General features: G+C 45.2%; 1 protein-coding gene across 1 annotated transcript; it reads left to right on the top strand.

Annotated features, from left to right (window-relative positions):
- Positions 1 to 13,030: 13,030 nt before the first annotated feature.
- On the top strand, positions 13,031 to 70,421 carry MYRFL (myelin regulatory factor like). The gene is made up of 22 exons (XM_029597195.1): positions 13,031 to 13,230; positions 13,593 to 13,681; positions 14,828 to 14,978; positions 22,791 to 22,986; positions 23,483 to 23,559; positions 26,072 to 26,182; positions 28,086 to 28,176; positions 37,964 to 38,164; positions 40,614 to 40,722; positions 42,732 to 42,841; positions 47,399 to 47,562; positions 49,874 to 49,937; positions 55,959 to 56,038; positions 59,049 to 59,120; positions 59,227 to 59,285; positions 59,613 to 59,792; positions 62,438 to 62,500; positions 65,873 to 65,960; positions 66,424 to 66,498; positions 67,361 to 67,469; positions 69,938 to 70,012; positions 70,109 to 70,421. Exons 3-22 carry the CDS (start codon positions 14,917 to 14,919, stop codon positions 70,193 to 70,195), a joined length of 2,073 nt encoding a protein of 690 aa, XP_029453055.1. The 5' UTR covers positions 13,031 to 13,230; positions 13,593 to 13,681; positions 14,828 to 14,916; the 3' UTR covers positions 70,196 to 70,421.
- The last annotated feature ends 1,381 nt before the right edge of the window (positions 70,422 to 71,802 follow it).

The raw sequence follows: 71,802 nt of genomic DNA, 5'->3' as shown, positions 1-71,802 counted from the left end.
AGGTGTAGCGAACCTAACGGAGGGACTGAGAGAGGAGCAGAGAGATGTAGTTGGCAGCAGATGTGGATTTGGCTCCCCCATGACACTAGCCCAAGGCATGGATCTTTCAGTTTTGATTTTCCTGAATTACCCCTCGTAAGGACGGCCTGTCTAGTGCTGTCCCCATTTCTGTTTATTTCTTCAGAGACAAAGGATTTGGCGGGTTTCCATGGAGAGAGGCCAAGGTAAAGAGAGGGAGACAGAGTGCCTTGTCTGGGGTTTTGGAAACCTTTCTGTTAAGTGAGAAGGACGTTTTCTCCACTCTTTCTCCATCGTGCTTGGTGGTTTCCCCTGTTGCATAAGATTTTCCCTCTTTGTTTTATTTCATTGACCGAGTGCCCTAGGGGCCAGGGACTCAGATTGTGTAACATCTGGAGGAAGCAGCACCTTTCTCCTAGAAAGAGCCGGGAGAGTGTCTACATCATCAGGGAGCAATGGCTTCAGATCCAGTACCGGGCAGAAGGAGTTTGTGGGAATCATGCAAAAGCTTATCCACTACTGAGGCAGGTGAGAGACACTGGGGAGGAGAGGAGTAACCGTGCCCACCCGCTACTGCCAGGAGAAGAAGGGAAGACTACAGGAGAGGTGTGAGAGCTGGGATTCTTCATTCTGTTAATTAATCTGGACTAAATTCTAATCATTTCACTATGGGGAGAATCAACCGATAAATGTACTAATTGGATTGGAGAAGGAGTTAAATCACTGAAGGAATTGGCGTAATCAGTTGAAGACATTTGCTAGAAGTAGAAGGTCACAAATGTATTTAGAATTCTGATGGAAACCTCAATGAGCTGTAAAGAACTCTTCATCCATCTCAACAGCTATCAGTAAAGTTGAGTTAGAAACCACGTAGATTCCAGCACGATTACTGCTGCTGTTCTTGAGATCAAAAGTGCTTTTTACAAGGGACTTGAAGGGCAATTTAAGAGCTAAGCAACGCAAAAGAACCTAAAAGTTAATATTCCCCCAACAGGGAATTCTGGGCACTCAAAGTGAATTGACATTTTTTTTGAGAACTGAGCACTTAATAATATCTGAACCAAGGGGTGAACCCTGGGCTCCTATCCAGGACTACTTGGCCTTACAATAATGAGCTATTACTTCAAGGTCTCTTTTGTCTAGAACAGTCCATACTTGATGTAGATACCAAAGACAGAAAAAACTGGTACAGACAACAGATGAAATTTGATTATGCATCGTGGACTTACAGTCTCATTTAAAATCCAAGGTGGCCACTACATCCTTAGGGAGGATGTTAACCCCAGAAAATGAAGGAGGACTCTGATGATTTCCTCTACTAATCCACAATGCCTCTGGTGAATTTGAGTTTGGGTCCAGTCAGCCAGGTGTGGACAGACGTAAGACCATTGTTAAGATGTGCTGAATCGTCTAATTTTGCATATCATCTGCACAAAAGAAAATAACTGATCTATGAGCTTGAATTAAGGTCGTCAAGGGGGCAAGACACAGATTTAAAAACTTTGAGCTAAGACTGAGCCCTAGGGGAGAACATACAGTAATGATCTTGCTAATGACAATTTTGAGCCCCACCCAGTTTACCCAGTAAGTACAATCTGCCAAAAAAGACAGAAACAACTTAAGAATGGAACAGCTCCCCTATGAGGAAAGACTAAAGAGGTTAGGACTTTTCAGCTTGGAGAAGAGACGGCTGAGGGGGGATATGATAGAGGTGTTTAAGATCATGAGAGGTCTAGAACGGGTAGATGTGAATCGGTTATTTACTCTTTCGGATAATAGAAAGACTAGGGGGCACTCCATGAAATTAGCATGGGGCACATTTAAAACTAATCGGAGAAAGTTCTTTTTTACTCAACGCACAATTAAACTCTGGAATTTGTTGCCAGAGAATGTGGTTAGTGCAGTTAGTATAGCTGTGTTTAAAAAAGGATTGGATAAGTTCTTGGAGGAGAAGGTCATTACCTGCTATTAATTAAGTTCACTTAGAGAATAGCCACTGCTATTACTAGCAACAGTAACATGGGATAGACTTAGTTTTTGGGTACTTGCCAGGTTCTTATGGCCTGGTTTGGCCTCTGTTGGAAACAGGATGCTGGGCTTGATGGACCCTTGGTCTGACCCAGTATAGAATGTTCTTATGTTCTTACTATACCATCCAGCCCTAGCTCATACAAACGTTGAAGTAACAGGGCATGATTTATAGCGTCGAAGGCTATAAGAAGATAAGAAGGGCATCTTTCCTGCTATCGGCTTTGACCTGAATTTCATTTCCCTTTGCAAGCAGGACTGATTCTGTGCTATAGCCTTGGTGCAAGCCAGATTTTCTGGGGCTAAGAGAATCTGTTGTACCTAGGTAGTTCAGAAGTTGCTGACGTACTTCTTTTCCTAGTGGTTTAGAAAATCATGGAAGATTAGAAATTGGTCTGGACTCTGGTCCTCCTTTCTGTACTAACCTGAACAGTCTCGGGCTTCTTTTAGGGCAGATGTTCCAAGCTCGTGTTAACCATAGCCCAGAGGTAAGGAGCGAGGCCAAGCTCGTGGCGTTTAGAGCGGACTGGACCTAGTGCACAGGTGGCGGAGCCCAACCTCTTGCAAGGTTTTCAGTATGGCCAGTTCCTAAATGTTATGAAATGAGGAAGATTTATTCCCAGATAAAGAGGGAAAAGAGTCAGCCACATCTAAGTCCTCAAAATTGAATTTATCCTGGGAAGGAGGCAAGTTAAAAATTCATTTTGAATATCCGGGACCTTCTTCTGGAAGTGATCAGCCAGCGTGTCTGCCGTTAGGTGCCCCCACCTGCCCCCTCAGATCCTTTCCTGCTTCACTATTTTATTTTTCAGACAGGTTCGATATGATGCTAAAGAGCTTCCCAGGATGGCTTGTAGCCTGCCTTAACTGATTTCTGAAACAGGGTGGTTTTGGGCGCTCTTGTAAGCAGAGATTCTAGTTTTACACAACTCGAAGGGCATAACTTGGAAATAAATTAAAACCTATTTGAAAGGAAATCTGTCCTTTGGGCAGCACAGGAAGTTGAAGCTGTTCCTGGTGATTTTGTTTTATATTTGATAGCAAAGGCTGACCGAGGGGCTGCAATGAGCTGAGAACCCAAGCCGTCCAGTTTCTTTTAGGCTCCCTCTGGTCACTGCATGGAGAATTACTTTGAGTCACAAAATGTGTCTGTAACACACAGGTCACTGCACGCTCCCCCTGCGGCTGACCAGAAGCACACGTGGCTGGTTTATACTTTGGTTCCTAGCAAACCGCCGAAAGACTTGTGACCATAAAATATAAAAGTTTTCCTCACTTTGCACAATCAGCTTAGTCTGCTGCTGATCTGCCAACATTAAAACAGATAACAAGGGCACGCCTAATCCCCATGTTTGGGTGAACAAGAAGTGCTCTTGGACAGTCTGGTTGAAGGCCTCTGCTACATGCAGCTCACCTGGAACTCAACGTCCAGCCACTGGATGTCACTGTTGTGCAATGACTAGTACTCCCCTCGCCCCCAGTGACCGAGGCAGCACAATATGGGGGTTGACAAAGTTCCCGCCCCTTCCTCTCTGTGAACCTCAAATCTCACTGCCCCTCTTCCCACTTGACCTGACCCAATTTGATTCACTCCTGCCGCTCCTCTGCAGAACTCAGGGCTACCATTCTACCTCTGCTGTTTATCAGAAACCAGTGAGCTTCTGTTTATCCCATGTGCAGGCCAGCGGTATGCGTGGCAGTGGCCAGCTCTGTACTCGTTGACCTTCTATCCTGGTTACACATTTCACACCTGCTGTTCTTACTGGCTTATGTATTTATCCGAAAATAAAATTACAAAGGAAAATAAATCAATTCACTCACAGAGTGCAAATTAAATCAATTTAGAGAGAATAATTATAATTATAACCACAATTAAGAAATTATATAAATATTTTTTTAATAAAAAGTATAAAAAAATTAACAAAATAGTTTTCATGAATTTTCACAAAATACATATAAGATTGCATCAATACATGCACTTCACTATCATTAAATGTGAACAATGTACATGATCATTTCCATAACTGTAAAACATAGGACACATAAAAATATCTAAAACTATCACTCGGTTTCACCACTCATACAATTAACTTAGACATACTTCTCATGGGAATAATTATACATAGACAAATATACAATTGAAATGATAAAAGTTCATGAAATATTAGTGCAATGATGTGCTACTAATAATGCTCACCAAGATATTCCGAGCACTACCATCTTGAAACATGCTTCACGTGTCAAATGGCAATCATCTTCATAAATAATACTTTTTGTTAAATGGTGAAAAACCTGCTGCTTCTTCAAACACTTCTCACTTGTCGCTATCTCAGCACACTATAGTATAGAGCACATTTTCTCAACTGTCAGTCCTTAAAATAACAGTTTTTAAGGATGGACAGCTGAGAAAACGTGCAATGTACTGGTGCAGAGATAGCAACATTTAATGATTCTGAAGTGCATATATTGATGCAATCTTATGTATTTTGTGGAAATTCATGAAAACTATTTTGTTAATTTTTTTAAACTTTTTATTTCAAAAAATATTTATAGAAATTTTTAATTGCAATAACTATAATTATTTTCTCTATATTGATTTATCCACCTTCTCCAGGCCGTTGTATGACCATACACTTCCAGGCACCCCAAACAGTGTGGTAGATGTCAGCATGGTTTATAAATGTCATGTAATTTTTCACTGAGTGCTCATCTTTGATTTTACTTGTCATTGCCCGATTGCCAACATTCAGATTGTACTGCCAAGCAGCTCCATACAGTGTGGTTTTATGTAATTCATGTAATCTTATTCAGTATGCATTGTTGATCCTGGTTATCAATGTATGATTTTATGTAAGTTATGGATTTGCTTGTGTAACCCGCCTAGTGCCGTGGATCGTGGGGGGGGGGGAAGGGACTGTATGTTTTTAAAATAAATAATAAATAAGCGAGGGGATTGAGTCAGGCTGAGCCATGGGCTCCCGGCACGGAAGCCCAGAGGAGGCGGAAGCTGTGAGCGCATGGCTCGCCCTGACCAGGTCCCACGCCCCACTTAATCCATGCTAACGGTGGAGCCCTGAACTCTGCAGAGGGATGGGAATGGAATCCGGAGACTGCAGGGAGCAGCAGCAGGGGAAATGAATCAGGGATTGACAGGGCCGGGAAATCAGAGGTTCGAGGAAAGAATCAGGGGGGGTGGGACGGGGAGGACAGGAGGCCACAACAGTGCCTGGGGGGCAGCAAAAGCCGAAATCCGTCTCTGCGTTCCATTACAGTTCTAACATTTTGGCCAGCCCGGTGGCTCAGCGCCCACATTACTGTGCTCCAGGGACTGTTGCTCCGATGCCTGGACTAAGCGGATAGGGAGAGGATACAAAATAGAATAAAAAAACCCCTCAGGTAATTGCAATTGAAGGCTTCTGGTACCATATTAGCCCAAAAAGAGGACGGGGCAAGCCTAAAGGAGAAGCAGGAAATTTTTTAACATACCTCCCCCCCCCCCCCCAGCTGATGCAGGGGCTGAGGGTAACACAAGCCAGCAGAGATGCTCTAGGGCCAAGTAATGAGCAGATGGATGAGTGGAAAAGCAGAGCAACGGGTGTTCAGGAACGCGTCCTGGTGGTGACAGCGTCCGTTCTGGCTGAAAGGCTGCTCCTGCTCGGTTCTTTTCAGGTAAACGGGCCTGCCGTGGGTTTGAGAGGGGATCATCAAAAGATGACCAAGAGCATTAAAAGTGCATTTGTTGTAACCTGTAGGGCAAGATGTGCATGGAGCTCTGGAAAACCCCATGGTGGACACCACGATGCTGGAAGAGTATATCAGCAGCGGCTTTGAATTTGGAGCTTTGTAAGTATCGTGAACGTTTTGGTTTATCACACGGGACACCTCCAAGTTTTATCTGTCAGCAGATAAAGGTTGAGCAAACTCTTGCTTTTAACATTTTGGTTACAAAGCTCTGATTGTATTTTCATTTACCCTAGAAAAATCCTGGTCAGCAAATTCTATTCATTTTTGGGTTTTTTTTGGCTCTGTCTTGATCTGCCAAAACATGACGTTTTGGCAGAAAGTGAGGTGCTTCCTTTTCTCGAAGCAGAGCTTGGTCACATTCAGCCCCGGTCAGAAACCCAAACGTCAGCTCTACCAGATTCCAACTGCACCCCCCCTCTCTCCCCAAATGTTCTGCTTCTATTTATTTATTTATTTAGATTTAGCCCGAGCCTTTCCATTGGTACTGCAAGGTGAGCTACATTCAGGCACAGAGCGTTTACAAGCTAAGGGACCAATTTTCAAAGAGTTTAGGCTTCTAACTTTGGAGCTCCAAAACTGACCCTACTACAGGCTGAGTTGCCTATGGTTATGGTTAAATTTATTTGTATGCCGCCCATATCCGGGGCAGCTCACAACAAACTTACAAAATAAGAACAAAAAGTAATAAAACATTATTAACATATAAAACATAACATAGACATAACCAGTCAACAGAATCCTACAAATCTAAAATACAAACCAAATCATCAAAATAGCCTACATTTAGGCTCCATGTTTCATTAGGTTTCTGAATTTAGGAGCCTATAAGGTGAGTGACTACAGGGATGGCGTTAAGGCGGGCAAGCAAAATTAGGAACTTAGCACTGATTTTCAGAACTGGGCACCTAATTTAGGGGACCTAAATCTAGGCACATAAATAGCAGCCTTAACTTCATAGGCTCCTAAATTTCTGTGAATTTTCAGCTTAAAACTTAGGCACCTAAGTTCGATTGAAAGTAGGCATCTAGCTTAGGGTCCTAATTTAGGGGCTCAGCTTTTTTTTTTAATGTCGACCCCCAAGTTTATACCCTGCCGTGCGAGACAGAAGAGGTGGATGCGCTAGAGATATTCAGATCCCGCAAAATACCCAGAAAGCCAGTGAGCAGTCGAGTTATGCAGATAAGGTTAGCCAGATAACTTGTGAGGGCTATTCAGCTGAATATACGCAGCTAAAGTTATCCAATTAACGTTTAAACCTAACTGGATATATTCCAAATATAAAAACCTTATGGATGAGGAGGACTGAGCCCCCATCCCTGAAACTCACTACCAATGAGGAGGGGCAAAAGATTTACAAGAAGCTGTGGGCTGTAGCAGCCTGGGGATCCCCCACTCCCTCACCACTGCTGGGAATGTGGTACTGAGGCATTCAGTGTCACTGTCAGAGCCTTATCTAACAGCAGTGCTGGTATCGTACGGGGAGAGGGAACCCAGTAAGGGTCACACGGGGCAGGAGGAAAAGCTAGGACTGGCCCTGGGGGAGGCGCTGGAGTCCAGGACAGTGGCGAATTTCAGGGGGGCCTGGGATGCTCCGTGAATTCTTGCATAAGCCGAGAGCCGGCGGGCCCTGTGCGACTGTATCAGCAATAGGCCGGGTGGCCCCTTAATCTGCTGTCATTTTCTTGGTTTCTGTCAGTACTTTGAGAATTAGCCTTGTGCTCCTTTTCTCGACTCCAGCTGAGAATGAAGTTCCTTTCCAAGCTTTTCAGTTCCAAACCAGAGACTCTGTAACGTTATCTTTCTTAGACAGGATTGATCCCGAGCCGCAGACCTGATGGAAATATCAGAAGTTCTCTGAAGTTTATCTGATTTCTTTATTTAACATTAATATGAGGTTGCAACGCCAGCAGAGAATCTCGACTCCTTATCTCAGATAACATGGGCAGAGTTTCACTCTCCAACTTTATTACAGCTACCTCTGCTGTTAGGGGTTGTTTTTCCACCCAAAGAAGTTTAATTTTTAAAATATTTAACACCATCCCCTTGGCAGGGAACCAAGCACAGCTATATTTCCCCTTTGGGAACCTTACCATTCACTTCACTCCGGATGTACAGCCGTATGTCGTCAGCGTGCATTAAGTATCAGATCCCCAGATCATATAGTACTTGCCCTCATGGTGCTAAGTACAAATTAAAAAGTACAGCTGACGCTGCCGATCCCTGAGGGAGCCCTACTGTCAGGGATCTCCATGAGAAAAATGTATCCTCAGTCTATACCTCCCGGCATCTATTGGATAAAAAAAGATTCAAACCACATTAAGACTTTTCCTGCAATCCCTATAGAGCTGTAAACGTGCAATCAATATGTCACGCCTTACTGGATCGAAAGCACTTGAGGTATCCACTTGTATTAACAAACCGGAACATCCATTTTCCAAATTTACCAACACCGAATCCATCATTGATAGCAGCAACAACTCAGTGTTGTGACCTTTTCTAAATCCGAATTGGTATTCATTAAGAACTTTCTGCTTTGCTAAATAATCATCCGATGGCTTTTGCACAGCTTTTTCTAATATTTTTTATAAAGTTGGTAAATTTGATACTGATCAGTAATTCGTTACATCATTCATAGGCAATTTCTGGTCTTTTAGTGTTGGTCTCACAGTTGGCTCTCTTTAGCATAACAGTCAGCATGGCTTTACCCAAGGCAAGTCTTGCCTCACAAATCTGCTTCACTTTTTTGAAGGGGTTAATAAACATGTGGATAAAGTTGAACCGGTAGATGTAGTGTACTTGGATTTTCAGAAGGCGTTTGACAAAGTTCCTCATGAGAGGCTTCTAGGAAAAGTAGAAAGTCATGGGATAGGTGGCGATGTCCTTTCGTGGATTGCAAACTGGCTAAAAGACAGGAAACAGAGAGTAGGATTAAATGGACAATTTTCTCAGTGGAAGGGAGTGGGCAGTGGAGTGCCTCAGGGATCTGTATTGGGACCCTTACTTTTCAATATATTTATAAATGATCTGGAAAGAAATACGACGAGTGAGGTAATCAAATTTGCAGATGATACAAAATTGTTCAGAGTAGTTAAATCATAAGCAGATTGTGAAAAATTGCAGGAAGACCTTGTTAGACTGGAAAATTGGGCATCCAAATGGCAGATGAAATTTAATGTGGATAAGTGCAAGGTGATGCATATAGGGAAAAATAACCCATGCTATAATTACACAATGTTAGGTTCCATATTAGGTGCTACAACCCAAGAAAGAGATCTAGGCATCAGTGGATAACACATTGAAATCATCGGCTCAGTGTGCTGCGGCAGTCAAAAAAGCAAACAGAATGTTGGGAATTATTAGAAAGGGAATGGTGAATAAAACGGAAAATGTCTTTATGCCTCTGTATCGCTCCATGGTGAGACCACACCTTGAATACTGTGTTCAATTCTGGTCGCCGCATCTCAAAAAAGATATAATTGTGATGGAGAAGGTACAGAGAAGGTCAACCAAAATTATAAAGGGGATGGAACAGCTCCCCTATGAGAAAGACTAAAGAGATTAGGACTTTTCAGCTTGGAGAAGAGATGGCTGAGGGGGGATATGATAGAGGTGTTTATAATCATGAGAGGTCTATAACGGGTAGATGTGAATCGGTTATTTACTCTTTCAGATAATAGAAAGACTAGGGGGCACTCTATGAAGTTAGCATGTGGCACATTTAAAACTAATTGGAGAAAGTTCTTTTTTACTCAACGTACAATTAAATTCTGGAATTTGTTGCCAGAGGATGTGGTTAGTGCAGTTAGTGTAGCTGGGTTTAAAAAAGAATTGGATAAGTTCTTGGAGGAGAAGTCCATTACCTGCTATTAATTAAGGTGACTTAGAAAATAGCCACCGCTATTACTAGCAACAGTAGCATGGGATAGACTTAGTTTTTGGGTACTTGCCAGATTCTTATGGTCTGGATTGGCCACTGTTGGAGATAGGCTGCTGTCTCCCTCACTCCTCTCTAACTCCACCCCTTCCCCTAATTTTAATATTTCCGCCCCAATAATGGGCTATCACAACCTTGGAAAATGACCCTATTAGTGTTGTATGTTTTGTGAATTGTGATGGTTTCTGCTTCTGTAAGCTGTGATGTGCCATTAATAACTGTTTTCTGTGAAAAAACCCCAAAACAGATTGCCAGACTCGCCGCCAGATTCTGGATCCGAACCATGCTCTCCTCCACAAATAAACGGTAGGTGGAGCCAACATTACAAACTGTGGTCTTTTTTTTGTTTTGTCATTTGGGGATCAAGAAGAAAAAGCCATGTGAGAGGGAACTCATGCGCATGGTATTACAAAATAATCTTAAGGTATATTCATTTGCCAGAGTGAGAAAAGTGGGCAGTGATTTTGACAACCGGAAGTCAGGCCGAGGCTAACTGGAGGCCGCAGTTTTGCTGCAAAGGAAGGGCTCGCATAGGAGTCTCTCGTGTACAGAAAAAGTGATTCTCGACCCAATCCTCAGGCACTGTGTGGCCAGTCCAGGTTTTCAGGCTGTCCACAATGAATATGCATGACAGATATTTGCATACAAAGGGAGTCTATCGCATGCATATTCATTGTAGGCTGCCCAGATAGTCCCCTGGAAGATTGGGTTAAGAACCATTGGAGTGTAAAGCGAATCACAGTCAAAAGCAGGACAGGAAGAAGGGAGGAGAAACGGAAGCAATTTGATTCCTACAGCTCCTCAGTACTCGTTTCACTTTCCCTCACATGAGATAGAAAGGTTTTCCACTTCGGCTTCAGACACACTCAAAAAGCACTTCCCCTATTCTGAGTCTATGGAAAAAGTAATTTTGAAATAAGGCTCTTAGAGGTAGATATTCAGGGAGTATCTCGCTAAGAATAAACTGGATAAACATATCTGCCTAACTTAGCATACTGAGTGCTACATCCGTTCCGCTCAATAAACCCGGATAAGCTTGAGTCAGCTGGATAAGTTTATCCGCTTAACTTTAGATTTGTTCAATAGCGACTTTAACTTATCCAAACAAGTCTGAATAGTGCCACTTACCTGGCTAACTAGCCACTCTCTGCGATGCCCCCATCCCACCCACCATTTAGGTAAATAACTATTTAAGCCGAAAAATAAGTAGCATCCCTGAACGCAAATGCTTAATGTCAGGCCCATAGCAGTCCCTTGTGACTCTGTAGTCTGTCTCTGAGGAAGGGAAAGGATCAGTCTGGGTTTGTGATAAAGACAGAGATTGCCTACAGATGCTCTGAGAAGGAACATTTCTTAAAATTTACTTGCACTGTGGTAGCACTCAGATTTCCTGTAATGTGTTTTCCCGTGACAGGTGGGCACTATGGCGCTGCGTGGCCTGCTTCCCTGTACCCTGCAGGCCCTTGTACGAAGCCTGCCTGCAGGTACCCCGAGAATATCGTAGATACCCGTTCCGGCGCGCAGCCATCCGGCGTTGTCCAGGACATGAAGATAGACAGCGCAGCAGCTCCCTGGCACCCCTCCGCATCCTCCAGCTGCATGGGCTTGAATTACAGCTGCATACAGCAGAGGCCATCTCACAATACTGGGTAACAAACTCTATACCTGGAGAGAATATAGAAGAATCAGGTGGGGGATAAAGGCACAGCATGTGAATATCCTCAGAGCTGGTTGTTTTTGAGTGCTGTCGGAGGATCTCACACATTCCCATTCCCAGTTCCCCCTGATTCTCTCTGCTCTATGATCCTCATGCAGCCTGGTCTCCTCCCGATCCTCCACACTCAGCAGAAGTGGCACACTTAACTCATGGTACGAGTCACATGAATCCCAAAGATCTCATCCTCATAGCTGTATTAAGTGACACTCCTGACAGCCAGGGAGAGGTGCAGTGGGAAGTAGAGAGGATCAGCCAGATTCTGCACTGCTTAGACTTCATAGGCAGGCTCAGCTCTGTGGAATTGCTGCCCTGTGCAAGTGCACAATTTGCACAATGGGTCATGCCAGCCCTGGGCAGGAGAGAGAGTACTGAGGTTGAGCTAGGAATGGAGAGAGAGGGCTAAGGATGGGCTGGGGATGGAGGGGAGAGGGAGTACTGGGGTTGGTGAGAGGAGGGAAGAGTGCTGGGGGATGCTTCTTTCATTTTTGACAGATAAATCCACTAGTTGCTTGTGAATTAACTTTTTTAATTACTTGTTATTCATTTGATTTGAATGTTGTTATAAATTGATATTTTATTTCATTATTTTTAATTTTAACTATGACTGTAAGCTGCCCAGGGTTTCTTTTAAAAAAATAGTGCGACATATAAATCAATCAATCAATAAAAACATTGTTAGGGATTTGCATTTGTTTGAAATTTTAACATTTTCTATTTCATTTCAATCCATTTTTAAAATCAATAAAATCATGAAAGGTCTAGAACGGATTATAGAAGGACTGGGGGCACTCCATGAAGTTAGCAAGTAGCACATCTAAAACAAATCGGAAAAAAAAATTCTTTTTACTCAAAGCACAGTTAAGCTCTGGAATTTGTTGCCAGAGGATGTGGTTAGTGCTGTTAGTATAACTGTGTTTAAAAAAAGGTTTGGATAAGTTCTTGGAGGAGAAGTCCATTAACTGCTATTAATCAAGTTTACTCGGGGAATAGCCACTGCTATTAATTGCATCAGTAGCATGGGATCTTCTTAGTGTTTGGATAATTGCCAGGTTCTTGTGGCCTGGTTTGGCCTCTGTTGGAAACAGGATGCTGGGCTTGATGGACCCTTGGTCTGACCCAGTATGGCAATTTCTTATGTTCTTAAATAAATAAAATAAGACCACACATTGATAAGAAAAAAATGTTAATTTCTGTGGTACAAAATGCCGCCAGCCTCGTTTTCCAGCACCATTTGTAACTGAGGCACTGGCGGGGCAACGCTCCTGCCTCCTGCCCGAGAAGAACATTTCAAGCGATGAAGAGGGACAGGGGGAGGAGTGGGAAGGAGTTTTGTTTTTAATTTTTTTTATGGTAGTGGGACCTGACTTTTTTTAAATTTTGTTTTGGTTTTCATTTCTATTTCTACATTTTTTTTTAAATTTTAAATAAATTAAAAGAAACTACCGCCCCCCCCCCCCTCCCCCAGAGAACCCCGAAATGAATCCAACATTTATTAATCGTAATAAAACCATGAGTTCTACCATTAGGTGGCGCTGTGCTAACACGTCTGGATTCCTGCCCGCCGAGGTTGCAGTCGGGGACTCCTTAAGTACACTTTGCGGTGCCGGCCAGAGCTTAAGAGCCTGATTAAATGTTGTACTGAGATGCCGGGGTTTCGGCTTCCACAGATCAAGCTTGAATGCGGGGGCGCAGCGGTCTCTGCTCCCTGTCGCTTTCTGTGTAGATCATGGTTAGAAGCCTACGACTAGGTCTGATCTGGCCCAGGGAAAGGCGTTTAGGTAGCCTGCAGGTGGGCCTTCCCATGGGGGCGAAGCTGGAAGGAGGGGGCTCGGAAGGGCTGCTTAATCGAGAGGATGGCGGAGGACAGACCCCCGGGGGCTGGGGGGGGAGCAGGCTCAGAGGGTCCTTATGCAATGGATCTCATGTTCGCTGTGACAGGGAATGCCCCTCCCCGGGCCTGGGATTCCCAGCCCCACTGCTCCAGGGCTTTGTATTGGGTGCACAGTGCCTGAATTTAAAGTTTACATCCCAGTGTCAAACGCAGAAGGGGATATCTCAGTCTCTCTGGATCTGTTAAGTACTGTTCAAGCAGTTAGGAATCATTTCATAAACAGATAAATACAATTTTTATTTATTATTTTTTTTGGTCAGTGTTTTGTTTTCAGCGTCCAAGAAAAGGAAGCGCTCCCACCTGGAAGAAGATCCAGACTGGCAGCTGTGGGACAGCAATGCCAGAGAAGGTAGGCACCTCCCTAGCTTCCCCTCTTCAGGGTCTTCCTCTCTGGAGGGGAGGGGGGGGGCTGTCAGTGCTGCTCTGGATTTACTCCTGGGGGAATTCTGCCACTGAGGAATGCAGAATTTGCGCAGAATTCCTCCCGCACCTCGCAGATTTCTTCATTTGTCGCAGTTCCCGCAGATTTCATTGCTGCTGCGCAAATAAATAGAAACTAGCTCCAGCCCCCTTCGGGTGACCTCCAGTGTATCACAGCCCTTTAATCGTAATTTCCTGTTGTGTGTTTCCCTTCGTGAAATCGCGGCTTGAAACGTCCCCTGACTCCCTACGGACAGAGACAGGTTGTGGGAGGGAAAGCACGCACCGGTAGTCCTTTGTAGGCATCACGTGGCCTCCGCTCCCACATGGACGCGCGCACACAACCTTTTAAAATCTACCCCTTATAGCATAAGGGGCTATGGATGCGCCTACACAACCCGCGTCCAACTGCAGGTTGAACAGTGCGCTCGGCTGAGGGCACCGTACTGCATCGGCCCCCAGGAATCTTGAAATCCCTGTCTTAATGGGGAACGGGATGGGTGGAAGTCCTGATCTCCAAGACCCTGTGCTGAGTTGTAAACCCTTTAAAACACTTCAGCTGAATTGCACAAGCGAATCTTGGAACATGGGCTATAAGGCTCCCAAAGCAAAGTCTCTACTTTGACGAATGAGGCAAGGAAAAATATTTACAAAAGAACCGACTTTACATTTCTTCTGTTCACTTAAATTGAAGGAAGATTGGAAAATCACAAGAAAGGTTATGGTAACTCTGCTATCTTCCATCCATGCAGCGCTGGCGTACTCTGGGTCGGACCGTCCTTCCCAAACCAAGCCTCTGTCAGGTCGCCCAGGCAGCCTGCATCGCAGGTGTAAGGTGCTCACTGGCCCTGAGCTGGAGAGGTCCCTGTCCTGCATGTGGCTGTGCTCCAGCCCTGGCCCTCACGGCGAGGGCCTCCTGCAGGCTCGCCTCGCTTCCTCTCTCCCCTTCGGGCTTTCGGGGACAGCCAGACAGATCGGAGCGCTCTCAGACCCGGGGATTGGGGGTGGGGGAGGGACGACTGACAGATCTCGTCGTCTCTCTGCTATCCTGCCTGTGTCCTTTTCCTCTGTGCAGGGTCCGGAGGGGACTGCAGCGTGGACGTGGCCGGCCACGACGGCGATGGCCATGCCTCGGCCCCCGTGGAGAAGCGCGAGCGCACGTTGATGTGGCAGGCTGGGCAGGCTGCGCACTGGAGCGGCTTATTCGGCGGCGGCTGCGAAAGGCTGTAAGTGTTCACTTGATGGGCCTGAGCTTCCTGCTTCTCGGCCCTTGCTCACTCCAGTCCCTCCACGTAGGATGCACTTTGTTTTTGGTTGTGTTCTTATTCCCAGGTCTCCCTGCTGGTTTCTGCAGTGCACGCTGCGGGGGGAGCGGGGCGGCAGAGTTCAAGCTGGCGGCATTGGGACAAAGATGGCGCATGCTCTTTACCCTCCCCCAACTTTGCACCCGTTCTCAAGGCGAATTGGAAAGGTTTGCGCGAGGATTGGAAAATGCGACCGACGCCTGCTCCTCCTCCCAGTGTGGCTACAAATCTGGGTGTTGCGGGAGAACGAGTGGACTTTGAGCCACGTTGAGGGCTGGCCGATTAAGGGGGTGGGGTGGGAGAACTTAGAAAACGTGACCTCAATTCTTGCATTTTAAGGTTTGGGGAACGAAAGGGCTGCACGTTTTCTCGTTCCCTGTACGTACCCAGATCGGTCCAGATTCCTGCGTTTTGCCTCCCCTCCAGCAGATGGAGACAGAGAAGTTTGACTGACTCTGCCCTATATCCTGAGGTGCCACCTACAGTCCATCAGTATTTCTCTGTCTCCAGCAGATGGTGGAGGTGCAAAATCCTGCAGTCTGTGGCTAGTGTTGAAAAAAAAAGGAAAGCATAGGATTGAACAGGGAGTTTTGGTTTTTAGCTAGTTTGGTGATTTTAGGTTGGAGTTCCTGTTTCTTTAAATTAAAAAAAACAAACAAACAAACAAACTGTGCTTTCCCTGTATGTACCAGGATCAGTCCAGACCGCTGGGTTGTGTCTCTCTTCCAGCAGAGGGAGTCAGAGAAAAAAACTGAAACGGCCCCCCTCTTAACTTGGTGTGCCACCTGTGATCCCTCAGTATTTTCTCTGACTCTCAGCAGAGGGGTTGACAGAACCTGCGGTCCTGATTTTTCGATTTCTTTAAATTTAGTTACATCTTTTTTTCTTACAGAGTTCTAAGGCTCTGGATGATTTAGTTAACGCCTTTGGCTACAGCAAGTTGTTTGTATAAAAAAAAAAAAAAAGCTCAGTGTGGTTTTTATTTTCCCAGGCTTTTCACTCAGCAGCAGTAGAGGTAAGGCAGGGGCTGGCAGCTCTAAAAGCCTTGTTCCCGGAGGGCAGTCTATCTCTGGAGGGGGATTAACCGGCGCCCCGAGACGAGACGAGTTTTCCTCGGGTGCTGCAGCTCCGGAAGGCCGCGAGTCGGCAGGGTATTGTAAGTTCTTTCTTTTTCTTTCCTAACGCGCTGTTTGGAAACCCCCCCCCCCCCCCCCCCCCCGGGCTATCGTGCTCAGCATGTGGGGAGGCGGGGTTGCACCTCTGCCTCCCCGGGAGGGAGGGCTCATCCAGGGGAGATTTTTGGCCAATTCTGCCACGGGCCGCGGAACAGCGATCGCGATCGGAGTTCATCGCCAGCGAGCGCGCGGGAACGGCGGCCATTATGTCGGAGCCCTGCCTGCCGGCTGGGGGAGACAATTCTCCAATTTCTCCTCCCAGTCTGAATACCGTTCAACCGTGCGATCCGAGGCCCGCTCCCTCGGGGAGCCCGGTCTTCCCCTCCTCCTCCTCACCTATCGGATCCCTTAAAGGGCCAGTCAGTTTTTTCTTCAAAATTTATTTTACTTATGCATAAGGCTCTTTTGGAGGTGGAAGCTCATCAGCAGGATGAGCAGCCCCCTCCTGCAAAGATTGTGAAGCGGGACACGTCTCTGGATGCCCTTTCGGCCCCTGGGGGGGGGCTCCGGATCCTGCTCCCTTGGGATCTTTTCTGGATCCTCTCCTCCAAAATCTAGATGGGGGTGTTGATGAGTCCGCTCCAGTAGAGGGGTACGACCCCTGGGCTTCTCGGTTCTTTCGCCGGGAGGAGTTGGATCCCTTGATCCGCTATGTCCTGGAGGAACTGGAAGTGGAGGCACCAGTCCCCAGTTCGGAGCCAGTTAAGGGGAAACCAGTACTCTCGGGGCTGTGTGCCCTGCCCCAATTTTTTCCTTTCCACCCAATGCTTAAGCAGTTGGTCACTCGGGAGTGGGAATCTCTGGACGCGACCCTGCGGGTGGGACGGGCGATGGACAAACTCTACCCTTTACTTGAGGAAGCCTTGGATATCTTCAGGATTCCCAAGGTGGACGTGTCGGTTACTGCGGTCACCAAGCGGACCACCATTCCTGTTTCGGGAGCGATGGCTCTTAAGGACTTACAGAATAGGCGGTTAGAAGTCCTCCTCAAGCGCATTTTTGAGGTGTCAGTGGTCTGTGTTAGAGCGGCGGTCTGCAGTAGCCTCATGCAGTGAGCGACCCTCGGGTGGGCCCAGCAAATGCTCACATCACAGGTGTTACCGCCAGAGGATGCAGATCAGGCGAATAGGATGGAGTCCGCGGTAGCTTACACAGCGGATGCATTATATGATCTGTTGCGGGCATTTGGACGCGCGTTTTTGGCGTGCTAGCTTTACCCCTTATTCAGTAAGGGTTAATAGTGCGTCGAAAACATGCGTCCAACCCCCCCGAAACTAATAGCGCCCACAACATGCAAATACATGTTGATGGCCCTATTAGTTATTCCCGCGCGATTCACTAAGTAAAATGTGCAGCCAAGCCGCACATTTTACTTTCAGAAATTAGCGCCTACCCAACGGTAGGCGTTAATTTCTGTCGGTACCAGGAAAGTGTACAGAAAAGCAGTAAAAACTGCTTTTCTGTTCACCCTCCGACTTAATATCATGGCGATATTAAGTCGGAGGTCCCAAAGTAAAAAATAATTTAAAAAAAAAAAACAATTTTTAAATCGGCCGTTGGCTCGCAGGTTGAAAACCGGACGCTCAATTTTGTCAGCGTCCGGTTTCCGAACCCGTGGCTGTCAGCGGGTTTGAGAACCGACGCCGGCAAAATTGAGCGTCGGCTGTCAAACTCGCTGACAGCTGCCGCTCCTGTCAAAAAAGAGGCGCTAGGGACGCACTAGTGTCCCTAGCGCCTCTTTTTACCGCGGGCCCTCATTTAAATACTGAATCACGCGCACAGGAGAGTGGCCTGAGCGGGCGCCTGGAGAGCGGGCGCTCGCCCGCTCTCACACAACTTTTACTGAATCAGCCTGAAAGTGCATCGGCTACCTGAGGATCGTTCAAAGTCGAGGGGCATAGTTTCAACTCACTCTCATTTCCGAGGGAATCGGAGATTTCGGTCATCCCGGTCTTCTGGATCTTCCTTTCGACAGCCATCGGGGAGACAACAGTCCTGGTCCCAGTCCTTTCGAGGCCGGCGCTTCGGCAAACAAGGCACTCAGCAGTCCTTTGGTGGACTCAAGTCCTTCCAATGATGCGCGGCCGGTCCATTCCTTGGTTCCAGTGGTGAGAGGCAGGTTGTCAATTTTACGAGGAATGGGCCACTGACTTCCGATCAGTGGGTTCTCACTGTGATAAGAGAAGGTTACGCGTTAGATTTTGTACGGCACCTTCCACATCGGTTTCTCGTCTCCCCATGCTTGTACGCCGAGAAGCGCCAGGCGGTAAAGTTCACATTGCAACGTCTCATCGACCTCGGGGCATTGTGCCGGTTCCACTAGAGGAGCAGCGCAGGGGCCGTTATTCCATTTTCTTCGTGGTGCCCAAGAAAGAGGGTACCATTCTCGACTTTAAAAGAGTAAACAAACGCCTCAGGATTCCACTGTTTCGCATGGAAACTTTGAGATTGGTCATCGCATCAGTGCGAAAGGGAGACGTCTCTGGATCTCACAGAAGCATACCTGCACATCGGCATCCGATCAGACCACCAGAAATTCCTGAGGTTCGCAATCCTGGGGCAACATTTCCAGTTTCGTGCCTTCCTGTTCGGTCTTGCCACGGCGCCCAGGACCTTTACCAAAATCATGGTCGTTGTATCAGCTCAGTTCAAAGGGAGGGTTTCTTCATTCACCCTTATCTGGACGATTGGCTGATTCGGGCAAAGTCGGAAATGCTATGCCACGCGGCGATTTGTCGGGTGGTTCAACTTTTGGAGTTGCTCGGATGGATGATAAACTTTGCCAAGAGTCACCTCATTCCCTCTCAGTCCTTGGAATTTCTAGGAGCCCGGTTCGATACACAGCTCGGCTGGGTTTTTCTGACAGAGGAGCGCATAGCCAAATTGCAGGAGCAGGTTCGGAATTTATTGGACAAGCATCCTCCCAAGGTCCGGGATTATTTGAGGGTCCTTGGATCCATGGCGTCCACCCTTGAGTTGGTTCCCTGGGCCTTTGCTCATATGAGGCCTCTGCAGTAGGCGTTGCTTACCCGTTGGAGTCCAGTTTTGGAGCAGTTTCATCTCCCACTGCCTCTTACAGATTCTGCTTCTTCCAGTCTCGCCTGGTGGCTCGACTCTATCCATTTGAACCGCAGGATGTCCTTGGAAGTCCCAGAGTGGACAGTGGTCACTACGGATGCCAGCCTCTCTGGCTGGGGAGCAGTGTGGCAGGACAAATCTGTACAAGGCCAGTGGTCGAAGGAGGAATCTCAGTGGTCGATCAATCATTTAGAGACCAGAGCGGTCTGATTAGCTCTGCAAGCGCTGCAGTCCAGACTGCAAGAGAAGTTGGTCAGGATTTTGTCCGACAATGCGACCACAGTAGCCTACATCAATCGGCAAGGAGGAACCAGGAGTCATCCGGTAGCGAGCGAAGCACAGCAGTTGATACTCTGGGTGGAACAACATTTAGACAGCCTGGCGGCCTCTCACATTGCAGGAGTCGACATTGTTCAAGCCGACTTCCTCAGTCACAATAAGCTCGATCCCGGAGAGTGGGAACTCTCTCCAGAGGCGTTCAATATGATTTGCGAAAAGTGGTCCAGACAGGAGCAGAGGGAGTGGACGTTCTGCAGAACGTACTCCTGTACGTATTCCCGCCATGGCCTCTAATAGGCAAAGTGCTGCGGCGCATAGAGTCCCATCCGTCGGAAGTGATATTGGTAGCTCCAGAATGGCCACAATGTCCATGGTTTGCAGACCTGGTCAACCTCGTGGTGGACGGTCCTCTCAGGCTGAGAGACCTCTCGAACATTCTTCGGCAGGGACCCGTTTGTTTAGAAGAGGCAGATCGCTTTTGTCTAGCGGCATGGCTTTTGAAAGGCAGCGTTTAAAGAGCAAAGGTTACTCGGACGCAGTGGTGGCTACCCTCTTGCAGTCTAGGAAGCCCTCTACTTCTGGCCTATGTCAGGCTGTGGGGGATTTTTGAATCATGGTGCCTGGATCAAGGGGTGGCTCCTACGGTGGCCTCGGTTCCTCATATTTAGTCCTTCTTACAGGCGGGGCTTGCAAAGGGCCTTTCAAGCAGTTCATTACGGGTGCAGGTGGCGGCTCTCAGTTGTTTCTGCGGTAAAGTTGGTGGAGCACCGTTGGCTGCGCATCCGGATATTGCTCGTTTTCTCTGAGGTGCTAAGCATTTGTGTCCGCTAGTCAGGCCTCCTTGTCCGTCGTGGAGTTTGAACTTGGTGCTCAAGGCTCTGTGTGGGGCGCCCTTTGAGCCAATGAAAAGGGCAACATTAAAGGATCTTATGTGTTTCTGGTGGCTATTTCCTCAGCTCCTTGGGTGTCTGAGCTTCAAGCCTTATCCTGCAGGGAACCCTTCTTGAGAATTTCCGACACGGGAGTTTCATTACGGACTGTTCCATTCTTTCTCCCGAAAGTGATATCCTCTTTTCATTTGAATCAGTTGGTGGAGCTCCTGTCCTTTCCAGTCTTAGATCATTCTGATCCCAAGTCAAAGGATCTGAAGAAGCTGGACGTGCGTTGCATTCTTTTGCGTTATTTGGAGGTTACTAATAGCTTCCAGATGTCCGATCATCTCTTTGTATTGTGTAGTGGATGCAATAATGGGCATAAGGCGTCCAGGGCTATGATGGCCCACTGGTTGAAAGAGCCAGCTGACAATGACTGCGGGCGCATTCTACTCGTTCGCAGGCGACTTCATGGGCTGAATGTCAACAGGTGTCGCCGCAGGAGATTTGTAGGGCGGCTACATGGAAGTCGTTGCACACCTTTGCGAAGCATTACCGGTTGGATGTTCAAGCCCCAGACTCTGGGAATTTTGGTGACACTGTGATCCGAGTGGGACTCTCAGGATCCCACCCTAACTAGGAGAGCTCTGGTACATCCCAGGAGTCTGGACTGATCCAGGTACATACAGGGAAAGGAAAATTGGTTCTTACTTGCTAATTTTCGTTCCTGTAGTACCACGGATCAGTCCAGAGTCCCGCCCGTTTTCATTTCAGTGCTTGTTCTTTGGCGAGTCTGCTCGTTCACGTTAAAGGAATGATTTATCTGCAGAATTACTTGGTCCTTTTCAAGGGTTCTGTTTGTCTTGAGATCTGTGAGTGGGTTATCTACTGGTTTCTTCCCCCAGTTATGGGGCTTTTAAAATTGTTCTGATGGTTTATTTAGTTCTGCTTTGATACATAATAAATACTGACGGACTGTAGGTGGCACCTCAGGATATAGGGCAGAGTCGGTCAAACTTCTCTGTCTCCATCTGCTGGTGGGGAGGCAAAACCCAGGAGTCTGGACTGATCCATGGTACTACAGGAACGAAAAATTAGCAGGTAAGAACCAATTTTCTTTTATCCCGTAATTTCCATGTGTCAGGCCGATGCCAGCACCACAGGAGCAGATTATCCCAGGTTGAATCTTTAGCAGCTTTCAAAAACATCACATGCTTATTTCTCCTCAACATTGAAATAAAAATCAAAAAAGGACTGATGTAATTTTGTTTCAGCTAAGGTGAGAATTACTGAAAAAAACAGTACAGACACTTTTATTACCTGAACGTGTTGTACCTGCTTTGTTTTGTTTTTTTGTAGCACATGGTCACTGGTTTTGGGGGTGCGCTCTCAGTTATTCAGTAGAGTAAATAGTCCTTTTTTTCCAAAATAATTTTTATTGGAGGGTAAATAATCCTTAAAAGGGAAAATCCCTGCCCAATTTTGATCCCCAAGTCGAGTCTTCTGCTTCCCCAGTTGGCTGGGTCTGGGAGTACTGCAGAGGCTCTGCGGGGGTGGGAAGTCGCGGTCATCGCTCAAGGGTGACCCCTAGTGGCCGCGTGCAGGGCCGGGGATTGCAGGTTCCAGAAGGGGTCCTGTTCCGAGCCCCCCAGCCTCCAACCCAGAACCATATAAAATAGGAGGAAAAAAATCCCTGGGTGGTTGTGAACGAAGGCTCCTGGTGCCAGTTACCAGCCCTGGTTCCAGATGAGCTGAAAGGTCCAAAGGAACAGGCAGAAACCGCCAGGTCCAAAAATAAAAAGGAAAACCCTCTTGGGAAGGGCTACAGTGCACCGAGGTAAAGTACTGCTCAGGGCAAGATCCAGAAAGTGAAGTTGTGGCCATTTGTATCCCTTTGTTGCCTTGCACAGCACAGAGGTTGCTAATTGAATAAGGGTCTGATATCGATGCAAAACTTGGGTGCAGCAGAGTTACTGATATTATTACATCCTGACACCGTGCTCCCGGAGCTGTCAGTCTGTCGGAGACATTACCCCGTGAGGCCTAAAGCCATTGCTGGCTGGCAGGTTCCTGGCCTCCGGTGGGTCAGAGAGGTAGCTTGATGAGCCCATCGGCTGTTGATGATTGCGTTGTAGATATTGGAACAACATCAGAAATTTACACAGACAGGAATACAAGACAAGTAGCTCAGGGCGTTCAAAGTCAAGCAAAATGAGTCAAAGAGCAAGTTGTCTGTAAAGACGATCTTCTGAACTATCCTTAAAATGTCGATACAGGAACAGATATCGCTGGTATTATATCTTTGTACCTTTTTTTTTTGTTAAATCTAGACCTGCTCTTGGATATCATGTTGTTACAGATAAAGGATTTAACTTTTCAACTGTAGACGATGCATTTGTGTGCCAGAAGAAGAATCACTTCCAGATTACGGTCCACATCAGAATGATCGGGAGCCCAAAGTTTCTCAAAACGCAGCTGGGCCTGAAACCCATTGAAAAGTTTTACTTGAAAGTTTTTGGAGTGAAGGTAACTCCCGCCCTTTTGGGTTGGCTTAATGTCCATGGATTTGCAGCAGTACAAACTTGACATGGATGGTGAACTGACAAATTGCAACTGTGCATGAACTGAGCGGACAGCTTGGGGGGGGGGGGGGGGGGGGGGGGGCCCACATGACCTCTTGAGGTCCCTTCCAGGTCCGGCTTTTCTTGCTGGGTCAATAAGTGGAACATTTATGTCAGGGAATACTTCTGCATAGAGCCTCTGGTTATGATCTCATAAACTGGTAGAAGGGCCTTCAGTGTTTGTGCTTTTTGGGCATTAACTATCCATTTCATGCACTAATTGCTGGCATCTTCTTGGCTACAGCTTTGCCCATTTTCTGATTGGCTATGGCACAGAGCCCTGAACGTCTCCCAACAGTCACGGTCGCCCTTAGAACTCAAGTTAAAATATTGCTGTAACGTTCGTCACGCTTTTTGTATTTTCAGATTAATACTTTCTTTTCTTGCTGGTGTCAAAATAGGTAGAAGCTGCCAGCCAGATCATCACCATTGAGCAGTCTCAGTCAGATCGAAGTAAAAAGACTTTCCATCCTGTGAAGTACGTTTTTTTTTTTCAATGTCTTATTTGTGCAAATCTAACGTAAAGGTATAATTAGCTAAGAAGAGCTTAATTACGTGACCATTGAAAGGTACACAAGTCACCCAGATTGAAATGCTTGTTGTGAGCTTGGATCTCTATTGGGCTGTTCTTAAAAAAACAAAATTACTGACTGCATAGACAGAAGTGGTTTAATGGGAGAGAGTCAACATGGGTTTTGCAAAGGGAAGTCTTGCTTTACCAGTCAACTTGATTTTTTTGAAGGTGGAAGTAAACATGTAGATAAAAGGTGAGCCGGTTGATATAGTGAATTTGGATTTTCAGAAGGCATTTGACAAAGCCCCTCCATGAGAGACTCCTCAGGAAATTGGGAGGTCATGGGATCAGAGGCAGTGTCCTATGTGGATTGGGAACTGGGTCAAAGGCAGGAAACAGAGGGTAGGCCTGAAAGGTCAGATAAGTTGTTAATGGAATACCCAAGGAGCCTGCACTGGGACCTGTGCTGTTTAGCATATTCATAAATATGAAAAGAACGAGTGCAGTGACCAAATCTGCAGATGGCACAAAATTGTTTCAAGTCGTTAAAACAGCAGCGGATTGTGAGGAACTGCAGAAGGACCTTGTGAGAGTAGGAGACTGGGCTTCTGAATGGCAGATGCAATTTAATGTGGACGAGTGCAAAGTAATGCCACAGGGAAAAATAATCCTAACTACAGGTACACAACGCTGGGTTCTGTGTTAGGAGCCACCACCCAGAAAGTCCTTGTGGACGATACCTTGGAACCTTTGGCTCGGTGTTACAGCAGCGGTCAGAAAGGCAAATAGAAGGTTAGGAATTATTTGGAAAGGAAGAGAGAACAACACTAAGAATTGTATAATGCCTTTGTGTAGATCCATGCTGTGACTGTACCTTGAGTATTGTGTGTGCAGTTCTAGTAGCCCCAACTCAAAAAAGACATAGTGGACATAGAAAAAGTACAGAGAAGGGAGACAAAAATGATAAAGGGGCTAGGAAAGCTCCCTTATGAGAAAGGTAAAACAGATTAGTAGGGCTCTTTAGCTTGGAAAAGAGACGTCAGCGGGGACATGATCGAGATGTATAAAATCAGGAGTGGCATGAGGGACGGGTAAATAGGGAATGATTATTTATCTTATCAAACAGCACTAGGACCAGGGGAAACGCCATGAAACGTTGAAAACAAATTGTAGGAAGTAGTTTTTTCACTCAGTGCACAATCAAGCTATGGAGGACGTGGTCAAGACAATTAGCATAGTGGGGTTCAAAAGAGGACTGGACAAGTTCCTGAAGGAAAATTCCCTGAGCAGTTATTAGCCAGTGAGATGTGGGAAAGCCGGCGCTTATCCCTGGGAGTGAGTTAGAAGAAATAGATCAGCTATTGGGGATCTGCCGGGTACCTGTGATCCGGACTGACCACTGTCACACAGGATGCTGGGCTCGATGGACCTTGGTCTGACCCAGCCTGGCGCTTTTCATGTTCTTATGTTGACCCATACGTTTGTTCTTTTGCCACTCCCAAAATTAAATGCAGGTTATTATTAACGCAGGTTGTTTTGAATCCAGTTCAGAATATATTCTGCAACCAGTACATCAGCACAGGGGTAAAGATATGCCAAAATAAAGGCTATTATCAAAGTTCTGCCATGGTGTTTTCCCACTGAAAATACGGAGATATTCCCGTTGATAAATCTGGAGTAGACTTTGTACAATCCTCAGGCTGGAGGAAAAAATGTGCTAAATCCTCCCCATTGTCACCAAGAGTGTTAATAGTTACTGGCTGCAGCGACGCCGGCCCGGCCCTGAGAGTGAAGGTTTGGAATACTAGTCCTGGTAATAAACGCGGAGCAGATTAGTTTTACACACATCGGTTACAGCCCGAATGGCCGGAGTGGTCACGATTCTTCTACATCTGATGGCCCGGCAGCCTCATGGGACGTGGGATCTGAAACAAGGGGACGTGCGGCTTCACCACGGAGCAGCGCAGATCCCAGAATCCGAGGGAGCTCCGCGCCTCCGCCTCAGGATTCTGCGGTCGTTGGAGTTTTCGGAAGTTGACCTCCCCTCCCCTTTCCTTAGTTCACTGTGGGTGATATTTATTCATGGAAAGATGCGATGATATGGCTTGAATTGTTAATGCTGCTGGAGGGAAGTGAGGGGGCCAGCGAAGATAGCGTTCCAGAGTTTAGAGGCTGTCAGATTAGGTATGGTGAAAGTTTGCATAAATACGCTTTTATTTTGCTTCCTACTTTGCTGGTGATGTTCTATAATTGCTTTCTCTTCTTTCCTACTTGTGAACCTGAATGGTATCGGCTAATAACGGTATTGTATGGATAAGAATTTGTGGAATGAGGACAGAAGACTTCTCTTTTATAAATCGTAAGAGACCTTGTTAATCATGGCAATGCTGCTTCTTATACTCAAAATCTTCCGGTCTGTAGGGACAGGCCTTTCTTGCACTATTTTTTAAATATATCCTTCTCATTTTTGCTGCAGAGTTGAGCTTCCAGGAGACCAAGTAACAAAAATAACCCTGAGCAGGTTGCATTTTAGTGAAACCACAGCGAATAACATGAGGAAGAAGGGGAAACCCAACTCAGACCAGAGGTAGGCTCATCTGATTTGTGTCATGTAAAGAGTGGGGGAAGTGCCTCGCCAGCCTGGTACGTCATGAGCGAAAGAACATAAGAAAATGCCATTCTGGGTCAGACCAAGGGTCCATCAAGCCCAGCATCCTGTTTCCAACAGAGGCCAAACCAGGCCACAAGAACCTGGCAAGTACCCAAAAACTAAGTCTATCCCATGTTACTGTTGCTAGTAATAGCAGTGGATATTTTCTAAATCAACAGCAGGTAATGGACTTCTCCTCCAAGAACTTATCCAATCCAATCCTTTTTTAAACACAGCTATACTAACTGAACTAACCACATCCTCTGGCATTGAGTGAAAAAGAACTTTCTCCGATTAGTTTTAAATGTGCTACTTGCTAACTTCATGGAGTGTTCCCTAGTCCTTCTGTTATCCGAAAGAGTAAATAACCGATTCACATCTACCCATTCTAGACCTCTCATGATCTTAAAGACCTCTATCATATCCCCCCTCAGCCGTCTCTTCTCCAAGCTGAAAAGTCCTAACCTCTTTAGTCTTTCCTCATAGGGGAGCTGTTCCATTCCCTTTATCATTTTGGTCGCCCTTCTCTGTACCTTCTCCATCGCAACTATATCTTTTTTGAGATGTGGAGACCATTGCTGTAAAAGTCTAAGTCATTTGGGGCATTGCTTTGCACAGTTATTGGAGTATGAGAAATAAATATATAGTTTTGCTTGTTTTTAAAAATTTATTGCATTTTTTTTAATTAATAGAAGGACTAGGGGGCACTCCATGAAGTTGGCATGTAGCACATTTAAAACTAATTGGAGAAAGTTCTTTTTCACTCAACGCACAATTAAACTCTGGAATTTGTTGCCAGAGGATGTGGTTAGTGCAGTTAGTATAGCTGTGTTTAAAAAAGGATTGGATAAGTTCTTGGAGGAGAAGTCCATTACCTGCTATTAATTGACTTAGAAAATAACCACCGCTATTACTAGCAACAGTAACATGGAATAGACTTAGTTTTTGGGTACTTGCCAGGTTCTTGTGGCCTGGATTGGCCACTGTTGGAAACAGGATGCTGGGCTTGTTTGACCCTTGGTCTGACCCACTATGGCAATTTCTTATGTTCTTATGTTCTTAAAGCTGCATAAATGTATTAAATTTGTTTTCATCCAGTGTACAGTGAATTTCATGATGTGAGAATTTGGTTACGCAGAAGTGATGCACAAGCCCTGGGGCTGTTGAAAAGACCGGTGAGCGTCAGCAGGCCACTTGTCCTTTCTCTGAAGAAGACCCAGACTTGAGCGTAACTCCTGCTGGGTCGCAGACTAATAAAACCGGTTTGTGACCCAGCAGTATAAACTCTCAGACAGCGGTGAGATATGGTTCTGTGAATGCAGAAGACTTATTAAACCTCTTTAACTCTGCTGATGATGAAGGCAAATGCAGTCGCTGAGTACGAAGCCTTCAGCCTCTCTGCTGGACTGCTTTTTGTTTGTTTGGTTTTTTTTGGACCCATCTAGTCTGGTCCAATATTAGACTGCTAGTGAGTGCTGTTTCCTCAACCAAATTCCCTCCCGAAAAATAGTTATTCAAAATGAAGAAAAAACCAACCCGCCGTAAATGACAATGCAATGCAACCCAGATTGCCCTTGTTTGGTGCCGCGCCAGAGATCTACCTCCATACCGGTCTCGTCCACGCTAATGATGCTGGTTTATTCCTTGGACTGGAAACGTACCTGCTTACCTGATTTGGTCCCATCCACTGCTCAAAGCTCTGCATGATTTGCAACAATTTCTGCCTTTCTGTGCACCAGTCAGATCCGGGACATGTAGCAGGGCACACGTGCTTAGCCTTGCTGATAATAAGGAAATCTGTCGGTTAATTTTTCTCCATTTTTTGTTGCTTTCACTTTAGATATTTTATGTTGGTGGTCAGTCTGTATGCTGCAAATCAGGACCAGTCCTGTCTGCTGGCTTCTCATGTCTCTGAAAGAATTATTGTGCGGGTAGGTACATGTCAGGGTTGCATGTTTCAGACTGTGTGTGCCCGTTCAAGGCCTGTTCAGCTCAGTGCAGAATACATAATGCTTCCGGCAGTATTGTTGGAAGGTCATGCACTGTCCTTGAGAGGGTCATAGGTTTCATGATTGCTCGATAAGTGGCAGCCTCTGTTCCCTTCGTGATCCTGCTCCGAAGAGTGACTGCTGCATGAACACTGGGCTGGGCAACACTTAATTCCGTACAAAGTCACGATCTCTTCTGCAATAAAAGGAGCCCGAGTTGCAAATTTAAAATGTGAGCGTGCATAATCTCTTCATGATACCGACGAGCCCTGTTTCCTTCTTGTTTGCAGTGTGGGTTCTGGTGGGTTTTCTGTGGTATCCCTTATGATCGGTGCCGGTAAAACCTTTACACAAATGTATTTCCCCATACATTCGTGTAAAGTTTTACGAGGTTAATTTTCGAACAGACCGCGTGACGCCGAGGTCTGCGTGCACATTGCTCATGCAGACTTTATCCAGGCTTTTCTAAGGGAATTTGTGCGCACTAAGTTCCATTCGACAATTCACAGGTAAGTGTCAGAGCACAGACGAACCCTGTACGTACCCGGATCAGTCCAGACTCCTGGCTTTATGCATCCCAGCCAGTAGAGGGAGTCGGAGAAAGTTTTACTGGCGCTGCTACATAATCCTTGGTGCCACCTGCAGTCCCTCGGTATTTCTCTGTCTCCAGCAGATGGTGGATGGTACAAAACCTGCAGTCTGAAGATTAAGAAAAAAAGAACAAGTGTAGTTAGGGATTAGGAGAGAAGGGTTCCTCTCAGAAGGTTGGCAGCTCCTGGTGGGGTCATTCCTTCTGGTTTTGAGGTGGACGAGTAGGGGGTTTGGAGACCCTTTTTGGCTCGGTCCTTTTCACCACCGGGGGGGGTGGATAACTGGTGGTGCCAGCTCCCTCCCTCTCAAGAGGACGCCCGGTGCCTGCTGCCCAGCTTCAGAGAAGCAGCAGCCGGTGCTCAGCATGTGGAGAGGTGCGCATGCGCCTGTCTCAAACCAGCCTTTGTTCCCGCTGCCTCTCCCGGGGTGAGACCAGCTCGGGAATGCTTGTGAGAGCGGCGGGGAGGCATCAAAACGCTGCGGGTGATGCCCATGTGGCTGTGGGTGCCTTCCCGGTTCACGTGGGAAAGCGGCCATTTTGGTGTCATTTATAGCAGTAGCTGAAACTGCAGGGAGTCCTCCCTCCACTGCTGTCCCCAGGTGAATAGAGACCCACAGAGGCCCAGGGGGCCCGGGAACCACTGCCTGAAGAGGATGAGGACCTCCTGGGGGAGAATCTTGAGGAAACAACAGGTTTTCTACTGATTTTTGTGCTACTGCTCCACAAGGCATATCTCGCCAGGAAGACCACGGGACACTGCTTTTCCAGGCAGGAGGGCCCGCAGGATCCGCGGCCTACCAAGAGGCCCAAGATGGCACGAGCTAATGTGGTGACCAGGGTTCGGTGAGTCCTGAGTCAGGCTATGCATTCGGAAGCTGCAAACCAGCCCTCAGGAGAGTCGGATGATGGGGAGTCTCTGGCGGAGGACCCCCCCTTCCCTCCAGACCTTGATTCTTCTCCGTACCGACAGGATCTGGATGATGGGCGTGGCCAAGCCCCAACTGTGGAAGGAGACATCCCTAAGCTGGTTCATCTTTTCCACAGGGAAGAATTGTGGCCCCTGATTCCCTGTGTCCTTAAGGAGCTGGGAATTAAGGTTCCATGAGAAGAATCTAATCATGAAAAGGTGGACCCAGCCATGGAGGGCTTAAGAAGTCTGGCGAAGGCTTTCCCTTTCCAAGAGTTTGTAAAGAAGCTTGTGCTTCGGGAGTGGGAGACTCCAGACACCGGTCTGAAGATTGGTAGAGCAGTGGACAAGTTATATCCGTTGCCGGAGGACACGTTGAAATTGTTGCAGCTGCCAAAGCTGGATGCCTTGTTATCAGCTGTTACGAAAAAGACAACCATTCCTGTGGCTGGTTCTGCAGCACCCAGATATGTAGGACAAGAAGTTAGAGGTCCATCTCAGAAAGATATTTGAGGTGTCTGCTCTGGGCATTCGAGTTGCAATTTTTAACAGCTTTATGCTTCGGGCTGGTTTACGCTGGATTCAGCAGTTACGGTCTGATAATGTGATATCTACGTCGGAGGCCAAGCAAGCCGAGCAGCTGGAAGCCATAGTGACCTATGGAGCAGATGTGTTATATGACCTCATCCGAACATCCTCCAGGACTATGATGTCTGTGGTCTCGGCCAGACAGCTCCTTTAGTTGCGGAACTGGTCGGCAGACGTTTGGTCTAAGTCTCAGCTAGGAGCATTACTCTTTAAGGGGAAACTGCTTTTTGGAGAGGACTTAGAGGAGCTCATGAAGCATCTGGGTGAGAATGAAGGCCATAAACAGCTGGAGGATAAGTCAAAGGGTTGCAAAGGTTTCTTCTCCATGCAGCTTCACTTTTGGATGAATCGGCAGTTTCGTTAGAATCGGGCTTTGGGAGGAGTTCAGAGAAAAGGCTCTGGGAGACAGCAGTTTTGGAACTAGTCCTTTTGGAGCCGAAAGTCAATCAGAGATGGTTCCAGCCAGGGGGTGTCAGGATCTAAGTCCACCCAATGAACTGGCCAGTCCACTCCTCGGTGTTGGTCATAGGGGGTCATTTGACTCCTTTCTTCAAGAAGCGGACCAAGATATTAATTTGGACCAATGGGTCCTAAATGTGATAAGACATCTTTATGTGTTATATGTAAGGGCAATGCCCAAAGTTTTATGTTCATTGTGAACCGATACGATGTGCGTACGGATATCGGTATATAAGAAATGTTAAATAAATAAATAAATAAATAAAGACAAGGTTACGCTTTAGAGTTTGCTTGTGGGCTAAAGGATTTGTTCACGGTGTCTTCTTGCACTTATGCAAACAAAAGATGGATGGTTCAGGAAACCATCAACCATTTACATATGCTGGGAGCCATCATCCCCGTACCCATGGGGGATCGAGGAATAGGAAAGTATTCGATTTATTTTGTGGTCCCAAAGAAGGAAGGGACCTTCTGCCCTATCTTGGATCTGAAGAAGGTGAACGTGGCTCTCAAGGTTCCTTATTTTCGGATGGAGAAACTGCATTCAGTGATTGCAGTGGAGCGCATGGGAGAGTTTTTGGCCTCTCTAGATTTGACAGAAGCTTACTTGCACATAGCAATCTAGCCAGATCATCAAAGATTTCTGAGGTTCATGATTCTCAGGACATATTTTCAATATTGCACCCTGCACTTAGGATTGGTGACACCCCCAGGAACTTTTACCAAAGTGATGGTGGCAGCGGCTCTCAGGAAGAAGGGCATTCTAGTTCACCTGTATCTGGACAATTGGCTGATTCGGGCAAAGTCCGAGGCTCTTTGCAGACAGGCAGTGGCAGTGGTCCTGGGTTGGGGAGTGACTCAAAGAATCGGTTAACCCCTTCTCAGGAGTTGGAGTTCCTGGGGGTGCGTTTCAACACCAGGAACGGGAGAGTATTTCTCACCAGGGAGCATATCGACAAGCTGCAGAGGCAGATTCGCAACTTGTTGGTTAATGAGGTTCCCAGGGTGTGGGATTAACTGCAGGTCCTCGTTTCCATGGCTTCCACATTGGAATTGGTTCCTTGGGCCACTGCAGAGAGCATTGCTTTCCTGATGGAATCTGTTGTTGGAACAGTTTCATCTACCATTGCCTGTACGGAAATGGCTGGGTCAAGTCTCTCATGGTTTGGTCTGGAAGACTTAAGTTGGGTTGTACCCTTGGAGGTTCTGAATTGGATAGTGGTCACAACCGATGCCAGCATCTCTAGTTGGGGGGCTGTGTACCAGATTAGTCAGTGGTCGCCGGAGGAAGCATCATGGTCTATCAATCGCTTGGAGACGAGAACAGTTTGCTTCGCGTTGTGTGCCTTTCTGCCTCTCTTGTGAGGATGGCCGGTAAGAATTTTGTTGGACAATGCGACAAAAGTGGCTTACTTCAACTGACAGGGTGGAACCAAGGGTCAGGTGGTGGCTCAGGAGCTCAAGTTAATTCGCTGGGCAGAGCAACATCTGGAGATATTGGCAGCTTCTCACATAGTGGAGATAGACAATGTGTAAGCAGATTTTCTTAGTCATTGTCAGCTGGATCCTGGGGAGTGGGAGTTGTTGGAGGAACCTATGCGGCTTATCCTTCGCAAGTGGGGCATCTCATGCTTGGACTTGATGGCAACTCAAAGGAATGCCAAGGCTCCACGCTTCTTCAGTTGCAGAAGGAAACGCGGAGTGGAAGGAGTCGACGCCTTAATACTCCGATGGCTGCAGGGGGTTCTCCTGTATGTTTTTATCGCCATGGTCGTTGGTGAGCAAAGTATTGTGGTGAGTAGAGATTCATCCTGGAGAGGTGATTCTAGTGACGCCGGAGTGGAGTTGGTGGCCCTGGTTTGTGGATTTGATCAATCTCACAGTGGACAGACCACTGCACCTCGCTCATCTTCCCAGCCTGCTGCGCCAAGGTCCCATATTTTTAGATCAGGCGGCTCACTTCTGTCTCGCGGCTTGGCTTTTGAGAGGAAGCGTCTAAGGTCCAAAGGATATCCCGAGGATGTCATCTCCACTCTATTGCAAGCTAGGAAGTCTTCAACTTGGCTCTTTAAACAAGCTTTCCCTGAATAACACATCAACCCCTACTCCTCCCCAAATTTTTAACAAGCACCCCCTCGCTCTTCCCACCCCCCCACACCCTACCATCGACCCCCCCCTTCGCCCGTTCTACATCTTCAATGACTTATACACACGCTAATAAAGCTCTGTACATACTCTTATATCGCTCTGTATTTTCCCTCCTCTTGTACACCATATTAATAACCAGTATACCCTCCCTTTTTAAGTCTTGTCGATCAACCATCACTTTCATTTCCTTCCCCACATGCTCCAATAATGTTATGTTCACCTTCTTATAATGTCCTCCCTATGCTCATGTAATGCCCCATCTATTCTCATGTAATGTACCTGCTCTCATAATGCCATGTATATATACCCCCTTGCATTGTGCATTGTAATCAATCATGTTTCTCCAAGTTCCTTTTACCGCACCCTGTCCCTCAATCAAATGCATTGTAACTTAATATGTTTTACCCCTCCAAGTTTCTCACCCTGTTCTTTGTATAATATTCAAGTTCGCTGTAAACCGATATTATGTACCCACGAATACCGGTCTATAAAAGCTTATAAATAAATAAACATTATTAGCCTATGTGGGGGTGTGGAGAGTCTGAGACTTTGTGCGCAGAGCAGAGGGTCAGTCCTACGTGAGAGTCAGTGGTGCACGTTTTGACTTTCTTGCAACGAGGGTTGGTGAAGGGTTTGGCCTTTAACTTCCTCAGGGTCCAGGTGGTGGCTTTGGGCTATCTTAGAGGCAAGGCGTAGGGAGTAGCCCTAGCCGCACATCCAGATGTGGTGCATTTCATCTGGGGGGGTGAAGCATTTGCGATCTCTGGTGCGGAAGTTGTGTCCCCCTGGAGTCTTCATTTGGTTCTCAGAGGATTGTGTATGGCTCCATTCAAACCGCTTGGAAGGATCTTACCTTAAATGTTGTTTTTTTGGTGGACATTTGTTCCACTAGGAGAATTTCAGATCTTTAGGCTCTATCATGCAGGGATCCTTTTCTGAGAATTATAGAGGCTGGAGTCTCTTTGCGTACAGTTCTTTCTTTTCTTCTGAAGGTGGTATCGTCTTTTCCTTTGAATCAGTCAGTAGAGCTGCCAGCTTTTCCAAATCTTGACACAGCTATGCCTCATGCAAGAGAATTGAGGTGTTTGGATGTGACACAGGTCTTGTTGTGGTATCTTAAGGTCACTGACAGCTTTCACCTGTCGGATCAGCTTTTTGAGCTATAGAGTGGCGCAAAGAAAGGGGGGACACAAGGCTTCAAAATCCACCACAGCGCGGTGGTTGAAAGAATAGGTTCGGCGTCTTATGTCAGGGTCGCACTGTTCCTGAGGGGTTGAGAGCTCATTCTACTCAATCACAAGCGGCATCCTGGGCAGAATTTATTTATTTATTATTTATTTAATTTCTTTTACTATACTGATGCTCAAGACTAGGTCTTATCGTACCGGTTTACAATGTAACTGAGGGGAAACCAATTAACATCAAGGTATAAAGTAAAGTTACATTAAACAGGGAGCGTAAAACCTGGGCAATGGAAGACAGTACAGAATTTAAACTAAGAAACAATTAGAGAGAGATAAATATATAATCAACAAAAACTATAAGATACGTAAACATAGATTTATCCTAGGCAGTTATTAGCATGGTATGTCCAGTGGGAGAAGGAAAGGGTGAGGTTGGGTGGGGGGGAAGGGGAGAGGGAAAAGAGGGGGGGGTAGGGATTAAGGAGGGGTGGGAGAATGAGAGACAGTGATGGTTGAGGAGATCCTTCAGCGGTAGGCTTCTGCGAACAGCCAGGTTTTCAATTTCTTTCTGAATGTTGAATGGCATTGTTCTTGGCGTAAGTCTTGGGGAAGTGAATTCCAATGTAGTGGACCTGCTGTTGAAAGAGCACGCTTGTGAATAGAGTTGTGGACAGATGATTTGTTGGGGGGGGCCTTGAGCGAACCTTTGTAGGCAGTTCTGATCGGTCTTGCGGAAGTATGTAATTCGAGTGGGAAGGTGAGTTGGAGAGTGGATTGCTGGTAGAGGGATTTGTGGATGATGGTGAGAGCCTTGAAAAGTATTCTATATTGGATGGGCAGCCAGTGTAGGATTTTTAGGATTGGTGTGATATGGTCCTTGCGACGAGTGTTTGTAAGGATCCTAGCCGCTGCGTTTTGCAGCATCTGAAGAGGTTTGGTGGACGAAGCGGGGAGACCAAGTAATAGAGCATTACAATAGTCGATCTTTGAAAACAGTATGGCTTGAAGCACCGAACGGAAATCCTTGAAGTGTAAGAGCGGTCTAAGTTGCTTCAGGACCTGTAGCTTGAAGAAGCATTCTTTGGTTGTGGCGTTAATGAATTTTTTGAAATTCATTCTAGAGTCAAGGGTGGCCCCAAGATCTCTGACCTGGTTTGCTAATGGGGTGCTAGCATTATTTGCGAGGGGGTTGTTGTCACTAGGGGAGATAACCAGTAGTTCCGTTTTGGAAGTATTTAGGACCAGGTTGAGACTAGAGAGCAGAAGGTTGATGGCTTGTAAGCAGTTGTTCCAGAAATTTAGAGTAGAGATGGGGTCCGAGATGGGGATTATGATTTGAACATCGTCCGCGTATATAAAGTGGGTGAGATTGAGACTATTGAGTAGCTGGCATAAAGGGAGTAGATATATATTGAACAGGGTAGGGGAAAGTGACGAACCCTGAGGTACGCCTTGGTTTGATGGAATGGAGTGAGATTCTTTGTCATTTATTTTGACTTTGTAGTGTCTGTTGTTCAGAAAGGATGTGAACCAGAGCAGTGCAGAGCCGGATATGCCTATTTCCATTAAACGGTTTAAGAGGATAGTGTGGTTTACCATGTCGAACGCGGCAGAGATGTCGAGAAGGGCTAGCAGGTAAGATTGTCCCTTGTCAAGGCCCATCAGGATGTTGTCCGTTAGAGAAAGAAGGAGGGATTCTGTGTTTAGGCGTTTCCTGAATCCGAATTGAGAGGGGTAGAGAATATTGTGGGAGTCAAGGTAGTCTGTGAGTCGGATGTTGACAAGCTTTTCCATTAGCTTGGCTATAAAAGGTAGGTTTGCAATGGGGCGGAAGTTTGCAGGGTTGGCTGGGTCCAGGTTGGGTTTTTTAAGTAAGGGTTTAAGTGAAGCAATTTTTAAGGAGTCCGGGACCGATCCTTGATTGAGGGAGCAATTTATGATGTCTGCCAGCGGTTTAGCAATGGTGTTAGGGATGGTGAGAAGTAGTTTGGTTGGTATTTGGTCCAATGGATGAGTGGAAGGTTTCATTTTCTTGATTATTGATTCAATTTCCAGGGAGGATGTCTGTTCAAGAATTTCTAGTGACGGTCTGTAGATAGTTGGTGGAGGGTTATTGGTTGCGAGGCTTAATAGTTGCGAAGGGTTTGGGGAAGTGTTAGTTGATGCCAGGGGGGCAAGTAGGTTTTTGATTTTGTTATCAAAAAAGATAGCCAACTCTGTGGATTTGTTCTGGGCTTCTTCTTCTGGGATGGTGAGGGGCATAGGTGGGGTAAGGGCAGCATGGGTCGCCACAAGAGATTTGTAGAACTGCAACTTGGAAGTCGTTGCACGGTTTCGCCAGACATTATCGTTTGGATGTCCAGGCTCCAGATGCCATGGGCTTTGGTGAAAGTGGGCTTCGAGCGGGACTCTCACAGTCCCACCCTGTTTAGGGAAGCTTTGGTACATCCCAGGAGTCTGGACTGATCCGGGTACGTACAGGGAAAGGAAAATTGGTTCTTACCTGCTAATTTTCATTCCTGTAGTACCACGGATCAGTCCAGAGTCCCGCCCGGTTGGGGTGAAGAGGCTTGGAGAGTCCGCTCGTTCTGTTATTGTAAATAGACTGAAGATTGGCCCAGGTTTTGATCTTGTTTCTTCTGTGGTTAACAGAAAGGACCGTTCCCATTAGGGGGGTTTCCACATCCTACTGCTCATTCAGGGAGACATGTTATGGGGGGATATGTTCATTTAGGTTCAGTGGTATCTTGGCTTGGGTACAGGTCAATACCAAGGGACTGCAGGTGGCACACTGGGTTATATGTCACTGTCAGAGAAACTTTCTCTGTCTCCATCTGTTGGAAGGGAGGCAACATCCAGGAGGCTGGACTGATCTGTGGTACTACAGAAGCGAAACTTAGCAGGTAAGAACTGATTTTCCTTTTGTGGGCTAAGGGAGAGGAGGTTTTTTTTTAATGATTTTGTTTCCCGTCCTTTTATTAATAATTTTTATTTTTTTCATATTGAAAACGTGTTTTGTAATTTTAACCACTGATATTTATTTTTATGATGTTTCTGTGATGTGAACCGTTGCAATGTTTCCTTTCGAACGAAGGTATACAAAACTTTTTAAATAAATAAATAAAATAAATAAATGTGACCAGGCTGCCCCCAGCCAGCAGGAGAGGATGTACCTTCTGCCCAAAGAGGCATTGCCTGCAGCTGTGGGGATGAACAGGGAGGCTCGACAAACTAGGAACCACCCACAAACTAAAAATCGCTGCGCCGGAACAGAGAGCATGGGCCACACTAATTGTTTTTGCTGCATTGATCAAACTCCTGGGGGACGAGTTTGGATATTCTGGTGACCTGGTTGTAACCTTCGGAAAGTCACTGTCATGTCTTCCTCCGTAATTCCATAATCCTGCGTACTGCTTCTCTCCATCTGGAAGCTTTCTTGTGGCCACACATGGCTACTCCTACCAGAGAGGGCTGAATGCTTGTTTCTGAAGTACCCGAAAAGGTGATCCTTATGCATCTCAGTTGCTGTTTTTATTGTTTTTGTTATCACACTGTGGGGAGGTCTGGCGTAGCTCCCTTCTGTAAGGATGATGATGTGGCCGACTGACTGCTTGTGCTCCCTGTATTTTACATTGGTCCTCGGTCACCATGCAGTGACTACAGCACAGTGCATATACCGTATCTCCTGAAACGTTTGAACCGCCGCGTGCTGTGCTTAACGTCGGAAGGGATTCTTTTTTGTGCGTTTTTTTTTCATTTTTGGAGTTGGGGGGGGGGAACCCCCCTTGTGCAGTATTCCTCCTTCCTTAACTGTCATGTCACTGTGGTATCTCTTGATGTCGCCTCCGTCAGGCCTCTAACCCCGGGCAGTTTGAGAGTGACGCTGATGCCCTGTGGCAGCGAGGGCAGCTTCCAGAGACCGTGGCCTGTCACGGGCGGATAGGAATTAACACAGACGTGCCAGACGAGGCCCTGGTGGTCTGCGGCAACGTGAAAGTGATGGGGACTGTCATGCACCCGTCCGACAGCCGAGTCAAGCGCAACATTCAAGAGGTGAGCTTGTAGAGCGCCGGAGCTTAAACTCCGGCTTGTCTGCATCTATTGATCCGACAGATTTCAGGCATTGGGGGGGGGGGGGTCAATCTTGGACGCTGAAGGCAGTGTTTCTCGTCCCCAGAGAATGTCCCCTTACATATAATCCTTGCATTTATTGACAATTCGTGCTTTGCAACGTGTGAAATGTGTGATGTGAATTAAATAGGCAGCAGTTATTAATAAGGCATTCTTATTTCATTAAGAAAAGAAGCAGAGATCAGCTGGGGTTAGCATAGGCGAACCTGCCCCTAGCAAAGCTTCCTGCCTGAGCAAGTGAAGGTGACGAGGCTCCTAAAGCACCGTCAGACTGATCTAATGTAAGATCTGAATGCTGAGGTGTTTTTGTGAATGGGAAACACAGTTTCAGAAGGGAACGAGCTCTAGAAATGTTAACATCTCCTGTTGATCTTGTTTCTGTTAACTTTTATTTGAATGCATCTTTTGTTGAGTAAAGGTGAAAGCAGTGCTGAGGCATTTGCACAATCTGAAAGGTGTTTGCTGGAAGGTATTATTACTCTGCACACTCTGCAGTGGTTGTGGGTTGGGTTTTTTGTTGTTTTTTTCATGTATGCCTTGACTCAATCCTGCGTTAAGTTGCAGAAGTGAGTTGCTGGGTTTTCACTGACAGGGCCACCAGCCCGGCTGCATTTTTTTCAGAACAGGCCGATCCACTCCTGGTTTTCCCCTCGCCGCCTGCGTGACAAGGTAGCTCTTTAAAAAAAAACCAGACAACTACAGGTTCGCGTGTGCAGCGGGGCAAACCCAGGACTCGATCTGGCAGTCCTGGAAACATGGCATCAGCTGGTAATCCTAAGTGCTGGCAAAACTTAGGAAAGGGGTAGGTCTGACTATAGAAATGCTAAAAAACTTGAAGAGGGGGTTGCTGAAGATCAAGAAGCAGCTCCAGGCCTGGCTGCGTGTGAAACGGATAGCGGTGCTAGCTGGCTCTGAAATTGTGAGGAAATGTCAGCGGCGATTCCTGGTTCTTGACTGGCTGACTCCCAACAGTTGGGTACAGTTTTCCTTTTTGGAAAAGCTACAATCCTTCAAGCCAAACCTGTGAGCACCAACTTGGCTTCCGGAAGTCAAAAGAGTAACGCTGGTCTCGTTTCTCCAGGCAAAGAACATATTTTAGGGGGCATTTACTTCTAATCTTACATTTGGAGATTTGGGAAGTAAATCTTTTCCCGTGTAATTCGGTAGCCAGTCATTTCCCTACTGCATTGTTACCATTCAGGAACACAACTCGGCGTGAGAGCAGACACGAGGGGTAGATATTCAAAAGCCGTTTAGATGAATAACTAAAAGCGATATTCTGCGACTTCTCCGGCTAGAATTTAGCTGGACATGTCAGGGCAGTTCCTGGGGGCAGGTGGTAGGCGTTCCGGGGAGGACCGGAGTTAGCCGGCGAACATAACCCGCTAACTCTGGCCGCGCTGCAGGTAGGTCTAAATCCAGCCAGGCATATTCAGTGGCACCGCCACACCGCTGAATATCACTGGGCAACAAATTTTCACAAAAGTCATGTTACGGAAATGAAATTAGTCAAATCTTAGACATTTCCTTGTGCTAAACACGAATGTGACTGTGAAAATGCAAAATTGGCTCTAGTTTTTTTGTAATATGCAATAATATAATTACATCTTGAATTGTATGCCAATAGTAGGAGACCTACGGTTAATACCGTTTGAAAAATGAAGTCATGGGCTACGTCTTAGATTTCTTTGCTTGTCTCTTGTACACCAGTTCGGGAGCATCTCTGCGGAGTGTCCAGCAGTAGTCAGCCAGCATGAATATTTCAAATGCTCACCCTTTCTGACTGGGCTTCATATAGTACACTGCTGACGTCAGCTTACTCAGCAGCAGCATGGCAGTAGAACTGCATTGCATCAGAAAATGATGTAATAAACTCTGGATGATGTGTGCATGATGGTATTATGCAATATTACATCATTCTAGGCTTATTTACAGTCCTACTTGATAAATTTACACGACTAAACATAGAAAGTGAACTGTATTAAATATCTTCAAAACGAGAGCCAATAAAAACTTTTCATGGTCATATTCGTGTTCAGCACATCAAGATACTACGGAGTAGGACCTTTTTAGGTCAGTAACACTTTCATTGTTGCCCGGTGTTTCTGGCTAAGCAGGTGACTATGGACCCCAAAATATTTATTTTGCTTTATGTTGAATGAGTCTTTTTTTTTTTTTTTTCTTTCTGGTGACAGGAAGGACTTTTTCAGTCCTGGATGTATTCCTAGCATCTGTCATGTACAGCAAACTATCTGCCTATTTATCTCCTTTTCACCAGGCACGCAAGGGTTGCCAAAGTGCTTTTAAAATCCCTTGACCCGATTCTCGCTCTGAATTTTCTCACCCTGAACTCGGCTCTTTCCGCCTCTAGGTTGACACAACCGAGCTGCTGAAGAGAATAGCACAAATGAGACTGGTGCAATACGACTACAAGCCCGAGTTTGCCTCTGCAATGGGAATAGAGAGTACTCATGAAACAGGTATGTACAGCAAATAGCCGTTTTATCCAATTTTTTTTTTATTATTTAAAACTTGTTTTTCCTATTTAGGTCTGCAGCATCGTGGTGATTAATAGTCCCCTGACATCTCAGCTTGAGATGCCGAGGGCGTGATGCACAATGCAATAAAATTATATATCGCTTCTTGCATACAAATATATCCCAGAAAGCTTTAAATTCACTGTGGGAAATACAGCAAACATGAGAGGTGGGTGGGAGGAACAGGGGCAGGATCTTAATGCCCTGTGTTTTCTGTCCTTACAAGGTATTCAGTGTATAATGGCTGGCCTTGTCTCGCTTCTCTATTCTGTTGGCAGAATATTTGGGCAGTAGTTACGTTACTGAATCAAAGAATTAAATAGTTGGTCCGGTCCCTGAGTCGGGCCATTCCCTGGGTCAGCCTGGGGCTGGGGATGCCGTGGAAGCAGCGTTGGCAGACTCTCCAAGGGGGGAGGGGAAGGGAGCCATGAAAGGGGCTGGAGGTCAATGCTCGGGCGTGAGACCCGGAGGCCGGATTCAGGGCCCATGATCGCAAGGTTGCGGAAGGCACCCTGGGAGGGGGTATAAAAGAAAGGGACGAATGAAGGCTCCCGGCACTCTCAGCCCTGGTTCTGAAAGAGCTGGAAGTACAAAAGAAGAGGGAAAAAAAACAGAAGTAAAGAGTTCATAATTTGTTTCTCTCCTTTAAGTAAATTCAGGAAAGTGGTTAAGATCTGGTTATTCAGACAGGCTTTTAATTGCCAGGTGGAAAACCATCGATGTCACAGTTATTGTGTACGTATTTTTTAGTTTATCATAATGCCCTCTCATCTACGAGTGAATTAGCTGGGCTGTTATATATCTGAGGCTTCTATTATGATATTGCTATTGTGTTTGCACTCTTAACTCACTCTAGTTTCCCTTCATTCATCGGTTGTTTACTCTTTTGAAAAAGTAAAAAGACTAGGAGATGCTCCATGAAGTTAGTAAGTAGCACATTTAAAACAAATCAGAGAAAATATTTTTTTTCACATAATGTGCAATTGAGCTCTGGAATTCATTTGGATTTAAAAAGGTTTGGACACATCAGTAACCCGACTGACTTGGGGAAAGTCACTGCTTACCCCTATGTGTTAACAGCATGAGATCAATTTACTATTTGATATCCTGCCAGGTACTTGTGACTCATACCTGACCATTATTGGAAACAGGATGCTGTGCTTGAAGGGTCCCTTGGTCTGACCCAGTATTGCAATTCTATGTTCTTATTGCGCTAAGCTGTTGATTTGCTCGGACTGCATTTTTAAAAATTATTTATATTCCACTTTTCATGACACTTCCCAGCGGATTACATTCAGGTAATGTAGAGATTTCCCTATTTTGATATTTTTTTAAAGGCAGTGCTGAGTATAAATGTTCGTTTCTGTTTTTGAAAAATGTGGATATGTAAATGTTGCTTATTTAGCTGGAAGGCAGTGTTATCAAACACAACAAAGGAAACTAAAGTAGAAATCTCTGATCAGCGAGCTGCAGTCATAAGAACATAAGAAAATGCCATACTGGGTCAGACCAAGGGTCCATCAAGCCCAGCATCCTGTTTCCAAGAGTGGCCAATCCAGGCCACAAGAACCTGGCAAGTACCCAAAAACTTAAGTCTATTCCATGTTACCGTTGCTACCCTTTTAGGATATCTCAGAAAAACAGTGTAAAAGGAATGGTATAAAACTTCCCTGATGGCACAGGAGGCTGAGAAGGTGTTTCTCCCGTCAAAGCTTGCCAGCAGGATTACTGAAAAAAAGCCCAGGATATTTATTTTCTTCTGCCCTTGAAACATTTTCTCTCTCTTCCTTTGGCTTTCTTCCTCTCCGTGCTCACTGGTTGTCAATCAGTGTTAAATATTAAGAATGAGTAAAGTAGCCTTTTATTTTTTTCTTTCCTTCCACTACACCTGGATGGAAGCAGACCAGGTTCCGCACGTTTCACCTTGACTTTCCACCTTGACTTGCACACAGGGATGATTGCCCAGGAGGTGAGAGAAGTCCTACCACAAGCTGTAAAGGAAGCCGGGAACGTTACCTGTGACAATGGAGAAAGGATAGAAAACTTCCTCCTGCTCGACAAGGTGGGTTGTAAATATCGTTTCGCAGAGGGTTTGGGCTCCGACAAAGGGCTTGCGTTGACTCTAAGAAGACGTGTTCCTATGTCACCGTCGCTCTGACCGGGGCCAGAATTCTCCTCCTCCTCTAGGGTCAGCGAGATTGCAGAGGAAAAAAAACCAACAATTTCCAGCGTTTGGTTGTGGTCTTCGTCTATCCCTTCCTCAGATTATAATCACTGAGATCCTCGCGGAAGATTCTCTCTGGCAAAGGCAGCACCTGCACGGGAGCCGTGCTGCCAGTCTCGCAGGAGATGACGTGGGTCCTCTTGTACTTACTCTGCAGTGGGGTTATGTTACGTAACTGAGCACAGGAATGTGCAGCAGACATAAGCATCATCTAATCTTTTCTTACATCCCTCTTTCTGTCATGTAGTTAATGGAGAAAGATGGTCTTGTAGCGTTTATACTGGGAAAATGTTGGCCTTAAGGGACGACAGAGTGAATGACAGTAACATATTTTTCTTTGGAGGGGAGTAAATGCTGTGCCTCCTAAGTTGGAGATATTTCTTCACTGTAAATCAAGTTTATGAAACTGTCTACAAGAAAAATGTGATGCCATCGTCACTTTGGCTATCGTCTCTGTGAACGATCGGCTTGACGCTTGCTTGAATTTGATCAGGTTTGACCACAGCCTGCAGTAATCTACTCTCGCTCTGGCTGAGCAGCAAAGCCAACGCGTGCTCTTTCGTAACTTACAGAATCCATAGACCCTTGATGTCATAGTCCGTTTTGGAGGATCCACTTTAACTGTTTGCCTGTGCGTCGCTCTGATTTTCCCAGCTTCCCTCTGCATGATGGGACATGAGACCGAGAGAGGAGGGTGGGTACTGCTGCATATGGAAAAGCATCAGAGATAAACCTGGGAGCCTGGAACCCCCCCCCATAGATATAAAGACGATATGGAGGCAAAAACTAAAGAAAACTTGTTGTCTGTGTGCTAGAAGATAGTTTTAGTGTTTGGAAATGGCTCTGTGTCGGCCATTCTCAGTTTCATTCCTTGAGAGCCACCAACAGGTCTGGTCTTCAGGGGTAATCAAGCTACATGAATTAGCCTTGTCCGAGGACCCTATGTGTGCAAATACATTTGCATATTCATTGCAGCTGTTCCAAAACCCAGATCTGGCTGAGGCCCCATAGTAACAGAGGAAATGATGGCAGATAAAGATCGGCATGGTCCATGCACTCTGCCCAGCTGTAATCACCCTAAACACCTTGCTCCATGCAGAAATGTCACTTCAGAAGTTACCACTGGTTACCCCCATTTCTTCCTTTCTATCCTCTCTCCATTAGTCTTTCTCTGTGTTTATCCCACGCCCTTTTGAAATCTGTTACCGTTCTTATCTTCCGGGAGGGCATTCCATGCATCCACCAACCTATCCGGGAAAACATATTTCCAGACATTTCTGAGTCCTATCCCCTTGGAGTTTCATATCATGACCCCTAATTCTAGAACTTCTTGTCCATCGGAAAAAGTTTGATTCTTGCACATTGTTAATACCCTTCAGGGATTCAAAAGTCCTAATCATATCCCCCTGTCTATCCTCTCCTCTACGGTATACATATTTAGGCCCTCAGTTCTCACCTCCTACGTCTTTCAGTGCTGTGATTAAACTAACATAGAAACAGAAATGACGGCAGAAAAAGACCAATCGGCCCATCCAGTCTGCCCAGCAAGCTCCCACACTTATTTTCCCTTACTTAGCTGTTTCACTGACCACCAAGTTCAGGGCCCTTGTTGGTAACTGTTTGATTCACATTTCCTGCCATCCCCTGCCATTGATGCAGAGAGTAATGTAGGAATTGCATCAAAGGTGAGCATAAGACTTAATGGTTAAGGGTAGTAACCGTCGCATCAAGCAAGTTACCCCCATGCTTGTTTACCCAGAGTGCACAGATCAATGCCTTGTTGGATGCTGTCTGAATGTAAATTCTGTTTTCTAATCCTAAAAAATAAAACTGGCAGAATCGATGACTGGGAAAATTACCGACAAATTTCCAACCTTCCTTTCATTGCTAAAGTCCTTGAAAAAGCAGTGCTATCACAACTAGAGAACTGCCTAGAAGACAATAATATACTGTATCTAAACCAATTCAGATTCAGAAAAGAATTGCTTGACAGAAACCCTACTTACTTCCTTAGCCGACCCTGTAGTACAGGGGTTTGACAACAATGAATCTTATATCCTGCTACTAACTGATCTAACAGCAGCATTCGACACAGTTGACCACACTCTGCTATGTCACCTGCTGAGAGAAATCGGAATAGGTGGAAAGGTTAACAGATGGTTCTCCTCCTTCCTAAAAGCTAGAACATTCCAAGTCAAACTGGACAATCAAATTTCTGACAACTTCCTAATTGATATAGGTGTCCCACAAGGATCAGCGCTCTTGGCCATTCTATTTAACATCTGTTTGCTGCCTATATGCTCATTACTAGCAAATCTTCCAATCAAATTCTTCCTATATGCAGACGACATACAATTCTACATCTCTTTCGACAAATCATTGGAAAAAAACAACATTGTGTCTGGCCACACACATGAAGGCTAAACAACAAAAACTTTGTCAACTGAAACTAACTGTAAACCCCAAAAAAACTGAAATTGTGTGGTTAAGGAGAGATAACACGATAATCAAACCTCCAACCCTAGACCTAGGAGTCATTAACATTACACCCTCAGATCAAGTACGGGACCTAGGGATACAGTCGATGAGAACTTTACTATGAAAAAGTATACAAGCAAATTAATCAAAACAGGATACTCCAGGCTGAGAGTATTACATCGGCTGAAACCTCTACTAACAACACAGGATTTCCACACTGTCCTACAAACACTGATATTTTCAAATTTAGACTACTGCAACTCCCTATTACTAGGCCTACCCTCAGGACTTCTAAAACCACTACAATTACTTCAAAATGCCTCTGCTAGACTCTCACTAGGAACAAGGAAATCTGACCACATCACTCTCTGATAGCACTGCATTGGCTTCCTGTACAATCCAGAATTCATTATAACGTTATTTACTCTAATTTTCAATATCATCAACAACCCATGCTTATTAGGAGCATCACTTCAACATTACACACCACAGAGAACCTTAAGATCACAAAACAAAGGAATTCTAAAGTGCCATCTATTTGAAACACACACCAAACGCAAATAAGAGAACAAATGTTCTCAATAGCAGGCCACAAGTTATGGAACTGTCTTCCAGAGTCATTACATCAAATAACAGATATAAAGAGTTTCAAGCATGAGCTAAAAACGGCTCTTTGGAAATACATACGATTTAGCGTAAAATTCCAAAATGCTGATAACTGCAATGTCAATACCAGAGACTAAGTTTACAGAGCGAGAAATAAGGACCAAACAATGTAAAATGTATAGTTATTAGAATCAGAAACTGTAGTTGCTGTTGTGTGAATCTAGAAAATGCACGAGTTTGTACTAGATTATATATTGCTAATGCGTTAACCTAGAATATGTATGGATATGAACGAGAATATGATTTTGCTGTTGTGTTGACCTAGAGTGTGAATGCTGACCAAGAATTCTAAAACTGACTTTGTAATCTGTTGTGCTCTTCTTTTGGAATGACAGTATATAAAACACCTAAATAAATAAAAATCTATGCAGCCATTCATTTATCTCCAGAACGTGCGTTACCTGGGTCTTTATCCTTCACTGGGAGGATAGAGGAGAATACCACCAATGTACCTATCTGTTCACCTTCTCTCCCAGAGCCATAAAGTCACTTTTGATACAATCTGTGTGGTACCTATCAGTACCATTCGTGCCAACATTGATGAGCAGCATCGGATAGTGGTTAGTAGGTTTGAGGATTTTCAACAATCTCTCTATAATGTCTTGGATTTTGGCACCGGCAGACAGCATGCTTCTCAGGGCAACATGTTTGGTTGGCAGATGGATGCTTCCATGTCCCTTAGAAATGAGTCTCCAACCATCACTACACTATGCCTTCTAGGTTCATTGGTTGTTGTATCTGTAGCATTGGGGTTTACATTTTTTGGTTCTCCTCACCATGGGATGGTTTCTCCTCCTCTATTTCCAGAGTTGCATACCGTTTCTTCAGTTCAAGGGAAATCGGACTCACGGTATAGAGTCTAATAGCCGTAGTAATCTCCATTAATTTTCCCATCACCGAGGTAAGATTAACCAGCCAGTAGTTTCCAGCCTCTTTTTTTGCTTCCACTTTGGTGAGGCAGGACCACAACCACCCTTTTCCAATCTTGCAGCACCACTCCTATCTCCAAGGATCTATTGAGCCCCTGGGTTATGTTGCCCTGCTACTTGTTGGGAATATATTATTTGTGGAAACTCCTTTTGATCATGCAGAAACATCAAGAAGAATAGTGCTCCAGAAACCTGCCAGAATTTGTTTTAAATTACTTTGACATTTTATGCTCGTTGGTTCTTTTTTGATGGTCATCTGAGCCACTCATCTCCCCTTTTAACTGTTGTATCTTGGTCATTAATATGTTTCTCTCCAACTTAGGATCAAATATTTATGGAGAACGTGGGTGCGGTTAAACAGCTTTGCAAACTGACAAATAACCTAGAAGAAAGAATAGAAGAACTGGAGTTGTGGAACCGAAAACTTGCCAAGCTGAAAAGGATGAACAGCTTAAAATCCTTCTCAAGTGAAAGGAGTGTATGCAGGTATAGCACCTGGACCTGATGGTTTATTCTTTTGTGCTGGCTATATGCCACATTAAAGTAGATTTAAGCACCAGGCAAAATTCCTGTAGCACTATCTAACTAAGAGTTTTCACATACTGCTGCTTTTGCACATATGTATTCCGTGCAGGAAATTTAACGCTTGCGCTGCGTGTAGTCTGCAGCTTGTGAAAACCCTCCTGGTTCTTCAGACTGAAGTTCGCCCATTTCACCCAGATCCCCCCACACCTCAGTCATTTTTTTTATTTTTAAGAAGTTGATGATCAACTTATTCCTGATATTGAGCAGGAGTAACTCTACACCACATTTACATTCGTAAATTACTTATAAAATAGTAACTTACTCACGTAAATGTTGGTCCTCCCCGGAATGCCCCTGGCCTGTAAATTTACTCACACATCCTGATTTATGCGAGTATGTTGAGGATTTTAAAATAATAATATAATCACAAAAAAGAATAAAAAATATCAAATATACAGTATTTCTCAAATATGTAACTTTTTTTTTCCACATTTCATACGTTTATATAGAACACAAGAGAGACATTAACAATTTACATACACAATATGATTTTAAACATCACAGTATTTTATTTTATCTATATCACGTGAAATACAATATTTTAAAACATATATCCCACTCTCACATCACCGCAGACACACTATCTATCACCGCTCTCACATCGCCACACACATACATACATTCCTTATCCCCACTCTTTAAAAGTAATTGACAACTCTCAATTACTGCACAGAATGTTACACAAAGGAATTGTCTCACACCACAATAGCTTCACTAAATATTAAGGAGTGTATGTATGTGTGCAGAGATGTGAGACCGGAAATAGGGAGTGTATGTATGTGTACGATGATGTGAGAGCGGAGATAGGGAGCGTATGTATGAGTGTGATGTTGTGAGAGCAGGGATAGGGAGTGTGTATGTGTGTGTGGTGATGTGAGAGCGGGGATAGGGAGTGTGTGTTTGTGTGTGGGGATTTGAGAGTGGGGATAGGGAGAGTGTGTGTGTATGTGTGTGGTGATGTGAGAGTGGTGTGTATATTTTAAAATATTATATTTTATGTGTATGGATAAAACAAAATACTGTGATGTTTAAAATGATATTGGGGTCGATTTTAAAAAGTCCGCGTGCGTGTCCATGTGCGCGGTTCCTGGCGCGCACATGGCCGCACCAATTTTATAACATGTGCACGCCGGCGCGTGCATGTTATAAAATCCGATGGCTGCGTGCCCATGCGCACCGGATTTTAAAATCCGTGCGGGCGTCCCGCGACTCACGTGCACAGGGGGAGGGATTTTATAATCTACGCCTGGTGCGCAATCAGGCCTCCCCCAGGTCCCTCCCAGTCTTCCTATCCCTAACCCTACCCTTCCTACCTCTTCCCCTCTCCTCCCTGACCCCTAACCTAACCCTACCTATCCCTAATTTTTTTTATTTTGTTACTTACTGTTCCTCTGGAGCAGACGTAATCTGCGCACACCGGCAGGCTGCCGGCCCGCGCTTCCCCAGGACTGCGGCTAATGGCTCTGTCCCGCCCTGCCCATGCCACACCCCCTGGCCGCCCTATTTCCCTCGGCCTCTGCGTGTACCGGGCTTTACGCACGTGGCCGGGCCTGTTGTAAAACGCGCGCTGTGCATGCAAGGCCCGGCCATGCGCGTAAACCCTGGTTTTACGCATGTAGCCCTTTGAAAAGTTACTTGATTGTGATTGTAAATTTTTGATGTAGCTCTTGTGTTCTATATAAAAGTATGAAATGTGGTTAAAAAATAAAAATGTAACATATTTGAGAAAACTTTACATTTTAAGTTTGTGATTCCTTTTTGTGATTATATTGTTGTTTGTATTTGTCGGGAATTTTTGCTACACCCTTATATTGTATATAATCATACCTTGAGGTTGTAAAAATAGCTTATATTCGTGTGTGTGCTATTTTATGCACGCGCAGTGTTTATAGGTGCCTGGTTATCTCCCCAGACCAGATCCCCACTCCGGGAACACCACCTACATGCTGTTGACATAGGCAGAGTTTTATCTGCATAGAGGGTGGGCAAGAACCAAGCAGCCCGTTTTCAGGGGTAAAACTGTGCTTTACCAATGGAAATTTAGTTCTTTATTGCCCCCATTAATAAAACAAACCCAACTTTATTCATTTGCCACCCAGCTATAACTGCAAGTCCACTGGGCTGGTCAGTGAAATCTTGCCTGAGCCCCTGTCCCTTTGTGAGTTGATGGTAGAACTAGGATAATTTTTACAGCCTGTTTTTATTTTTACAGTAAATATACTTGTGTCACCAGTGTTCCACGCCAAAAGAAACCGCTTCCAGTAAACCCCAGAAAGGTCAGTGAAATTCGTGCCAATCTATTCCTTACTTGATGTCACTGTGCATGGCTTTCCTGGTCCTCGGTCAGCCCTTGTATGAGACTCGTATGTACGACAGCAGCCAGGGTCCGTGATGCATCCAGTTCCAGCTGCCTTCTATTCACTCCTCAACATTTTACAGCGCGCCGTTCCTACATTTTACTGACTTTTCCTCGAGTACTTTCAACACGTGGAATGGAGGCGTAGCCTAGCGGTTAGAGCAGCCGACTGAGAACCGGGGAAGCCAGGGTTCCAATACCGTCTATGCTTCTTGTGACCTTGGGCAAATCGTGTCACCCTTCATTGCCTCGGGTACAACCTTTGGTTGTAAGTCCTCCAGGGATAGGGAAATGCCTACTCTACGTGAATATAATTTGCCTTGAGCTACTGATAAGAATGGCGTGAGCTAAAAATATATACATTAAAATAAAACACATGTGCCCCTAATTCCTTGAAGCAGCCATGTTGGTGAGAAAATAACAAATGACCTCATGTTTGCTGTCTCTGACTGGTTAATATTGCCTATGATGTCACTGTGATGTCACAAGTGACATCACAGTGACATCACAAGTGACATCTCAGTGACATCACACACACACACGAATCAATCAGGTGAGGTTATTTGTGATACTTTACTCAAACACAATCGTCCTTAGAGTGCAGGGAAACTGCAGGCATTAACAAATTAGCAATGCAGTTATAAACAATAGAGAGAGAGAGAGTGTTAGTACTTGCTGAGTGCAGTTTTTCAGAATGGCACAGTACAAATGTACCCTCCACAACTGCGCTCCACAGTCTGTTTTTAAAGATTCTTCTTTCCCCTCGCAGTAAGAAAAAAAGAGTGGCAGAGCGTCCTCCTGGCCCCATTGATAGTGCGGTAGCAAGCGGATCTTCCACACACTGCCTGCCAGCAGCCCAGTGTGTAAAGTGGCACATCAGATCCCAGCTCCTGCTGGCATCCAAGCTCACACGTCATTGCGGGCAGCCCCTACCGTGAAACCCCTGGTGGACCGATCATCCTGTGAGAACAATATTTAAAAACATCTGAGCAGCTGATGTAAATCCCTCTATTTTAGTTCCCTAAAGTTAGGGAATTTTAGCTGAACCTAAGGGTTCGACTTTTGGATTGAAAATAGGGGCCTAATCTTAGATTCCTGAAACTGAGGCATTGAAATTTAGGCCTGCTGTTCACGCACCTAAAAACCCAGACTCCACTGAGCTGAGACTGAGATGATGAGGAGTTACAGGCAACGGACTATAATATGACCTGTTAGAAAAGATGCAAACCAATTAAGTGAAGATCCTCCTCAGTCCTAGATCAATCAGGCATTTCATCAGCAACTTGTGATCAACAATATCAAAAGATGCACTCTCTGTGCCTTAGCTTAACATGTATTAAAGATTCAAAAAGTGTCAAGTCAGGTTCCAGAGAGCAGCTGGAGCCCAGCTGCTCTCTGGAATCTCCATGTGCGACAGGGAGGAGGAGTATAGCAGGGGGAGTGTACTGCCATCCACTCGACCAAGATGATGAACTCATGAAAGTGCAGATCTGCTACTACTAACCTATAATTTATCATTCCAATATGCCTCTGTAGCTGAGTGCTGCAAAGTTCTCTGGTGACCCCATTATCCGTGGCAATGAATCCAAAGAATCTAGTTGCATAATGATTTGGGAATCACTTTACTGAGGTTACTGTTGAGATTTCTGAGATTATTGAGAATATAAAACCTAATCTCTGCCCAATAAATGAATGCTCTTATGCATCTTATTAAAACCTTGGTTAATTTCTCATTGAGGTCTGGTCTTGTTCCAGAATTGCTAAAAACCGCAGTGCTAAGACCTGTTCTAAATACACCAAACTTGGATGTGTTACGCTTAAATAATTATTGGCCTGTTTCTAATTTACCATTCATCGTTAAAATACCTTGAGAAGGTTGTTCTCAAACAATTCCAAGTTTTCTTGGATAATAACTTAGTCCTTGAATCTACACCAGTATGAGTTTCATGCTGGACATAATATAGACACCCTGCCTCCATCATTATTTGATTGATTTTGCAGGGAATTTGATATTTTTGGTCCTATTGGACCTTACGGCCGCCTTTGATATGGTGGACCATAACTTATTATTGATGAGTTTAAAAGGGATAGGAATCTCTAGTACTGTCCACAATTGGTTTGCTTCATTTTTGAATGGACGAACTCAAAAAATTGCAGGTTGTAATTCCAACTCTGATCCATTTGAAGTTAAGTCTGGAGTCCCTCTGTGCTCTGCGCTGTTGGCATCTCTGTTTAATGCGTACATCATGCCCATCTGCAGAGTCCTTTCTAGTCTTGATGTAGACTGTTGTGTTTTTGCTGATGACATTGTTTTATGTCCCAATTAAAGGTTCATTTTTGCAAGCTTTAGCAACACTGCAACTCGCTTGGCTGCTAGAACGTTATAAGTTGTCTTTGAATTATGGGGAAACTGAGATTTTATACTGGGCTGGATACCCTTCAGATGCTGTCCCTGATAATAGTGTAATCTGGGATGTCCTATAATCAATAAGACCTGTAATTTAGGAGTCGTGATGGATTCATCGTTATCTCTCCATCCTCACATTAATGAAATCATGAAGAATGCCTTTTTTAAACTTCACATGGTTCGAAGAGTTTGGCTGTATTTAGATGAAACTGACTTAGAGGCTGGGGTTCATTCATTGGTTATGTCTTCCCTTGGTTATTGTATCCGTCTTTAATATGGACTTGCTCCAGGGAACACTACGAGCCCTACCCTAACTCTGCCCCATAGCCGATCACCCCTTGTTAATTTTCAAAGGGCGCCAAATTCCCGGGGGCCTGATGTATTAAAAGCTTTCTCCCCATTCTGTGTCTACAGGAATAACGCTTAGTAGATAAGACTCCAAAGTTAGCATCTAAACCATTTCAAAATTGACCCTTTAGTGCGCACTGAGCTCAGAAAATGTTTCAGCGGCCAGTAACCATGCCTGTGGAGGCCTAAGAGGGATTTCCTTGTCAGTTCCCAACCAGTGGACAAACTTCAGCGTTTCTCTTGCACGTTCCTTACCTCTGCTTGTTGACTTTCATATATTGGATTTGGTTGTAGACTGCTGAGATCGTCAGCCATATAGAATGATCCAAGCAGTAAGAATTCTGATTTTGTGTCTATGTGTGTGTGTGTGGGGGGGGGGGGGAATGCATACTAAATCAGGCTCTTCAGGAGACACAGAAAAAGAAACCATAATAAGAAAATCGATTGTCTTTCTACCTATGTGAGCGTACTCTGTTAACTAGTACGATATGTTTTCTAATGGAGAATATTAAGTATCCTCCTTTGAAGAGCAAGATATCCCAACTCCAGTCAGATCATCTGCTGTAGTGGGTGTGAACTCTATTAATAGAGTAATGTGTTACCACATCTGCTGCAAACGAGAGATGCCATACACCCTCTTCATGACTGAAAAGTGAATTTCTGCTCAGATGTGTAGCCGGCCATCTGCTCCACATCCATGCAGTGAAGCCCTGATGCTCTGTTTTGTGATTTACTGCTGACGAACGCCGAGCAGACAATGCATGTCCGACTGAGGAGAGAGATCATTTACAAAGCGTGCATGCAGACATGGGCAGACTGTATCTGAATTACTGCCTTATATGGCTCCCGTGTGGAGAAGGCTCCAAGATGTCTCGATCCGTCCCTAAAAGAAAACCAAAAAGCAAAGTGTGCATACAGCAGTGCATCTTGATCTGAGCTCCAGCTGTACACATTGTATGTAGATAAACGAATGTGATTACTACTGAAATAAATTTTAAAATGAGTGCATCCTTTATTTCTTCATGCTAGCATAATTATGGAATTCTGTGTTAGGAATGACGTGTCATGGCTGGGAAAGTTAAATACTTCTGACAGTACTTTAAATGACCATCTGATTATAAGAGCTGTCGTTAGAAAGGGGTTCCTAAAAGCCTTCCGGGTCTATGCCGCCGTTAACATGCCGCAGACCGCCTCCAGGAAATTAATAATAATTTTGGATTTGTAGCCTCCCATTCCAAATAATGCACAGGGTGATTTACAGCATTACCAGTAATTCAGGTACAATAAGAGTCTGCCCCAGTCTAGGTACGGGCATGAGGCAATGGGAAACAAAGTGACTTGCCCGAGATCACAAGCAGCATCAGTGGGGGAAGTGGATTTGCGCCCTGGTTTCCTTGCTTCTCACTCACTTGCTTCTCCTAAACAGTGTTCTCTCCGCAGTTTTGTTGATGCGTTTTTACGTAACAAAGTCAACATGCTGTGGGATTAAAACTATTTTTTATAAATCAGGCCATAAGTGAATGAATTATGAATCATAAACACTGGATTTCTTGAGAATTCAGACTAATAACCCAACAACCAAGTATTGATTACAGAAGAAGAATCTGCTCGTTCTCCCTGAATTGTATAGGTTGCGCTGCTTGAATTTCGGGCTATCATTCAAGGTGGTTCGTTTTCCTTTGGATTATTTATAAAGTGCCATCAGCACGCAGAATGATAGTATAGGGCAAGGTGCTGGAGAGTAGTGCCTCGAAGGGAAGCACATGAATTCAGTTAAAGGGAAAACAGGAGTCAGTGAAGCGAGCCCAGAAGGCTTGGAGAGAGCCACAGGGTTGGATATGGAAGAAACGTGGCCAAGAGAGAGGCCAAATAAAAGACAGGCGGGGCAGTAATGAATGATGAGGACAAGGCTGAAGGGATTGAACGAGGAAGAGACTCGGAGGAAGGGGGCAGGTCTTAGAAGAAGAGGCAATGAGATTAGGTCAGGGCATGTGAACGTGGAAGGAGAGAGAAGAGTTGACGGTGACTTGGGGAGAGAGGGACCAGGGGGCTTGTGGGCAGAAGTGAGATATGGAAGTAGTGAGAAAGATGAGCGTCTGAGTCTGAGATGACGGAGATGGAACCTCTTGCAGAATATGGCAAGGGGCAGTCAGTGACCTGGGTCCGGATAGAGGGCAGGGCGGGGGGGTCAGAGGTAGAAAGCTGGAATTGCCATCATGGTGTAGATGCAGTTGTTAAAGCTGAAGAAATGAGTGTGTGAAGAGAGAAAGGGGAGATTCATGACTTGGCCCCAGCTCTGAATGACATACTGAAAAAAAAAATAAAAAAAGAGAACAGGTTAGTGAACAGCAGCAGCTTACACCTGTAAACTATTCAGAATTAATTCCAGAGATGTGATTCAAAGGGAATGGATCCATTCAGAATAAGGCCACTGAATTATTAGAGTGTGGATGATAACCTGAAAGCCTGGGCACTATGGGATGATGTTTTGTAGAAGCCCTGCAGCAAAATCTCTGGTCTGGTCGGAGCCGGGCTGACTGCCTGGGACCTCAGATTCTTGCTGGTGGATTGTGGGGAGCAATTATTCTACATCTGCCCCTTCTCGAATGCTCTGTGAGTTTGTGCTTTTCCTTTAAAGCCAGACTGGGGGCTGAGGCATGCCTTGTAGTGCTTGCCGCTCTGGCTGGCTCAGTGACAGGTTGGGTTTGTTTTTTTTTAGAGACAGCTGTTGGCAACAGGTTGGATCAAACATACATCGCTTGGTTACTGGAGATGAGCCGTCAATTTAAAACGACAAGAAAACACCGACCAGATCTCCGGTTTTATTTTGTGTTGTTTTCCATCCAAAACGGCCCCAGAAACTAATGAAATGTGGTTTATGTAGTTTTTAGCAGGCACTATTTAGAAATTACGCACGTCGTAAAAATATAGTGCATGCTAAAGATGATTCAAACGAAACAAATGAAAAAAAAATAGATTTGCAGATGTGAAAATGAATTGAAATAAATGGGAAAACAAATGTACCTAACCTTTTTTCCCCATGAACTCCTGAATGTGCTACATTTAAACTCTTACATAGCCTAGGGGCTGTTTTTGAGGAGAATAATATAGAGGTGGGAGATAAGTGCTCATCCACTCGACTTTTTCCTTTCATAATCAGAGATCTAGTTTGACCTCCTTTTCCAGATTCCAGACAAAGGACAGTCTTGCTCAAACAGGATTTTCCAGATTACTGTCATCGCGCTGGTTGCTGTTATGGCATTGTGGTAAGAACAAATGGTTACAAAACTGATAATACAAAAAAAAAAAGAAACGCGGATACTGCCATGTTTATGCCGTTCTCTGGTTAGCTCAACGGATTTCAAGCACTCTCCTGTGCAAAGCGGCATCCACCCTACTCACTAATCATCTGCTCTCTGCCACCGTCACATACTGCAGGGTGCATTCTTCCGCCCCCAAGTCAAACTCCGAGGTGGCCATGCAGTTGCCTTATCCCTGTACTCTGGGGCCTCCTCGTGCACAAGGTTCAAGTCCCATCTGGTAGCCACAAGAGCACAGACAGATGTGAAACCATAACAGGCTCTGAAGCCAACATCTGGGTCACTGGTTTATGGTTTTATTAGTTTTTTTATTTACCGTCACATCAGTTGGGACCTTCACAACGGTTCACGATTATTTAAAGGCAAGAAATACAATAAATATAACAAAATAGTAATAAAGCTAAAATATTAAAGAAAGAGACTAAATAACTTCTATGGCTGTTAAAATTAATAAAATGCCTATAAAGAAATAATACGAGTTATAATAATACCAAATAATTACTGAAGCACGATTGGTATATAAAAATATGATAAAATTACAGAATAAAGCTAAAATACATTATTAAAACAAAGTAAGAATAAATACATTGCTAAAACAAAAGTAAAAATAAAACACATTATTAAAACAAGGCTTGCTGTTATCTGTTAATCATTCTCTGCATATGCACATTTAAAAAGCCACGTTTTCAGGTCGGATTTAAATTTCTTTATGACTGTTTGCAACCGTATTTGTGTGTGGGCAGCGTGTTCCAAAGCTTGGGGCCAGCTATTGAGATTGCCCTCTCGCGTGCTTGGCTAAGTCGAGCATGGTAATTACAAAAAAGAGAGAATATAGACCCCCTACTCTTTACACAATACACACATACGTAGGGGATCCAATAATATTGAACTATAAATTTTTTAATACATCAATTGATCAATAAACATTTTCAAAACATATTTATCAGAATATTTCAAACATATATTAATAATATTACATACACATTACATTCACAGATGTTCCCATAATTACATCATTAATACATAAACATATGTGCAACCTTGTAAACATTATCACCCCCATCATAGCACCATAAACTAGCAGCATTACCACCCCACCATAGCAGCATTAACTTAAAGCCCCCTCCAAAACTCATACATACTTCTCACACACACTCCCCACCCACTAAAAACCAGCATCTAAAACCACCCAACCTAATGAACGTAAAGCTATCTTTTATCCCAATATGCTCCACCACAACTTAATTTAATATGGGAGCACTCAAACACATCCCTCACACCTCTAAAATCCCCCAAAAATTGTTGGTTAAAGCTATCTTTATTAGGGTATGCTCCACTACATATTCATTCCATATGGGGGCAATCCACCACATCCCAGCAAGGATCCCTGTTTCGCTTCTTCAGGGGACGTTTTACTCCCGATCCAATCAAGGATTAGCAAAGCTCTCCAGTTTTCCAATCATTGAAGCATCACACCTACAAGCAACCAGCGGTTACTATGTCCTTCAAAAAATTAAAGAAAAGACCTGTTATCAAACAAACAAATGTTCAAAACATCCTCCCCCACATTAACGCCCACAATCTCAACAGGCGAAAAGACTCACTTTCTCCACAATTCAAAATTAGAAAAAAGGCTGCACCTCACATATATGGACTCACCACCTGAAATAAAGAAAAAAATACAGAAAAAAATACTCCAAAAGATGTTTTATGCAAGTCACCTGACCGCACCTCTATATCGATCTCAAAACCAACCTTTCACCAAAACTTATTACGCTGCACGCGTTTCAATATACTGTTTCCGTCTTCTCTCACGAATCCAACTTATATGTACCTATTACAAAACAAGATACATAATCCGTAAATAACTCTCAAAATTTCAAAAATGCTCATGTTGACAAGGAACCAATACTCAAAATCCTTACCTTACAACATATCCAGCACTTACAAAAGTACAGTAATTCGGATGCCAAACACAGCATTACCCAAACGCTTCTTCAGAACAAGGCACAGCTAAACGCATGGCGAGACACTCTACATATAAACCGACTCAAACCACCACACCCATCACAACTCCCGAACCAAACAAACCAATCAACCACCAACATACTCCACTACCTCACCACGTTCCTTCACGTCCCTAAACGGGACCAATCACAGAATAGTTCAAAAGAATAAAATAAAAACACATTCTCAAACAAATACACTCACTCAACCAATCATAACCCAACAGATCACACAGATCTGTGTTGGGTAGTGATTGGTTGGGTGAGTGGGTTTGTCGTTGTCTGTGTGTTGTGGTGTGTTTACTGCTGAAACCTGACTGCTTTAGGTTTGCTTGAAAAACTGACATTAAAACTGAACAAGCTAGTATGGCCAACGGGAGGCCGTCTTTCACATCACAAATTGTTTCTGAAAGCTAGTTCAGATTTCATCATGCTTCCCCCCCATTTTTGATGTTTGCAAGTGGTTTTCTTAGTTCCCATGTGGCTCTTTTGAAATCGGAGAGCAACAAAATACTGTCCCAGAAAGTGATTGCTGGCTTCCTCTCAGGTGACACCCACACGACGTTCATGATACCTATGCCCTGTGATATTGAATTTTCATCCTCCTCCTAGATCATAGGTAGGGTAAGCTCTGTAAGACTGGTGGTAGCCAATACATGGCTTATAATGGGTTTCTGCAATAGCCGTAAGAATTATGGTGGGAGATAAGTTACAGCAGACTTCAAAAGTCTCGGAAAATAGTTAGATTATGGCGTGGGATGGCCAAACTGACCTTGAGGGCTGGGAGAAGGTCTGGCTTTCAGGATACCCCCGCTTTTGGGTTGGGAGCCGGGATAATGTTCCTATTTTGGTTAGCTTGAGGGCCAGAGCTGGGCATCCCCATCTTTAGTCTGAGCGCCCATGACATTCCTGATCTCCCGGAAAACTAACACCGCGTTCTCGTTTTGCAGTGCAGTCACCATTTCAACCCTCTACACCCTTTATTTACAAGAGGAAGGCAGCGGGCGGGAACCCTCTTCCTGGTAAGCCGTTGAACTGCTGCTCCTGTTGAAATACGTAAACTCTCAAGGCGTTTCTGAAGCACTTAACCTCCCTGGGTTTGTTTGTTTTTTTTTGGTTCTTTTCCAGGTATAATAACACAGACATCGCCACCTCCACTGCACTCCCTCTGTACACGACCCTGTTAGGTGTGTATGCCAAGTTATTGCAACCCCTATCATCAAATTGGTACAAAGGGGATGGTAGAAAGGATCCTTAGCTATGGAAAAAGTGAAGGGAAAACCTGAGATGGAGAAGCAGGCACTACAACAGGAAGACATACGGGCAGACTAGAATGGGCCGCATGGTCTGTAGCTGCCATCAGATTCTGTGTTTCTGCGCGATAAACTCCTACCTGTGAACTTCTTCTGTTGTTATAGTGCCCTATACGAGCAGAGTCCCAACGAGTAGCTGCCATCAGATTCCGTGTTTCTGCGCGATAAACTCCTACCTGTGAACTTCTTCTGTTGTTATAGTGCCTAATACGAGCAGAGTCCCAACGAGCATCACCAACCCACCGCCTACGGTTGGGATCTCTGAAGTCAATTTCTGTGACCTTCTGCCCTGTGAGAAAACTTATTGCTGCCCTATGCACTCAACAAGAAGAAGGAAAAGAGGGGCCTGGATTCACCAGAAACTGAGAAACAGGGATAAAGGTAAGTTGCAATGGCCGTCGTCTTCTTTTTTTATTCTGATGAGGACAGGTTTGCGAGTGACATGAATGGAGCGCGACTGTGAAGATTTGCTGTGAACATCGGGCCTAACTGCAGCCATGCGACACTTTTAGTGCAGAACCTGATTGTCCTTCAGCCGAAAATACATTCGCCGCAACCTGTGTGCCTTCCTTTCTTGAAATGCCATGAGATTTCAGAGGAAAGTCAAGCCCTGGAAAAAGCAGTGAATCTCTGCAAACTGAATAAATTGTGCCGCAGGCCAAATAGTGAGTGGTGATATTTTCAAGGATCCTCTCATATCACTAATTGCCGTCTGGCTGCATTTCTTGTGCAGTTGTCAGTCACAGTTCCTAAAAAAACATCTAGCTATATGGGATATCTATATAATTTTTAGAACCTTAAAGGTAAATTTTTAAAGAGTTGCGCACATAAAATTAGCAAATACGCATGTCAGTAGCTTCTTTTATTTATATATTTAAAAGGTTTTATATGAGGAGACTTGATTGAGGCGGTTTACAAGATTACGTGCATAAAATAAAACAGACAACATGAAGCATAAAACAGAAGTAAAGTTCACTTCATAAGACAATAACACCATCATACCATCAAAAAAGAAGAAACAAATACAACATTACAACTCATATATATCTGGCATTTGACCATAAGCCAAATACTATACTGCATTGTCAAAGGCTAGTGTGAACACATAGGATTTTGAGTTTATCTTGAGCCTCTTAGTATTAGGTGTTCACCGGAGTTCCAGAGGATGGGACCAGTGACAGAGAAGGCACGCCTTCTGGTGAGATATTTGAGGGAAGATCTCTGCCAGGTCGATAAATGCGAAGAATGGAACATAGCCGGGCTGAAGATTTATTACATAGTAAACTCTGAATTATAGCAAGACTTTGTAGTGTATACGGAAAGACACAGGAAGCTAGTATAAAGAACGAAGGGCTGGTGTTATGTGTCCTCTGGGACTCGAATTAACTAGGATGCCTGCTGCTGCACAGTGGACCTATGGCATTTGTGCACCTGCTATTTTATAGACATCAAAAGTACGTGGTTATTTTCAGTTCACATGCGAAAAAGGGGCAGATTAAAGGCATTTCTGAGCAGGGCTAAGAGGTACATCCGTAAGTTGCTATTTTGTAAAAGATTTACTTAAATACATTGGGCAAATTATTGCGCAGGTTTACACCTGATAATTATCTTGTGCAGCCGATATCAGACTTGTCTGCTATTGGTGGTGGGGGGGGGGGGGGGGGGGGGGGGGAGAGTTCAGGGTGAAAATCCAGGAGGGTTTCCATGACCTGGAGAAGGACTGGGTGATCTGGCGGAGGTGTCGGCAAGCTGGTGATTCTGATTATGTTTGGCCTTCAAACTAGTTGGTGTCAGTGTAAATTCTCTGAATCCAGAGGTGGAATATGTTGGAGTCATTTTTTGTTACGTTTTGCTGAGGATGTATATAGAGGAAAGGCCGTATGGATTCAGAGTTTTCCCCCAGACACAGACCAGTTTGAAGGCCACAGGCCAACCTCTGAGTGAACTCCTGTTTACTGTCTTACACTGTGAAATGTTTATGAACAGGCAAGAGTCTGTTTATGAGAAAACCAGCAATTAACTTATACTAAAGCCTGAGAGAGAGAATGAAGGCCACAGAGCTGTGTCTGAAAACTGATAAGAACTCAGAGGGAGGGAACGCGACTGCTTTTCACAAGCATTTGTAGTGTATAAGGGGAGGCACGAGAAAGAGAGGGGAGAAAGACCTGGACATGATGGAATGGCTGATCCTTTGGAAATGTAAGCTTTTTATATCTATGTAGCAATTGTTATTATCTACCATTACTTCTATATGATCTGATTTTATTTGTTCTATCCTCCTATTGCTCAAATGAACTTACTTTCTTACCTGGAACCGTGACGTATTGAATTCAAGTTTGTGTGTGGCCATTTATGTAGGAGATAAGGCCCTGGGTTCAAGCCCCCAGGTATAATCCCAGTAATTGTGTGTGGCCATTTGTGTAGGGGATAAGCGCCTGGGTTCAAGCCCCCAGGTGTAATCCCAGTAATTGTGTGTATTTATTTGAGATTAGCCCCCCAGGTCAGAGCCCCTGGGCAGGATACCAGTGTGCACGGTCTGAACCCGTAACAGCTTTTCTCCCATTTTGTGTCTTTGGGAGCAAACTTTAGAGAATCAAGTGCTTAGCCAGCTAACTTTAAGATAGGTCTGTGGCCTAATCAGACTTAGCCAGCTAACTCACTCCTCCCACTTATCTCCCCAGAGCACTCTGAATCTAGCTCATTATCTTATTAGCCAGCTAGAATTTAGCTGGATAAGTGCCCGAATATTCATTTAGCCGGCTAACTTCCCCTTGCAGTTTTAGTTCATGACCCCCAGTTCCACAACTTCATTTCCACCAGAAAAGGTTTGATTTCTGAGCATCTTGTTGGCGTCCTCTTGCCCTTTCTTTGGGCTGTTTATCGCCACTCGATCAGCCTGATGCATGAAGGTAGTCAATCGATATTGCGGGAGAAATAGGTTTTATGTTTGGCCCTGAGTTTACTGAAGAGAATACGTGCAGGGAGGAAGCGCCAACCAGTTTGAATTGAATCTCCTTTTCTTTCAGGAAAAAAAAGTAAAGCTTTGGAAGAAAGACGGTGGCTTGGTAAACCTGACCTTGGAAGTGACTGTAAGTCGCTAAATATTGAATTTATGGGATTTTTCGGGCCCGTTTATTTGCTCAGTGAATTTCCCACCCAGAGACAAAGCCTGGAATCTGTGAGCAAAATTAGAACTGGTCCCCGCCTCGGGTGGCGATGGCCTCACTTCCTGAAGAGACCTTCGGGGAAGCTTCCTTCCATCTAAGAGCTTTGAGAAACTCGTCACCTCTCAGAAGAAGTTAAACTCCAGCAGTTAAAGTCTTTCAGAGATCTCGGGAACAACCAGATCTTCAGAAAGAGCCCAATTATTTTAGCAGGGTTTTCAGAACCCCCCCCCTCCCCCAACAACACGGCCTGTAGGACTTCCTTCTTGTCCTAATGTGGCAAGTTAATAAATTAACGGGGCCAAAAATAGCCAAACCGCTCCTCTTCCTGGTCTTTTCGTTCCGTACAGTGGCACTGACCGCTGGGCACCTCTCGAATACTGGGAAAATAGTTTTGGGCCAGACTTGTGGGTACAAGTGTAGGCAGGCAAATGGTTGAATTCCTGCAAGTCTGAAACTTGGGAGCAGCAGCAGCGGCGCTGATCCCCAGGGCTCCCGTGCCAACCGCTGGCCAGTCAGGCGGCCCTCAGAAAGATTTGATTGGCACCACTGCTAACCAGTTTCAGACTGTGCCAAGGGGACCGTTTGTCCATATGGGCTACCACCTGGCCAGCCTGTGTGTGTCTACGTTTTGGGAGCAATGGCAAATTAAAAACGACGTGTCTAAACGTAGAAATGACGGCAGAAAGGGACCGATGTCCATCCAGTCTGCCCAGCAAGCTTCCCATGGCAGCGACTGCCGCGCCGTGCGGGTTACCCCTATGTATCGGTCAGTGCTGCTTGACGTGCTTTGCTTGGCCGTAGAAGCAGTGCTGTGTCATTTCCCCTAAAGTCTGCGCATCAGTAACCCAGACTGTAAAAAAAACAAAAAAAAACCTGTCATGGCTCGTGTTGGTGGTCTCTGAATCCAAATTCTTCTTTCCCACCCTCCCACCCCCCGTCAAAGCAGAGGGCGATGTTGCAGTTGCATCCAAAGCATCAAGGCTTATTGGTTAAGGGTAGTGATCCCCATGCTTCCTGGTAAGGGTGGTAACTGCTGCTCTGTGCAGGTTATCCCATGCTTATCAATTCCTCAGACTATAAAAGTCAAGGCCCTCATTGGTGCTGTCTGAATCCAATTCCTCTTATCCCCTGCCATTGAAGCAGAGAGCAATGTTGGAGTTGCATCAAAAGTATTAAGGCTTATTGGTTAAGTGTAGTAACTGCCGCACCAGCAAGTTACCCCCAAGCTTGCTTTTCTTCATTTCCATCCTCTCTGCCCCTCCCCCCCCCCCCCCCCAATGAAATCCTCCTCTCTGCCTGCCCTCAGATGGCGCATCATTATGGGAGCAATTTTCAAAACTATGCAGATTGTTGCAAAGGCCTTGTCACATTGCTTCACCCCAAGATCCCTCTCTTGGCCCGTGCATATCAGCCTTTCACCCCTCATCACATGCAGCTCTTTTGGATTGCCGCACCCCAGATGCAGGACTCTGCACTTCTTGGCATTGAATCCCAGCTGCCAAATCTTCAACTACTCTTCAAGCTTTCTTAACTCACTTTTCTTTCTCTCTACTCCTTCAGGCATGTCCAGTCTGTTGCAGATCTTAGTATCATCCACAAATAGACAAACTTTACCTTCTATCCCTTCCGCAATGTCGCTCACAAAGATACTGAACAGAACCAGTCCCAACACCGATCCTTGTGGCACTCCACTTAACACCGCTCTCTCTTCAGAGTCTCCTGTCAATCAACCAGTTTGTATTCCACTCCCAAGCTTCTCATTTTATTCACAAGTCTCCTCTGCAGGATTGTATCAAAAGCTTTGTTGAAATCCAAGTAGATCACATCGATCGTGCTTCCTCAATCTAATTCTTTGGTCACCCAATCAAAAAAATCAATCAGATTTGTCTGACAGGATCTTCCCCTGGTGAATCCATGCTGCCTTGGGTTCAGCAATCCTCCTGACTGTAGATAGTTCACTATCCTTTCCTACGGCAGAGTCTCCATTACCTTTCCCACCACCGAGGTGAGGCTAACCGGCCTGTACTTTCCAGCCTCCTCTCTGCTCCTACTCTTGTGGAGCAGGATCACCACCGCTCTTCTCCAATCACTCGGCACCACTCCCGTTTCCAGGGATCTATTGAACAGATTCTTCAGCAAACCCGTCAGCACATCTCTGAGCTCCCTCATTATCCTGGGATGAAACTCATCCCGCCTCATGGCTTTGTCCACTTTCAGTTTTCCTAGCTCTTCCCATAATTTCTCTTCTGTAAATGGAGTTTCGTCTACTCCATCCCCCATCTACGGTCTTGTCAATCTGCAACGGTCCTTCTCCAGGGTGGTCTTTAGTGAACACAGAACTAAAGTATTTGTTTAATATTTCCGCCGTTTCTTCGTCTCTCTCCACACATTTCTCCTTCTCTCCTTTCAGTCTCACTTATACCACTTCGGACCTCCATCCTTTCTCTGATGTATCTGAAAAATGTTTTATCTCCTCGTTTTACTACTTCGGCAATCCTTTCTTCCGCTTTACCTTTTGCTTTCCTTATTTTTCTTGTTCTCCCTCAGTTTTAACAGATATTCTTCTTCCCTGTGTTCCCCTTCTTGGGATCCTTTATACGTTTTGATCGCTGTTCTTTTTTTGCCTTTATTTTTTCAGCCACCTCCTTTGAGAACCAGATCGGTTTCTTTTTCCTCTTATTTTGTTTACTTTTCTTATATTTGGATTTGTTGCCTTTGTAATAGCTCCTTTTAATTTGATCCCCTATAGCCCAAAAAAGAAACCCATGTTCAAATACTTAAAATCCAGAAGCCATAATTCAGGTTAGGAGAGACCCAGAGCAAAGACAGACCCCACCAGGTGGATAAAAGTTAAAGCTAGCTTCAGCCATTCTCGCTATTCAGCTAAAGAAGCAGCCAAAGTACTGGGTCTTTTAACCTTCAAAATGGATCAGCTCTAGTAGTTGGACTGATTTTGAAGCAAATTGGTATCTATGAGGGCTGCGATATCATTTATTGAACCAACACTGATGTTGTATTGCCTGAGCTTTACAAACCACACAGCTCCCTTCTGGACTTTGCTGACTCAGCAAATTAGCCAAGTTAAAATCTGAAATGAGACCCAGTATACCCTCCAAAGGAAAAGAAATATCACCCTAAAATGTTTTAAACTATATTTTCTTAGGAATTTCAGGGCTTGCTTTCGGGTGAGAAGGGGGAGACACCAAGGTACCCTCCGAACCTGTAGGGAGCTTGTGCCCTATGTCTATCCTTTAATGACTTTAATCTACTCCACACATTTCCCAATGTTTCCAGGGATTGATACGAGGATCAGTTCTATCCAGATTATGGAAAACCAACAAGTAATCGACAGACGCTACTGCAGTAAAAGCCTGCAGTGTGGGTGAGTGGATCGTATTTGTTCCTGGAAGGGAAGGAATAGCATTTGGTTGGTGCGTGAATCGCTTGCTGTGCATGGCCCTGCTCTCTCTTGATCAATTTGCACTTGGCGAATAAATTCTGCATTGATTAGCTTATGAATTCTACCTTCGGGCACATGAAGGATGGATTCCAGATTTTGTGTCGTGACTCGGCTCTGCCGTGCTGCCTCCAAACGCTGATTTTTACGCTGATCTGGTCAAGCGTGTGAATGCGCACCGTCCTTGGTTGCATCTCGTGTGCGCTCTGCGTGGGTTTGTTGAGTCAAAAGCATTTTGAGATGCCGTTGGACGGGAGATCACACAGCGTGTAAAAGTTGTCCCGCAGTGCTGAAGTGGAAAAGATAATTCCTTTTCCTTAATTTAATCCAAATCACGGGGGGATTCCCCTGGATTCTCACACTCTCCTTTCTCATGTTAAACATTTAGGTCTGGCAACTACAGCTACAGCATTCCAGTTAATAAATTCACCCCCACCAATGTGAGAACCACGCTGGAAATCAAGTAAGGATAAAACTGAACTTTCATGCCTTGGTCCGAATGTTAAAATACAGAATATTTTGCATTGAAATTATTTTTTTTTTTTAAATGTATGCAGATGTCACCATGTTGTGCTATAATCTGAAGATTTTCTCTTCCTAACACACATCATATGGATATGAGAAGGTCTTTGGTTTATTCTCTGTTAAGATACTTTGTGGGTTGTTTCATCTTTTATTGAACAATAATTGTTTTTAGGCATAGATAATGTTACAGATACCCTGAAAGGTCCTGTACGATAAAGATATAAGCGGGCCCAGTTGGAAAGGCGTAACACAAGGAAGGCGGCTTCGTAACCCTCATGTGCTCTATGCTCCAGTCCCTGCCCGCTCCTCCCAGTGCATGGATGGTCCTGCTCTCCTCGGGCATCTGCCCATCATCCTGGATGGCTTTGGCTGACATTCTCCCCATCCCTGGGCCACAGAGTGAGGCAGTCTTGGTTTTCCCACAGTAAAGTTTAACACGGGGCTCCCAGGAGTGCCTTTTCTGCTTCAGGGCCTGCTGGCTGATTAGGCAGATAGGGACAGCTTTGCCAATATCCCGCCCTGCTGTTGCTCCCCTGTACTGTTCAGCCTTAACATTAACACTGCAGTATGGTGGCTTTGCACATAGAGAAGCGGGGGTCAGCGATGACGGCTTTCCATTCATCCATTGCACCGAGATATGCACTGTACACGCGTCTGGCGTAAAATACGCGTGCAAGCAGGACGTTATCGCGTGGGTGTCGTCTGGTGTTTTAACGCTTTCATACTTGCTTGTTCGTTTCCAGACTGGATCTTCTTTTAAAAAGGTTTTTTTGGGGGTTTTTTTTGTTTGTTTCATGCAGCACAACAGAACCGTTAATCGTCTACCAGTGTAAAGTGAGCCTGGGAAATATCTGTCGCCACAGCCCAAGCGGCAGGCGCCGAGGAGAGATTTTCCAGGAAACAACGCAGGTAATTTGTCTTGTGCTTCGCTAGCCAAGCCCAGGCCCCCCCCTGACTCCCCAAAACTTCCACGGGCCGCGAGTCTCTGGGGGAATGGCAGAAGAGGAAAAAGGAACATCTTCATCGTCTTACGCTACGACCTCGCAGGGTGAAAGAGAATTTACCCCTCTCTGCCACACACCCCCCCTCCGCCCCTGCCGCCGAGTCCTCCTCTCTGCCTGCCCTCAGACTGCGCATCATTATGAGAGCAATTTTCAAAACTATGCAGATTGTTGCAAAGGCCGTGCAGAGTTTCCCTTTGAAAATTGCCCCAGGGAAAAAAACCAAAATCTCCACAGAGATTTCCGCCTTCTTTTTCTGTGGATATTTCCCCCACCCCCCTGAACTACGCACACAGTTTCCTCTCCCCAATGTAAAACCTGCCCCTGATCCCCCCCTATGTTTGCAAGGGATGAAAGTAAGAGCATCCTTGATTTTCACCCCCCCCCCCCCCCCCGAATACAGACGGCTCGTTTACCTCGGTAAAGAGCTTTTGAAACCGAGTATCCCATTAGGGGATGCAGGTGCCAGCATAGAGAGAGGATACGGCCAGAAAAAAATTTATTTACCCACACTCCATTTATGTAACAGAAAGAAATCCCAAGAGACAAGAACCATTCCTTGAGTCTAAGAGAAATACAGGGGAGCAGGTTGCATGAATAACTGAACAGTTTAGCCCCCGTGTGGGAGTAATGACTTAGGGGGGGGTAGGGAGGTGTGGGTGAGGGGCAGCAGCCTTGCGCCATGGACCGTTACAGGCAGCCGTCAGGTGTCTCTCTGCTCCATGTCTGCTGCCTGTGCGCAGGCCCCCCTTAATCACGTAGGGTGGACCAGAGAGCTGTCCTGGAAACCCCCATGCACCTTAGGCTCGACAGACGAATTTTATAATCTTACATATCTCTAGGACGGCAGTCTAACGAGAAGAGAAGGGTTTTAATTACCCTGATTAAAAAAAATGAAAGGGCCTTTTTTAAATCACGTATGTGCTAGTATCCTTGCCCAGAAAATAGGCCCGCGTCGCTGGATTATCTTTAAAGCATTATTCAAAAGTGCCTACAGTACCTGGATCTAATCTGCTTTGAAGTGCCTGAATATAAATCAAATAAATTAATAAAAAGTGTAAAAAAAGGTTCTAAGCACAGGAGCCGCCCATTTTATAAAGTGAATTTAACATTCCTTTCCCGGAGAGACCACAGGAGCTAAATGCTGAGTAACCACCGGGATCCTGCAGCAGGAGTGTATGCACCGGGTTTGTCGAATGCTGAAATCAAGCTTCACTGAAGCCGGATCCCTTAGGTTCACAGAGGCCGTGCAGTTTAATTTCTGAGAGTTATCTCGATCACTTCTCCAAGAAATTCCTCATGAAAAACGAGAAAGCTCCTACAGCACTACCTCGGTGAAGATAATTTCCTTCTCACGCCCCGACACTGAGCACCTTAAGCAGGACAGAGATTTTATTCATGGTTTCTCCCAAATCCCGCAGGCGCAGGACCCCGCGTGGTTCCTACTACATTTAATGCAAGCTGCAGGTTATGAGAACGAGTGGAGGAGTAGCCTAGTGGTTAGAGCAGTGGCTATGAACCAGGAGCCCAGAGTTCAAGTCCTGCTGTCGCTCCTTGTGACCCTGGGCAAGTCACTTTACCCTACATTGCCTCAGGTACAAACTTAGCCTGTACCCCCTCTGGGGATAGGGAAAAACCTACAGTACCTGAATGTAATCCACTTTGAAGTGCTGCAAAAAGCAGAATATAAATAATAAAATAAAGAGAACATTTGCAATGACTTTGCATAGAAAAGGGTGGATTAATAATGGCTACTAACTGATCTGGGCTCAGATTCTTTGCCATCCATGGACACAAAGACCTGTTTTCAGGTTTGTTTGTTTTTTTTCCCTGGTTGCTTACTGAGATTCAAAGAGAAAAGCCTTCTGGATGCAAATTTGAGCCCCTCACTCCAGGCTGTGACGGATCTCATAGCAGCAGGCACCTAACACATTCTCTGCATTTGTGACATTTTCCTTATGTCATCATCACCTACAGCGTCTGTTATCCATTAATCCCATTCTAGCTTGTTTCTCCCTGAAGGCCATCACCTGTCAATCGGAAGCCTTGCCTCTCAATACATTTCCAGCCCTGGTCACTAATCTCCCGCCCAGTTTCACGGCTTCACTTCCTTTGTGCTGCAAAATGCCAGAGAGTGTTTCCATTCAACGGATCTCCCCTCCCCCGCCAAGTTTTAAAGGTCATTGGTAGGGTGCTAAGGTCAGCGGTCTTTCCTTGTTGGGGAAGTGGGCACCAGCTTCCCGGCAGAGTGACCAAGTCTTGCCTTGCAGCCAATCACGCGGTGTTTTGCAGTAAAATGTGCTTTTGGTGCAGTTTGTTTTCCATGCACAATCAATGAATTGTGTCTCCCCTTCTCATATATTGTTGTCCATCCAGGGATATCAGCATCTGTGGAGCCTTCCTGTAGCCGGCTTGTATGAAAGTGTGTACCATTTCCGGGTAGCCACACCGGTAAGCTTGTCTCTGGTCTCAAAGAAACCAAAAATGCATTGGGTTAGGAGATGCCAAGCCATTGCAAAATTAACCTGACTTTATTCTGTGCTGCAGGACCTCGCAAACTGTTCGACGGATCCGAATTATGCTGGGATGTTTTTCACCGATTACTATTTCTACTTTTATCGACAATGCAACTAAATGATTGTGTTTCTGAAAGAAAGTAAAAATCTGTAATATTAAAATAAAGCTCATGTGATCCCATTGTTTTAAAATTTATTCCAGAGACCTTTCGCCCATGTTTTGTCTCCGGCACACCTTTGATGGAAGGAGTGAGTTAAAAGTGCCTTTGCTTGCTCAGCAGGTTATTGTTATCATGGATGTGAGGGTTTCATGTTCTCTGTAAGAACTGCTAATACAGTCTAGTTTTCCAACCTGGGATCTAAGGAGTCTGTAGTTTTCTATCTTCAAGCTAGGGACTCTGCTGCTGCGCCGACTGAGCTGCTCCCCAATTGAGCTAGTAGGAGAATATCTACATGACATAAATTTCACATATACCCTCCCCTGATCACTCTTCCTTGTCCTCTATTGTACTGTTTAGGAGAGAAATCGCTTTTTCTGATATTACTCATCATACTCTCTGTCCAGGGCCAGGTTCAGGATCCCACTGCTGCCACCACAAATGAGTAGTATTTTAGCCTGGTTGCTTAGTACCTTTCCCATTTCACTCTACTGTTACATTGAGTTATAATTCTTAGAATTGAGTCCTTGGATTAATAAATATGAAACAATGATGCTGGTTGTAATCATTCTGTAATCATTATATATCAATTGGTAACAAAATTAAAAATTTTTAGGACAAAAAAGATAGGCTTAAAATAGTAGAAATCTAAGACACTTTCAAGACAGCTTTAGTCCTAAAACAAATCTTTGCTTTTCAAGAAGAATGTCAACCTTCATCCTCGTTCAGAGAAAGGTCATCTTTGATATGTACTCATGGTAATGACAACAATGAGGGCTGATACCTCCTGAACTTTGATGCGAGAGCTGACCTTTTTCACTTTTGATGTATGTCTGTAGTACTACTATATACTCCTAATAGGGGACAGATATAGTTGAGGGCTGCTGTAGCACATGACACACAGTCCAGATATTCAAATAAAAGTGAGATTATATCCTCAAGAGCTCCAGTTTTTTGTGATTCCACGGCTGCAGAATCCTCCCCATGGCTACTGGAACCCTCCTGTTTTCCCACGGACCTGCCTCTTCCCTCATGTCCTCTCTTCATGGCGACCCGCCAAAGATGTTTGGTGCTGCTAGCATGGCACGGCTCATAGCAATTGTCAGCTGGTTAGCCACAAGTGAGGAAATAGGCCATTGAGGGGGAGGAGAGGTGCAGGCCATTGTTAGGTGGGGGTGTAAAAACAGGAGAAAGAAGCAGCTTGCGGAGGGATGCACAGAGGCAGGATTGGCATTGAGAGCAGCATATTGTTAATTTGGGTTAAGACAGGTTTGAGCAGAAGAGGCAATACAGGCCTGGTTCCAGAGAGAGAGAGAGGCTGGGAATGGAGAGAGGCTGTGGTGAGAGAGGAGAGAGGCTGGGAATGGAGGGCCACACTGGCAAGGAAGGAGAAAGACGGGCTCGCTTGGGGGTGGGAAGAGAAACTGAGGTACAGGTAGGATGGAGAGAAGGAAGAGAAAGGGAAGGTGAGTATTTGGAGAATAAAAGGGAGAGACTGGGTGGGAAGAGGCGAGGAAAGCTGTGCTGCTGGAGCTCTGCTGGTCTTACCGGAGACTCCTGGAACCCC

Source organism: Rhinatrema bivittatum, chromosome 4, assembly GCF_901001135.1.
Source record: "Rhinatrema bivittatum chromosome 4, aRhiBiv1.1, whole genome shotgun sequence".
Classification (NCBI taxonomy): Eukaryota; Metazoa; Chordata; class Amphibia; order Gymnophiona; family Rhinatrematidae; genus Rhinatrema; species Rhinatrema bivittatum.
This window is presented reverse-complemented; position numbering and strand designations above follow the sequence as displayed.

What these genes read in the sequence shown, in the direction of transcription:
- MYRFL (XM_029597195.1), top strand. Translation starts at nt 14,917, where the DNA reads ATGTGGCAGGCTGGGCAGGCTGCGCACTGGAGCGGCTTATTCGGCGGC. An exon ending in GTTGCTGTTATGGCATTGTG is followed by an intron (nt 56,039 to 59,048) that starts GTAAGAACAAAT and finishes CTCGTTTTGCAG; the next exon opens with TGCAGTCACCATTTCAACCC. An exon ending in AGAACCACGCTGGAAATCAA is followed by an intron (nt 66,499 to 67,360) that starts GTAAGGATAAAA and finishes TGTTTCATGCAG; the next exon opens with CACAACAGAACCGTTAATCG.